At 36.7% G+C, this 72,089-nt stretch overlaps 2 protein-coding genes and 1 non-coding gene across 16 annotated transcripts; 1 reads left to right on the top strand and 2 right to left on the bottom strand.

Annotated features, from left to right (window-relative positions):
- Positions 1 to 40,890: 40,890 nt before the first annotated feature.
- Positions 40,891 to 40,997, bottom strand: LOC145135210 (small nucleolar RNA R71). The gene has a single exon (XR_013719672.1). It is a non-coding gene; the product is annotated as a small nucleolar RNA R71 (small nucleolar RNA).
- An 8,643-nt stretch (positions 40,998 to 49,640) lies between these two features.
- On the top strand, positions 49,641 to 58,347 carry LOC145133680 (uncharacterized). Its single transcript, XM_079068620.1, has 9 exons — positions 49,641 to 49,754; positions 49,845 to 49,944; positions 50,048 to 50,149; positions 50,258 to 50,360; positions 50,473 to 50,556; positions 53,738 to 54,283; positions 54,371 to 54,511; positions 57,010 to 57,476; positions 57,577 to 58,347. Exons 6-9 carry the CDS (start codon positions 53,752 to 53,754, stop codon positions 57,781 to 57,783), a joined length of 1,347 nt encoding a protein of 448 aa, XP_078924746.1. The 5' UTR covers positions 49,641 to 49,754; positions 49,845 to 49,944; positions 50,048 to 50,149; positions 50,258 to 50,360; positions 50,473 to 50,556; positions 53,738 to 53,751; the 3' UTR covers positions 57,784 to 58,347.
- Positions 58,348 to 60,475: 2,128 nt separating this feature from the next.
- Positions 60,476 to 63,486, bottom strand: LOC145129881 (synaptotagmin-4-like). Of its 14 annotated transcripts, none has more exons than XR_013717703.1 (8): positions 62,901 to 63,486; positions 62,721 to 62,789; positions 62,038 to 62,646; positions 61,816 to 61,937; positions 61,496 to 61,697; positions 61,333 to 61,420; positions 61,038 to 61,254; positions 60,476 to 60,968 (listed from the first exon to the last, which is right to left on the bottom strand). XR_013717703.1 is itself a non-coding variant. In XM_079064704.1 (7 exons), exons 1-4 carry the CDS (start codon positions 63,042 to 63,044, stop codon positions 61,638 to 61,640), a joined length of 447 nt encoding a protein of 148 aa, XP_078920830.1. In that variant the 5' UTR covers positions 63,045 to 63,483; the 3' UTR covers positions 60,476 to 60,968; positions 61,038 to 61,254; positions 61,333 to 61,420; positions 61,496 to 61,637. The 14 variants fall into 14 exon arrangements, 1 of the variants encoding a protein (XP_078920830.1); XR_013717704.1 differs by having other exon boundaries at positions 62,721 to 62,786; XR_013717710.1 differs by lacking the exon at positions 62,721 to 62,789 and having other exon boundaries at positions 62,038 to 62,318; positions 62,431 to 62,537; positions 62,901 to 63,484.
- Between the last annotated feature and the right edge of the window lie 8,603 nt (positions 63,487 to 72,089).

Below are 72,089 nucleotides of genomic sequence, written 5' to 3'. Positions count from 1 at the left end.
CAAAATCTGAACAGTCAACTTCATCCTCTACATATATTTCACTCATATCACTGTCCTCGTCAAATTCAGAAGTCTTTTCCACATTTATCTTGTTTTCTGAACTCAACTTGGTACTCAATGAGTCAAATTTCTGCATGGTTTCGGTCTTGATTTTTAATTTATCGTTTTCGTCCAATAGGTTTTTAAGCATGTCCTTATGGTCTTTGGACTTGATAAAGGACTCGATTTTGTCCAGACCGATTCTATAGGCATCAGAAATCTCATCCGAAGAAACAATAGATTCACATTTATAACCATCAACATCGACTTCGTCCTCCTTTAATTCAAGGAATGGAAAAATCATTTTATGAATTTTTTTACCGATCTCACAATCTAAATGCAATTGAGTGATATTAGTATATAAGCATTTAGCAATAAGCAAAAAATATTTCTTTTTTTCAAAAGCTTCAAATTATCACGTTGCAAATAAATTATTTCATCTTTTGCCCTAACTAACTCCACTTCCTTCTTCTCTATCCACATCCTTCTTTCTTCACTCTTGGAAGACACCCTGCTGAGTTGATCAGTTAGGTTAGAATTTGCTAGGCGATTTTGTTTTAGACTACCACTTAAACTAGAAAACTTGAATTTTAATTCGTTTAATTCCTTTTTATAGTTCCTGATTGGTATTTTTAGTGATTCGAGAATGGATTGTACCTTCTTTATCAACTGATCGCATTCGTTGATCTGCCCACCCATCGGTTTGGCAGCGAAGCACTTGTCTTCTCTTTCCTTTGCCTCCTCACATCCGCCATCGGTTGTGTAGCCTCTTATTTGTGACACTCCAGCAGTCACCATCAAATATCTTCCAGCAAACTCAGAGTTATCTTCCTTCAACACAAAGTTCCTGCCATGCGAGGGCTTGCGAACTTCTTCATCTTCGGAGTCTGTAGACCAGACTTCTACGCCTCCGAACTCATCATCAACTATGTTTTCCTGCACTATTAAAGCATTCATTGTATTGTTAGCACCTTTTTCTTCTTGATCTCTTCCAGCTTACGCAAATGGTATGCTTCATCATCTTCACCCTCATTCTTTTCAGACAGCTTCCTCAAAACACAATCTTTAGCAAAATGATTTTTGTCCCGACAAAAGTGACAATCATATCCAGAGTCACCCACCAGCTTGCTCTCCTTCTTTACTTCTTCTTGCTGAGGAGCGTTTTTAACCTCCTCTTTCGCCTTTTCAGAATTGTAGCTCCCTTGCCAGTTTCGGTTCTTGGAGGTGGGAAACTTTTTGCGAGCAAACTTCTTAGGATTAGAGACCATTAATGCATATTCTTCATTTGTCAGATCACATTCAGAAAGATCCAACTATTCTCCTTCTCCAGCCACACTCTTGGCCTTTGAGACAAGGGCAAAAGATCCCATACTAGACACCACATTCATTTCCTTAGTCACCACACTTTCATGTGACTTGAGTATTCCCACAAGCTTCGCCAACGAAGAGGTTTTGAACTATTCATGAGCTTTTACAGTCGAAACCACCGCCATCCATTCGGGTCTCAGGTCATTCATAAAAGAGACCTTCTACTCGATTACCTCTCTGCCAATCCCATGCTTGATCATATTGCTAAGAAGATGATTGAAACGATCAAACGCCTGAATGAGTTTTCCTTCTGGATTTTGCTTTAAGTCACCGAACTCAGAGAGCAAAAAGGTTTGTATTGAATGCTCTAGATCCTCATCTATAGAATATAGGTCCTTAAGCCTATCCCATATTTGTTTTGCTGTTGTGCATGAACTAACTAGACGAAAAGTATCAGATTGTAAGGCAAATCTGATCATCCTCATAGCTTTGATATTGCTCATCAGTTTGTCCTTCTCGTCTCGAGGAACTTTCTCTACGTCAATCATAAGCTAATTGTATTCCGTTTGCGTCTTGATGGGTTTATTCGTTCCAGAATGAACAAACGGACCCAAGGTAATCGCCTCCCAGATTAGATACCCATTTTCCTCTGAACCAAGAACATAGTCCTTAAAGTGATGCGTCCAGACTTCATAATCATGAGTGTATAAAATCGGGATTCTCGTGGTAGATCCGATACTGTTGGATATGTTGATGGCGTTTGAATGAGAGTCGTCGTGTGACATGATGCTTTGGTTTGATAACCTGCCAAGAATCAGACTAGTAAACTGAGTTAGGGTAAGATCGAGATCTAAGAGCAGCGTCAATAACAAGATGACGGCTCTAACAAATACGATGATAGCGGAAACCCTAAAACCTTCTTCAACAGAAGAGATGCGTATGGATTACACAGTCTCCTGTGGTGATACCAATTGATGAGTTGAAAACTCTTTTAAGATCGTATAGATTCTTAACAAGTAAATCAGAAAGTGAACAAAAGCATGAGCACACAATGAATCCAACAAGTGCTGAATGATTAAAACTGCAACGCCTCAGAAGAGCTCGACAAAGAACTTCTACTGTGGAGGTGTGCTAGGGTTACAATACAATCAAAGAAATAATAATTAAGAAGCGTACTGATAACGATGCATGCATGCATCATATATACTAAACCCTAATGACATAAACACGGCTGGATAGGCCCAGACCGTGATAGTATTGGACCTAGTTACCAAGCCCAATGACGCAACTCCTAGACTCAACAGTAAATTATGACATTACCACAAGAATCAAATTCATTTCCAACATTGATAATAATACATAAACACCAATTTTCACTAATGTCATTGCAAGGATAAGACAAAATCAATTATTTTTTCTTTATTCATAAATGCGGAAAACTTGTCCTTACAATGCAAATTCAAATGAAAACTATGTTACGAAATATTCCTAAGCAATCTATCATAACTCCTAAGAAGCAACTCAAAAATCCGATCATCGAACCATGTGATTGAAATCCATTTCTTAGCGACCAGACTCAGCTCACTCATCCTTTAAGCTTCCTATCTTTTCTTCGATCCTACAAAACATCAAAATGCAATCTTATCACATCATGTATTAAGAATCTATAAATAGGGACTTGATAGAGTTAAATAGTGGACTTACCTGAACTAGAGTCATTCATTATGAATTTACCATCCTTGCGATCCTTCAGGTAGATACGACAACTTCACATCTAATGCCCCTTCTCTTGGCAATATAAACAAATAGACTCTTTCAGAATGGTGCATGGGACTATCTTAGACTCAGCCTTTCTCTTATGGTCAAAATTTTCGACCATGGCCGATTTCTTTCCCTTAGGAGAAGAGACCATTTCTGGACTATCACCTTTGCCATTGTAAGGGTCCATGGAAAATTTGGATGCAGATCTTCTAATCAAATTTGCTTGACCAGTGCGCCAAATCATTGCTGATTCAGCAACAATTAGCAAATATGTAAGATCAATAAGGGTCACGTCATGATCTGTCATATAGTATTCTTTAACGAACTGACCATATGACACGGGAAGTGACTGGAGAACCAAGTCAACAGCCAGCTTCCTTGGGAAAACGACACCCAACATTCCCAGCCTGTCAATATGCAACTTCATCTCTAAGACGTGAGCACATATAGACTTTCCATCTTCATGTTTGCTTGCCAATAGGGCTTGAGTGATCTTGAACTTTTCAAGTCGACGGACACGTGGGCCAGGGAGAATAATTGGAGGAGGTGGAGAAAGAGAAGTTACACCAAGGCACGAAAAAGGGAATGATCTTTCACCTCGATCTTCACGTGGAATATGATCTTCATTAGGAAAGCTTTTTCCAAAAGGATAAGGAAGACCACAGTTGTCAGGACTAGACATCTACAAAGGGAGAAATTCAAGTTAGTTGATTTAATCCTTAATATATCACCCAAATGAAATACTAAGGCTAGGACCCAACACAATAATTCACAATTCGAAAGAGGGATGCGGTAATCCAATTGTAAACTATTTGTCGGTAGGTAAATGACGATTTACCAATTCCACCACAAAAAAGAAATTTTAAACGAATTAGGTATTTTTAAATCAAACTCCTAGATCTTTTGAGATTCATTGAACTTTTCAATGACATGTTGAATCTCGATTATGCCCTTCATGTTTGTGACTGGGATACCGGAAATCACAAACAAGGTGTGAATGACCATGAAAATTAGCTTGGTACTCTCGATGTCAATTATCATCTAATCAATGTGCCGGTTAGCCACATACGCTCCATTGATCAACGATAATTTCACGAGCTACCCACTGCCATCCTTCTTTAGTCCCATATTAGTGTACCGGTTAACCACACACGCTCCACTAACGACCAACAAGGCACAATGTGCAATTTTATGGGTTAGCATCATGTAACGCCCTGATTCTCAGGTACTATTTTTATGGCCTTAATTTTCAAGTTTCAAGACCTACTCGACGAGTTGGAGGACCTGACTCGTCGAGTAGCAGCGGGATTATGTCACGCGTTTAAGTGACCAACTCGCCGAGTCGGAGGAGTGACTCGACGAGTTGGAGCTGGAGGGTGAAACCCTAATTTCCAGGGTTTTGCACCCTATTTAAGGAACCATTGGCCTCCCTTAGTCCCCTACAGCCTCCCTTGAATCCCCTAAAATCGTGCTTATCCTCCACACTTGTGTGTTTCTAAGCTTGGAGGAAGGATCTTGGGGAAAAGAGCTTGGAGTTCAAGAAGTTTGGAGCAAGGGGATGTTATAGATCCAAAATCTACCCCATCTTGGCATCGTTTTGGAGGTAACAAGTTGTTACCTTGACTCTCCTTTAGCTAGATCTCTCTATCTATGGTTTTGGGTTCCTTTTTGGGGTATTGTTGTGATGCTTTCGATTTGGGATCAGATCTGAGGTTGCAACTTCAGATCTGCACTCCTTTAGCCCCTTATTGTCATAAAGTTTCAGTCTTGGTCAATCTATGGCCTTCTCCTTACTTCAAGCTTCTTCTTTAGCCTTGTTTTGGCTATTAAGGCTTTGAATGCACGTAACGCTTGCATCTTTACGTGATAAACGTGTCCCAGGAGGTTGGATCCACTGTTTGGAACTCTTGATTAGCCCAGAATCGACTGGACATGTGTTGGAGTGTATGGACTCGGTGAGTTGGATAATCCAACTCGGCGAGTCGAATAGGGTTTGCGGTCATTGGCATGAATGTGGACTCGACGAGTCTGGGAGATGACTCGATGAGTCATCTAAGGTTTCCCCGACATATGGACACGTATGGACTCTACGAGTTGATTGGAAACTCGGCGAGTCAAGTATAAGGATTGACAAATTTCTGAAGAACTCGACGAGTTGCAAGCTGCACTCGGCGAGTCGGGTCAACATGGACTGTTGACTTTGACCGTTGACTTTGACTTTGACATAGGGGTTGACCAGTTGACTTTTGAGGGCATTTTGGTAATTGGAACTTATGGTGTGGACCATTGGTGGAATTAGGTGTTGGTGTTTGGGAGCGGCGTTTGGAGGAGTTGACTACATTATTTTCGAGCTACTTACGAGATGAGTTATCCTCACTATATCAACAGGGTCTAAGGCACCAAGGCCAGCCCTTTATGGATTGTATTCAGATTATTATGTAACGCCCGGGTTTCGGGGCTAAGCATTTTTAGACGATGTAATAGTCTAGGTCAACTATTGTAACTCTTTTTGATGTAATAAAGATTAATTACTTGAGTATTATGTGAACTGTGTGTATTTATGTGCTTATTACTTATTTATAAGCGTATAATAAATAAAGAATAAAAATAAGTGTCAAAATTAAAGTATGAGATAAGCCCGATATCTTTACATAAAATTGTAGTGGTCGAAACAAGGATTCCGGGGATATAAAGAACGCCGAAATCCGAGTTATAACGAAGAAGTTATGACACGTTGAAGTTTCGCGACGGAACCGGCACGACACCAGGAAGCGTAAATAGTGAATTTACGATAGAGAAAGTTTTAGCCTTAGCGATCAAAAAGAAACTCGTAGAATACGTTAAACCGAGAGCGTCCATAAAAAGAACACCCAAATCTGACTTCGTATGAGGAAGTTATGATTTTTCAAAGTTTCGGCTTAGCAGTGTACAACCCGAAGTTCGAATATTAGATCGAGCAGTTTTTAGCCGACACAACCTAAACGAGAATCGAAGATCTCGTTAATAGTAGCATAACGATAAAAAGATAGACGAAAACGGACGTCGGATGAAGAAGTTATGAATTTTTAACGGACCAATCGTGTCCCGGCCTGTTAAAAATAAAACTTTTAAAATAAAGTCAAAATTAGCCGACAGAGTCTAAACGAAAGTTGTATAGTACGTTCCCGCCTACGCGTGGATATAAAGAACGTGAAAAACAGAGCTCGTATGAGGAAGATACGAATTTTTAAAGTCAGTGCTCGAATTTGCGAAGTCTGATGCGAGTCGATGACGTGGCGCAATCTGGACCCTCCATCGCTGACCTCGGTACCCGCCTCGGATGTGTGACACGCAATCTCTCGCATACGCCAAGCGTTCGCGTACGAGGTTCGGAATGCGTCGCGTATGGCTGTATTCCTCGACCCAGCAAGCTCCACGTCGCACCACCGAATGCTCGCCACCTGTAAGCCTTATCCGAAGGAATGCGCAGCGTAATGCAGCTGAACGCCCAACGTTCGTCCGAGCCAGCAGCCTATAAAAGGCATGCGAGCCTTTCCGAAATTCTCACACCTTTGTTCATTTCTTCTCTCACTACTTTCTCTCTCTAAGGGTTTTAACCCCCCCCCCCTAAACCCCAGGAAAAACCCCTAGCACCCAAAGGAAGCCCCGAGGCTCCCGGAGTCCCGAGAAAAAGGGTCTTTCGGTTCAGAAACGCCGCTCCGAGCAAAGCCCGGTTATTAAGAAAACCCGCTGTAAGTGAGCTACGCCTACACAATTTTTTATATAGCTTTTAAATAATTATAGTAATGTTATTAGGTCCTTAAAATAATTATTTGGGCTATTATTATGAGTTATATTGAGTGTTATTTAACGCTTATATAATAATAATAATAGTTAAACTATTAATTAGTCGCGGTTAACGTTAGACTAAACCCTAGTGGTATTGATACTAGGTTTTGTCGAGGGAAACTTATTTTGAGATAACGAAGTGCTGTTCGAGTGCCAAGTAACCACCTAATCAAGTGAGTGCATAGTTACTTTCATCTTACACATAGATATGAAGTATTTTATATAAATTACGTGCTACGTGTGCATATTATCTGTATACTTGCTATCTATGTTGGATGAACGATTTTATACATGTTTTAAATGATTTAAACTGTATATGTATTTTATATCTACAAAATGTGTTGGGTAAAACATGGGTAGATGTAATAGTTGCTGTGTGACAAAATGTGACAACCGTCAAATTTCGGTCAATTCAAAGTCAACAAGTCAAACCGGTCAACTCCAATAACCCTTGTATGCTAGGGTTTACGTTATGTAATCACTATACAATTCGCTATTTTAATGAGAAATCATCATTTGGAAAGTTCATGTGTTTGATTTTCCTTAGCCTTAACAAGTGCTAAACAACGAACCAAAGCGATAAAACACTATTGCACAATCATCGGGGTTGTGTACGACACTAAAACACGGTTTAATGGGGTTTACGAACCTTGCGTTGTGAAGCCGGACACTCAAATTAATCACAAACGAAACCTCTCTAAATCGTTTTCACTCTATCTCTTTCTATTTGAAATCTCTCCCAAATCTCTCCCAAATCTCTCTCAAAAGTTACTTTAACTTTTTGTAATCATTTGGGTCATCTCGACCCTTAGCCGGGTCAAAAATCGCTTGAAACGGGGTAAAAACGAGTAAAATAGCTTTAAGGATCCGAAACCGAAACCTCTGGTCCGAAGCCAGGGTCCGAAGTGTCCGAAGTGTCCGAAGTGTCCGAAGGGTCCGAAGGGTCCGAAGTGTCCGAAGTGTCCGAAGGGTCCGAAGTCCGAGGGTCCGAAGTCCGAAGGTCCGAAGTCCGAAGGTCCGAAGTCTCGCAGACAGCTCCTTTTTACCGGTTTTTCGACTACGACTTCGTTTTAACTCCGTTTTTCATTATTTTAACGTGGGATTTTCACCCAAAACTTTATTTTATAAACTAAGGCCCCAAAATATATAAATCTCCAGGGTTTTTATAAAATATATTAAAAGAATTGGTGATTGAACTAATTATTGAGGGAATATTTGCTTTTCCTTAATTTATGGCAAAAGCAACCCACTACCACCTCACTCTATGATCAGCCACTCTTTCCCACTACCCCTTGTCTCCTTAGTGGACCTTTACAGCCAATCTCCAGCTCTTCCCACGTTCTAAGAGCTGGAGGATTGATCCTCTCTCCTCATTCTCCATAAAACTCTTTCATTCTACACTTAACAACCAAGAACACTCTCCAAAATTCTCTCATCTTTTCTCTCAACTTCAAGAACTTCAAGGCTTTCTCCAGGGATTTCTTGCTTCAATTAGTAAGTATCTTCATCATTCACATAATTATTAAACTCCATTCTACTCAAATCATTGATATCTTACACAAGTTCCATCTTATTCGGTGTTAGATTCTCGAATCATCAAGACATCTTCTTAGTGTTCTTGAGTTGAACACTTCCTCTCTCTCACTTTCATCTACTGAAACCACATAAGGTGAGTTCATACCCATACATTTACATGTTTTTCTTAAGTTTTAAGGAGGGAATACAAGTAAAATCATCAAGAACACAATTAAACTTTTTCTAACAGATTGCATCAGAAAAGATGGACGTTAATCACGGACTGTTTTGGTCAACTTAAATATTTTAGTTTTCAAAGCTGTTTCAGGTGCAAGTAGTTCAAACTCTTAGCTTTAAAATGACTACTTGCACATCTCCATATGATTTTTATACAATTTATGGTGATTTTTACAAAACTGCCTGTCATTTCAGAGGCAAACCCGGACCAGTCTGTGATTATGAACATTTTCACCTCTGTTAGAGATCACTAAAAATCATGATAAAATTTACGAACAAACTAGACTCATATTCCAAACTCTCAAAATTTGCGGATTTGGATTTAGAGCTGTGATGATTTTTCTATAAATTTTCTAAGAACGGTAACAGAAACTGTTTTTAACGAAAAGTTGCTGTTAATTTCATTTCACATTGTAACATGTTGAGCAAGGTGTATATCTTTATGTGACTATATGTTACTGCAATATATGACATTATATCTTAATATTTAGACACACATCAGTTTACAAATGGATTTGGTCATATAAAATATAAAGAATAACAAGTGATTATAATCAAAGTACAATCGATACATTCAAACATTAAATAAATTATTTTGAATATAGTTTGCATACATTACCACGTACTACCCTTGGTTGATAAACTATAATAGGTATAGTTTATGATACATTACATAACACATACATTTAAAAAGGGTACATTTATACAAAGGATATTTTCATTAAGCAAGGTACGGCCATACGGTACCAAGTTTTCATAACACGTAATTCCGTTAATGACTTTGTGAGACATTTACTTCAAATTACCATTAAGTCCTGTATTGTAACCAGAGTCTCCTTGAGGGAGAGCGTGATACTTGTGTATAGATCTATATTGGGTTTGACAAACCCACACCTAAACTGCATGCAACAGTTAGACCGATAGGTCTGGGGTGACAAATGTCATAACATTTCCGACGCCTGAAGAACGTCGTTTTAGGCAACCTTGGTCATAGTATGGTTATAATAAACTCACATAAAGTATTAACAAACATTGGAATTTACGGGAACTTCATTAAAATTTAACGAGTTTATGTCGATTTAAACTTGCATTGTTTTACTATAAATATGACAAATTACTTGTATATTTCGGTCTTTGGGTTTTAAGACTACATTTACACATTAAGGAAAATATTGGATTTTTCTAACACAAATACTACTTTTACAAACGAAAGGCTTTTAATAATACCAAACAGAAGCTTATGAACTCACCAACCTTTGTGTTGACACTTTTTCAAACAACTTGTATTCTCAGGAAATCATTAAACAGGTAATCAAGTGCTTTTGAGGATGGGACGCTAAGGCGTCTACTATTTCATATTTTATCAACATATTGTGATTGATTCGTAAACATGTAATTCATACAATGATGTAATTTTTTTTCATATATATGTTGGTTGTGTTTGCTTGAATTACTATTACAATTGCTGTTATGATACTATACATGAAGTCCTCCACCCCCAGACGTTTCCGCCATCCTTGGTTTGGGGGTGTGACAGATTGGTATCAGAGCGCAGTTTATAGTGAATTAAGTATATCAAACCACATAAGATATACAAACTATAAACACAATTGGGACTAATAGTCTCTGATTTGTGCATTTTTCAAATAAATATACTTTTAGAAAATAAATGATTCTTTTTATTAAAAAGTATAAATACATGCATACATGCTCACATAGTGTCATAACTAGAAGAACATAAAATAAAAGAAGAGGAGTTGTACATTATGGGTATGCCTTGGTATATGTAAATCAAGTCTGGGAAGGATATAGCCTGATCAACTATATCTGTCCGGGAATTGACTTGCATATACCGGGGGATGGTCAGGATGGACAACAAATCTAACAAACCTAATAACATACTACAAAGGATACTTTAAGAACTCAAAACTAAACATTTACAAATACTATAGGAGTATTTTGTGTTACTATAATAAAAATATTTTATACTTTCATTTTACCTCATAACCCAATGTATTGGGTCAATAAAAAGTATAAAATCGTATGTATCGTAAACATACCGGAAAGCAACGTAATAATATACTTTATGTATAAAAGATTTCTCTCCCTATAAATACACTTTTACTAAAAGTACATTGGTTTACGACTTATGACAGAACCATGCCGCCAAGAAGAAGACCAAGACCTTCCAGCAACACAGCAACACCTCCTCCGCCGCCGCCTCCACAGTTTGATCCCGCGATGTTCCAGGCTGCAGTAACAGCAGCCGTAGCGGCCGCAATGTCGCAGATAGGGACCAACGGAGCTGGTGGTTCGGGATCGGGAGCTACACACTCTAACCACGGAGACAGTACGTGGCGTGCAAAAGAGTGTTCATACAAAGACTTCACAAATGGCAAACCCGACAACTTCAATGGAAGCGGGGGAGTCATCACGTTGATGCAATGGTTTGAAAAGACCGAAGTAGTCTTTCAGGTGTGCTCCTGCCCCGAAGCGAGCAAAGTTAAGTTCGCAACCTTAACCTTCACCGGCCGGGCCCTTACTTGGTGGAACTGCCGGGTTAAGTCACTTACTCTCGAAGTGGCTAGCTCCATAACCTGGGCAGAACTAAAAACGTTGATGATGAAGGAGTACTGCCCGAGAGGTGAAATTCAAAAGCTGGAACAAGAACTCTGGAACCTCAGGATGACGGGCTCTGACCTTGAAACCTACACCACCCGATTCAATGAATTGGCTCTCCTCTGCCCAACAATGGTTACTCCGGAGGAGAAAAAGGTGGAGCGATACCTTTGGGGACTGTCTCTCCACGTGCAAAGTAGTGTCCTGGCTTCAAGGCCAACTACTTTTGACAGTGCCAGGGAGCTGGCACAACAACTTGTTGACCACCGAGCCGGTCATCATACTACAACCACCACCACTGATAAATCAAAAGGGGGAAACAACAAAAGGAAGTTCTGGAACGAAAAGAAGAGCCAACCAACACAGGACCCCGCTAAGAAGCAACAAATTGTTGCTGTCCATGCTGCCACTAATGCTGCCACTACTGCTACCACTCCAGCACCACCGAAGCCATATGCGGGAAAACTACCTAAGTGCAACAAGTGCAACTTTCACCACAATGGTGCTTGTAGGGAGATGCACTGTAACAACTGCGACAGGAAGGGGCACACTGCTCGTTTCTGTAAAGCGCCGGCTCAACCAATCAACCAAGTCGCCAGTACGGGGGCAACCCGGACCTGCTACAACCGTGGAGACGCAGGTCACTTCAAAAGAGACTGCCCCAAAGCACAAGCCCCTAATGCTGGTGGAGTAGGAAGAGTCCTGGCAATAGGACATGGGGAAGCAGTCGAGGATCCCACGGTGGTTACCGGTACGTTTCTCCTCAATAACTCTTATGCATGCGTACTATTCGATAGTGGAGCGGAGAGGAATTTCGTGAGCCACCAATATAAACATTTACTTGAACAAAATCCCCAATCACTAAAGGATACTTATGTAGTAGAAATGGCAAATGGGAAAGTAGAACGCACTAGCGATATATACTCAGAATGTACTCTCACTCTAGACAACCATACATTTAAAATTGACCTGATGCCAGTCACCATAAAAAGCTTCGACGTAATCATCGGGATGGATTGGTTAGTTCCTCACCGTGCCGACATTCTATGTTACGAAAGGGCCGTTCGCCTCAATCTACCAAATGACGAAACCCTTCTCATCTATGGTGACAAACCTAGTGCGAATTTACAAATCATCTCATGCATCAAAGCCCAAAAGTATCTCCGGAAGGAGTACCACGCCTTCTTAGCCCATGTAGTAGACAAGAAACAAGACGTGAAAGACATCAAAGACATCCCCGAAGTGTGTAACTTCCCGGATGTGTTCCCAGAAGATCTTCCTGGTGTACCACTCGCACGACAAGTCGATTTCAGAATTGACTTAATACCCGGAGCTACCCCCGTAGCCAGAGCTCCATACCGCCTCGCACCATCAGAAATGCAGGAGTTGTCCAGTCAGTTGACCGAGCTTTTGAACAAAGGGTTCATCAGACCAAGCTTCTCACCTTGGGGAGCACCAGTCCTTTTTGTAAAGAAGAAGGACGGATCCTTTCGCATGTGCATCGACTATCGCGAACTAAACAAGCTCACCATCAAAAACCGATATCCTCTGCCCCGAATCGACGACCTTTTCGACCAACTCCAAGGAGCAAATTTCTTCTCAAAGATCGACCTAAGGTCAGGCTACCATCAGCTACGAGTTCAAGAAGAAGATATTCCCAAAACTGCATTCAGAACTCGCTATGGGCACTACGAGTTTGTGGTGATGTCCTTCGGTTTAACAAACGCACCTGCGGTATTCATGGACCTAATGAATAGAGTGTGTCGACCCTACCTAGACAAGTTTGTAATCGTATTCATCGACGATATCTTGATCTACTCGCGAAGCGAAGAAGAGCATCGCCTACATCTACGCCAAGTGCTAGAGACGCTAAGAGCGGAGAAGCTTTATGCTAAGTTCTCTAAGTGTGAATTCTGGATTAGAGAAGTGGATTTCCTTGGACATGTGGTAAGTGAGAAAGGCATACATGTGGACCCCTCCAAGATCAAGGCAATCGAGAATTGGTCAGCACCCAAGACGCCAACCGAAATTCGACAATTCCTTGGGCTTGCTGGCTACTACCGAAGGTTTATACAAAACTTCTCCAAGATTGCGAAACCACTCACCACCTTGACGCAGAAAGGTGTGATATTCAAGTGGGAAAATAAACAAGAAACTGCTTTCCAAACGTTAAAACAAGCCCTATGCAGCGCACCGATCTTGTCTCTCCCAGAGGGAACCGAGGACTTCGTAGTGTACTGTGATGCTTCGAATCAAGGCCTCGGATGTGTGCTCATGCAGAGAGGGAAGGTTATCGCGTATGCATCAAGACAGCTTAAGACGCACGAGGTTAATTATACTACGCACGACCTGGAATTAGGAGCAGTGGTATTCGCTTTGAAGATCTGGAGACACTACCTCTACGGCACGAAATGCACTATCTTCACTGATCACAAAAGTCTTCAGCATATCCTCAATCAGAAAGAGCTCAACATGCGACAGAGGAGATGGGTGGAGTTGCTGAATGACTACGAGTGCGAAATTCGTTATCATCCGGGCAAGGCCAATGTAGTGGCCGATGCTCTAAGCAGGAAGGAGTACTCGGGCCGCCGAGTAAAATCCTTAACAATGACAATCCATTCCCACCTGACCATACAAATCAAGGAAGCTCAACTGGAAGCTTTGAAACCAGAAAAGGTGGCAGGAGAGATATTAAGGGGAATGGATAAAAACTTAGAAGTCAAGGATGATGGAGCACGTTATATCATGAACCGGATTTGGACACCGAAGTTCGGTGGACTCCGAGATGTCATCATGAATGAAGCACACAAGACTCGATACTCCATCCATCCCGGGACGGATAAGATGTATCTGGACCTCAAGAAATTATACTGGTGGCCGAACATGAAAGCTGAGATTGCTACCTATGTGAGCAAGTGCCTGACTTGCGCTAAGGTCAAAACCGAATACCAGAAACCATCCTGGCTATTACAACAGCCGGATATACCTGAGTGGAAGTGGGAACGAATAACAATGGACTTCATAACCAAGCTGCCTAAGACATCGGGCGGTCTTGACACAATATGGGTAATTGTAGACAGATTGACCAAATCAGCACACTTTCTACCAATAAAAGAAACCGACAAGATGGAGAAGCTGACTAGAACGTACATCAGAGAGATTGTACGACTCCATGGTGTGCCGATATCCATTATCTCCGATAGAGATAGTAGATTTACCTCACGGTTTTGGCAGTCTCTACAAAAATCATTGGGAACTAGGCTTGACATGAGTACGGCCTACCATCCACAAACCGACGGACAGAGCGAACGAACCATTCAAACGTTGGAAGACATGTTAAGAGCTTGTGTGATAGACTTCGGTAAAGCATGGGATACCCATCTACCGCTTATCGAATTCTCCTACAATAACAGCTATCATACTAGCATCAAAGTCGCTCCATTCGAAGCTCTTTACGGTCGCAAATGCAGATCACCCCTGTGTTGGGCTGAGGTGGGGGATACACAGCTAGCTAGAGGGCAATTCTCTAATAGCACCCTCACTGGCCCTGAAATCATAAGGGAAACCACAGAAAAGATCGTTCAAATTCGAGAGAGACTGAAAGCGTCTCGCGATCGGCAAAAGAGTTACGCAGACAAACGACGCAAACCCTTGGAATTCCAGGTGGGTGATCGAGTACTACTAAAAGTTTCCCCTTGGAAAGGAATGATACGATTCGGCAAACGCGGGAAACTAAATCCAAGGTACATCGGGCCATTCGAAATCCTTGCTAGGATTGGGCCAGTAGCATACAAACTTCGATTACCTCAGGAACTCGACAAAGTACATCCCACGTTTCACGTGTCAAACCTAAAGAAGTGTTTGTCTGATGAGACACTCGTAATACCACTCGACGAAATCAAAGTTAACGAAAATCTCCACTTCGTGGAGGAACCAGTCGAAATCATGGATCGGGAAATCAAACGAACGAAACAAAGTCGTATTCCCATCGTGAAGGTACGTTGGAACGCTAAACGAGGACCCGAATTCACCTGGGAACGCGAGGATCAGATGAAACAAAAGTATCCACATCTCTTCCCAAACTCTTGAAATCCCAGTCAAAATGAAAATTTCGGGACGAAATTCCTTCTAACGGGAGGATGATGTGACAACCGTCAAATTTCGGTCAATTCAAAGTCAACAAGTCAAACCGGTCAACTCCAATAACCCTTGTATGCTAGGGTTTACGTTATGTAATCACTATACAATTCGCTATTTTAATGAGAAATCATCATTTGGAAAGTTCATGTGTTTGATTTTCCTTAGCCTTAACAAGTGCTAAACAACGAACCAAAGCGATAAAACACTATTGCACAATCATCGGGGTTGTGTACGACACTAAAACACGGTTTAATGGGGTTTACGAACCTTGCGTTGTGAAGCCGGACACTCAAATTAATCACAAACGAAACCTCTCTAAATCGTTTTCACTCTATCTCTTTCTATTTGAAATCTCTCCCAAATCTCTCCCAAATCTCTCTCAAAAGTTACTTTAACTTTTTGTAATCATTTGGGTCATCTCGACCCTTAGCCGGGTCAAAAATCGCTTGAAACGGGGTAAAAACGAGTAAAATAGCTTTAAGGATCCGAAACCGAAACCTCTGGTCCGAAGCCAGGGTCCGAAGTGTCCGAAGTGTCCGAAGTGTCCGAAGGGTCCGAAGGGTCCGAAGTGTCCGAAGTGTCCGAAGGGTCCGAAGGGTCCGAAGTCCGAGGGTCCGAAGTCCGAAGGTCCGAAGTCCGAAGGTCCGAAGTCTCGCAGACAGCTCCTTTTTACCGGTTTTTCGACTACGACTTCGTTTTAACTCCGTTTTTCATTATTTTAACGTGGGATTTTCACCCAAAACTTTATTTTATAAACTAAGGCCCCAAAATATATAAATCTCCAGGGTTTTTATAAAATATATTAAAAGAATTGGTGATTGAACTAATTATTGAGGGAATATTTGCTTTTCCTTAATTTATGGCAAAAGCAACCCACTACCACCTCACTCTATGATCAGCCACTCTTTCCCACTACCCCTTGTCTCCTTAGTGGACCTTTACAGCCAATCTCCAGCTCTTCCCACGTTCTAAGAGCTGGAGGATTGATCCTCTCTCCTCATTCTCCATAAAACTCTTTCATTCTACACTTAGCAACCAAGAACACTCTCCAAAATTCTCTCATCTTTTCTCTCAACTTCAAGAACTTCAAGGCTTTCTCCAGGGATTTCTTGCTTCAATTAGTAAGTATCTTCATCATTCACATAATTATTAAACTCCATTCTACTCAAATCATTGATATCTTACACAAGTTCCATCTTATTCGGTGTTAGATTCTCGAATCATCAAGACATCTTCTTAGTGTTCTTGAGTTGAACACTTCCTCTCTCTCACTTTCATCTACTGAAACCACATAAGGTGAGTTCATACCCATACATTTACATGTTTTTCTTAAGTTTTAAGGAGGGAATACAAGTAAAATCATCAAGAACACAATTAAACTTTTTCTAACAGATTGCATCAGAAAAGATGGACGTTAATCACGGACTGTTTTGGTCAACTTAAATATTTTAGTTTTCAAAGCTGTTTCAGGTGCAAGTAGTTCAAACTCTTAGCTTTAAAATGACTACTTGCACATCTCCATATGATTTTTATACAATTTATGGTGATTTTTACAAAACTGCCTGTCATTTCAGAGGCAAACCCGGACCAGTCTGTGATTATGAACATTTTCACCTCTGTTAGAGATCACTAAAAATCATGATAAAATTTACGAACAAACTAGACTCATATTCCAAACTCTCAAAATTTGCGGATTTGGATTTAGAGCTGTGATGATTTTTCTATAAATTTTCTAAGAACGGTAACAGAAACTGTTTTTAACGAAAAGTTGCTGTTAATTTCATTTCACATTGTAACATGTTGAGCAAGGTGTATATCTTTATGTGACTATATGTTACTGCAATATATGACATTATATCTTAATATTTAGACACACATCAGTTTACAAATGGATTTGGTCATATAAAATATAAAGAATAACAAGTGATTATAATCAAAGTACAATCGATACATTCAAACATTAAATAAATTATTTTGAATATAGTTTGCATACATTACCACGTACTACCCTTGGTTGATAAACTATAATAGGTATAGTTTATGATACATTACATAACACATACATTTAAAAAGGGTACATTTATACAAAGGATATTTTCATTAAGCAAGGTACGGCCATACGGTACCAAGTTTTCATAACACGTAATTCCGTTAATGACTTTGTGAGACATTTACTTCAAATTACCATTAAGTCATGTATTGTAACCAGAGTCTCCTTGAGGGAGAGCGTGATACTTGTGTATAGATCTATATTGGGTTTGACAAACCCACACCTAAACTGCATGCAACAGTTAGACCGATAGGTCTGGGGTGACAAATGTCATAACATTTCCGACGCCTGAAGAACGTCGTTTTAGGCAACCTTGGTCATAGTATGGTTATAATAAACTCACATAAAGTATTAACAAACATTGGAATTTACGGGAACTTCATTAAAATTTAACGAGTTTATGTCGATTTAAACTTGCATTGTTTTACTATAAATATGACAAATTACTTGTACATTTCGGTCTTTGGGTTTTAAGACTACATTTACACATTAAGGAAAATATTGGATTTTTCTAACACAAATACTACTTTTACAAACGAAAGGCTTTTAATAATACCAAACAGAAGCTTATGAACTCACCAACCTTTGTGTTGACACTTTTTCAAACAACTTGTATTCTCAGGAAATCATTAAACAGGTAATCAAGTGCTTTTGAGGATGGGACGCTAAGGCGTCTACTATTTCATATTTTATCAACATATTGTGATTGATTCGTAAACATGTAATTCATACAATGATGTAATTTTTTTTCATATATATGTTGGTTGTGTTTGCTTGAATTACTATTACAATTGCTGTTATGATACTATACATGAAGTCCTCCACCCCCGGACGTTTCCGCCATCCTTGGTTTGGGGGTGTGACACAAAATAAAATAATGAGAGGCCTCGTTATAGATGTTATTGATGATCCAGTCATCTAGCAGGCTCGCAACCTGTAGGTGTTTATTTGAACTGTGTGTTTATCAGCAGTACTCCATCCCCCACATGGTTGCCTTATTTGACATAAATTGCTAAGGAATCCCCGAAGCATGTGTTGTCACCCTGATGAAAGTCCTTAGACTAGGTCCCTTGTGTTAGATGTTTTAGGGACGTAAAGTGAGGATAACGGGAATGGGTAATCGGGTTTGTTTGGTTTGATAAAGTTAATAAACTTATTTATTGTGGGTTGAAAACCCTATGTGCTCACCAGGCTCCCAAGCCTGGCCCACTCAGTTTCTTGTATTACAGGTAGTGGTGCATGAGCATAGATGTTTGGATGAGAGATAAGGGACTATAGGCCTGTAAATACGAAATAATGTAGTGAGGCTTATGTTGTACGGTTTATGCTTTTGATCTGTATCGAACATGACATCCCGAGTCTTTTAATGAAATACATTTCTTTGGAAATGATTTTGATAAATCTTTATCATATTTTGTTTTGGGACAAATTCCGCAACTGTTTTATTTAAAATGTTACTCTGATTTTCACACAAGCATAAACAAAATCGGTCTTTTCTGGCCGTGAAATTGGGGATGTCACAGTTGGTATCAGAGCATTAGTTTAAGTGGACTAGGAATTTGTAGGATTTCTGGACTTAAACTTAGAATGCTAAGCGATGATTGTGAGATGTGAGCACTAGCTTATTTTAGGAATTATGCCTAAAATGCTTTTATGTGCTAAATGCTTTGTGACTGATATGCTGTTATTTGTTCGGATCTATGGTCTGTTGCCGACCGGATCTGGAAACCTTATATGTTTAGGATTCTAAACGTACGACTACGATATTAGAACTAACATGTAAACGTTTCGGAGTGATAAGGACGGTTTAAACGACTATCCTAAATAAAGAACTAAATTCACCTTATTCGGTGTATAGATCAAAATGGCAAGAACCCGCAGTGGAGCCGAAAATGTAAATGGGAACAGAAACCAACCCCAGTGATTGAGCAAATACCGGTTGTGGTAGCCGCTGCTGAGCCAATAACGATGGCCGGAGTGCAAGCAATGATCCAGGCGATGTTAGATCGTCAAATGGAGGAAACCAGACATTTGTTCCAACAGAATCGAGAGGAAGCTACCATACAGATCGAACAGTCCGAGTTGAACAAAGGGCAGACTGAGGAGGGGAACTACAGTGGGACCGTTAGTCAAGCCAACCCACCGATAGTTCGACAAAACAACCAGGATGACGGAGTCGAAAGGAATGGATGCAAGTACAAGGATTTTCTGACTTGCAAACCATCGACTTTTACTAGAAAGGAAGATTTGATCGGGGTCATGGATTGGATCTCGGAAATGGAGTTAGCTTTCATGACATGTGGTTGCAGAGGAAAACTATAGACCACATTTGCAGTGCGTCAGTTCCGAGAAGGCGCTGTGCGTTGGTGGAATACCCTGGGGAAGGCCTTGAGCCCCAATGAGCCCCTACAACTAACATGGGCAGAATTTTTGGTGCAGTTCAAACGCAAGTACTGCTCAGCCCAAAACATGATCGAGCTAGAGAACCAATTCCTAACCCTGAAGAAAGGAAGCATGTCCAACGATGAGTACACTAACAACTTGACGGAGAAAATGGAGTTTGCCTTGCGTATTGTTCCGGATGAGTTGACAAAGATCGACAAGTACGCTAAGGGACTCCCATGGAAGTATGCGGTGCCGGTACATCAGACACATACTCTGGAGGCGGCTATCTGGGCTGCCAAGTCTGTGGAGGAAATGATCAAGGGAAGAGCTGCCAGTAGGCGAGAAGAGAAAATTTGAAGGGTATGCTAAACCCAACACTAAGAAGAACAAGTTCGATTCAAAGAAGTTTCGGGGGAGGAGGAAATGAATCAAAATGGTGCGAGAAGTGCAAGAAGAAGCACTCGGAAAAATGTAGCGAGGAAGTGACTTGCTACAAGTGTGGGAAAACGGGGCACTATGCAAATGAGTGCACCATCAACAAAAGGGTGTGCTACGAGTGTCGTGAAGAAGGACACATTGCTAAGGATTGCCCAAAGAAGAAAGATGTGGAAAGGCCCAACATTCCACCGAAGCCGAATGCGAGAGCCTTCCAGATGACGCTCGAGGCTGCGAAGGAGGCAGCAGACGTCGCTTCAGGTACCTTTCTTGTAAATGGTTTACCTGCCAATATACTGTTTGATTCCGGAGCCAACTACTACTTTGTATCGCATAAATTTGGTGGGAAATTAGCATTGCCTGTAGAAAAACTTGATAATGCCCTAATTATAGAAGTTGCCAGTGGCAAGTTCGTACCTGTTAGTAATAGTATTAAGAACATCGTCATCGACCTAAACGGAAACGAATTCCATGAAGAGTTGTTGCCCATAGAGTTGAACGGTTTCGACATCGTTCTGGGAATGGATTGGCTCAGTGCCAATGATGCCGAGATACTATGCCGAAAGAAGATAGTAAGGGTAAACCCACCCAGAAAAGAGTCATTTATGGTGTACGGGGACAAACGCATAGTGAATTCTGGAATCATCTCTCTGATGAAAGCCAGAAAATGTTTATCCAAAGGATGTGTATCATATTTGGCATTTGTGATCGATGTTAAGAAGGAAAAGAAGGAGGTGCAGAATATACCGGTTGTGTGTGATTATCCGGAAGTCTTTCCCGAAGATCTTCCCGGATTACCACCTGCTAGACAAGTGGAGTTTCAGATAGACTTGTTACCAGGTACAACACCGATAGCAAAGGCACCATATCGATTAGCACCGACGGAGATGAAGGAGCTTATGACGCAACTTTAGGAGTTGTTGGACAACGGTTTCATTCGACCTAGTTCATCACCCTGGGGAGCTCCGGTGCTATTCGTGAAGAAGAAAGACGGAAGCATGAGGATGTGCATAGATTATAGAGAGCTGAACAAGGCAACGGTGAAGAACAAATACCCATTGCCGAGGATTGACGACCTATTCGACCAGCTGCAAGGTTCGAGCTATTTCTCAAAGATCGATCTTACGTCAGGATATCATCAGCTGAAGGTGAGAGAGCAGGATATTAAGAAGACTGCATTCAAAACAAGATATGGACACTACGAGTTCTTGGTTATGTCATTTGGACTAACCAACGCTCCAGCAGCATTCATGGATTTGATGAAACGGGTTTGTAAACCATTCCTTGATAAATTCGTGATATTGTTCATCGACGACATTCTGATTTACTCGAAAAGCCAAGAGGAGCATGGCAAGCATCTACGGGAAGTGTTGGAAGTCTTGAAAAAGGAAAAGCTTTACGCTAAGTTCTCCAAATGTGATTTTTGGATCCGAGAAGTCCAATTCTTGGGTCATGTGGTTAACCAGGAGGGAATAATGGTTGACCCAACAAAAATCGAAGCTGTGATGAAGTGGCAACGTCCGAAGAGTCCCACAGAGATTCGAAGCTTTCTAGGATTAGCCGGATATTACCGAAGATTTATCCAAGGCTTTTCTTCGATAGCTGCTCCATTGACAGCTTTGACCCACAAAGGAGCTACATATTCATGGAGTGAGAAGCACGATGAGGCATTCGAGAAGCTAAAGAAGAAGTTATGTGAAGCACCGATTCTTTCTCTACCCGATGGAGTTGAAGACTTCGCGGTCTATAGTGACGCATCTGGAGTCGGGTTGGGTTGTGTTCTGACCCAAAGAGAAAAGGTGATAGCATACGCATCTCGACAATTGAAGGAGCATGAAAAGAACTACCCCACTCACGATTTGGAGTTGGCAGTGGTAGTTTTTGCTCTAAAGATATGGAGGCATTACCTCTATAGCACGAAGTGCAAACTTTTCACTGATCATAATAGTCTCCCGTATCTCTTTAATCAGAAAGAATTGAACATGAGGCAACGACGCTGGCTAGAATTACTCAAGGACTACGACTGTGAGATACTTTACCACCCCGGTAAAGCAAATGTTGTTGCTGATGCTCTCAGTCGGAAAGTCAATCTTGAAAGGAAAAGGCCAATAGCATTAAGAATTAAAATTGTCTCGACAATTGTGGAAAGTATCAAGAAAGCTCAAGAAGAAGCTTTAGAAAAGAATGACCGAAAGGAAGAACGTTTGGGAAAGACGTTGGTCTTCGGTACAAACCGTCAAGGGCTGAAGGTATTCCAAGATCGGATTTGGGTACCTAAGACGGGAGGAATAAGAGATCTTCTGATGGAAGAAGCTCACAAGACCATGTACTCAATTCATCCCGGTAGCACAAAAATGTATAGGGACCTAAAACCCTGCTACTGGTGGCCGACGATGAAGCTCAATGTTGCGAAGTACGTGGCCGAGTGTGTAACATGTGCGAGAGTTAAGGCACAACATCAGAAACCATACAGGAGTTTAGAACCTTTACCTGTACCCATGGGTAAATGGGAAGACATCACCATGGATTTTGTAACTAAACTGCCCAGTACGAAGAACGGTCACGACATGATTTGGGTAGTCGTGGATCGTTTCACTAAGAGTGCACACTTCATAGCAGCCAACGAGAGATGGTCTATGGATAAGCTTGCAAATGCTTATGTGAAGGAAATTATGAGACTTCACGGTGTTCCTCTAACGATTGTATCCGATCGTGATAGTCGTTTCACGTCGAGGTTTTGGAGGAGTCTACAAGAGGAACTGGGTACGAAGTTGTGTCTGAGTACAGCTTACCATCCACAGACTGATGGTTAGAGCGAAAGAACAATTCAAACGCTTGAAGATATGATGAGAGCATGTACCCTTGAGTTCCAAGGTAACTGGGATGAGCACTTACCTTTGGTAGAATTTTCCTACAATAACAGTTTTCACTCGAGCATCAAGATGGCACCCTATCAAGCTTTGTACGAACAAAAGTGTCGTACGCCGTCTTGTTGGCTTGAGGCTGGAGAAAAGCAGTTTATGGGCCCCGAGATAGTCCATGAGACTGCTGAGAAGCTGAAAGTAATTAGGGAAAGAATGTTAGCAGCTCAAGATCGTCAGAAGAGCTATGCTGACAAGAAAAGACGACCGATGACCTTCGAAGTTGGGGATTCGGTTTTGCTTAAGGTCTCACCGTGGAAGGGACTTATAAGATTCGGAAAACAAGGAAAGTTGAGTCCAAGGTTTATTGGACCGTACAAAGTTCTTCAGAAGATTGGGAACCAAGCTTACAAGCTGGAGTTGCCCGAAGAACTCGATGGTATTCATAACACCTTCCATGTGTGTTATCTGAGGAAATTCACGGGAGAAGTTCCCGACATAATTCCAATCTCAGAGTTAAGGATGGATGAGAACAAGAGGCTGATCGAAGAGCCCGAGGCAATTGTTGACCGTAAGACTAAGAAGTTACGACGAAAGATGGTCGACTTAGTGCTAGTCCAGTGGAAACAGTCGAATGGGCCGAATCTCACTTGGGAAACAGAGGATGACATGATGAGTCGCTATCCGCATCTGTTTGCTGACGCATGATTCCGGGACGGAATCATCCTAAGGGGGAGAGAATTGTAACGCCCGGGTTTCGGGACTAAGCATTTTTAGACGATGTAATAGTCTAGGTCAACTATTGTAACTCTTTTTGATGTAATAAAGATTAATTACTTGAGTATTATGTGAACTGTGTGTATTTATGTGCTTATTACTTATTTATAAGCGTATAATAAATAAAGAATAAAAATAAGTGTCAAAATTAAAGTATGAGATAAGCCTGATATCTTTACATAAAGTTGTAGTGGTCGAAACAAGGATTCCGGGGATATAAAGAACGCCGAAATCCGAGTTATAACGAAGAAGTTATGACCCGTCGAAGTTTCGCGACGGAACCGGCACGGCACCAGGAAGCGTAAATAGTGAATTTACGATAGAGCAAGTTTTAGCCTTAGCGATCTAAACAAAACTCGTAGAATACGTTAAACCGAGAGCGTCCATAAAAAGAACGCCCAAATCTGACTTCGTATGAGGAAGTTATGATTTTTCGAAGTTTCGGCTTAGCAATGTACAACCCGAAGTTCGAATATTAGATCGAGCGGTTTTTAGCCGACACAACCTAAACGAGAATCGAAGATCTCGTTAATAGTAGCATAACGATAAAAAGACAGACGAAAACGGACGTCGGATGAAGAAGTTATGAATTTTTAACGGACCAATCATGTCCCGGCCTGTTAAAAATATAACTTTTAAAATAAAGTCAAAATTAGCCGACAGAGTCTAAACGAAATTGTAGAGTACGTTCCCGCCTACGCGTGGATATAAAGAACGTTAAAAACAGAGCTCGTATGAGGAAGATACGAATTTTTAAAGTCAATGCTCGAATTTGCGAAGTCTGATGCGAGTCGATGACGTGGCGCAATCTGGACCCTCCATCGCTGACCTCGGTACCCGCCTCGGATGTGTGACACGCAACCTCTCGCATACGCCCAGCGTTCGCATCCGACGCCCCGCGTACGAGTACGCCTCGCGTACGAGGTTTGGAACGCGTCTGTAACATCCCAAAATACGAGCCAAAAAAAATTTCATTTTTGAAACATATACTTAGCAACATTAGAAATAAAACATTCACTGATCATATCATTTCATAAAAATGTCGCGTGTCCGGAAACCATTTTATAAAACATAATAATGTCAGAGTACAAATCCCAGAATAACTCATGATGCGGAAATCAATGTGTGTGTATGATGTGCCGCTACCGCGCTAGCTCTTTCCCCTTCGACGAAGAGGTACCTGAAAACAAAACTATAAACTGTAAGCACAAAGCTTAGTGAGTTCCCCCATCATACCACCTACCATACAGTTACATAACATACATATATTGTCCGGCATATCTGGGTGCCCGACCTACCCCTTCGGTCCTCCCGACCAGATACTGTCTAGCATATCTGGGAGCTGGCCTCCCCTTCGGTCCTCTCGACCGGGTTCTGACTAGCATATCTGGGTGCTGGTCTCCCCTTCGGTCCTATCGACCGGGTACTGTCTAACATATCTGGGAGCTGGCCTCCCCTTCGGTCCTCTCGACCGGGTACTGACTAGCATATCTGGGTGCTGGTCTCCCCTTCGGTCCTCTCGACCAGGTACTGTGGACTATTTCACCCCCTTACTACTACCACATAACATATTTATCACATAATCTATCTAGCATGGTTGGGCACGACCGCCCCTTCGACCCTATTGGCCGGTAATCTGGGGACTATCTCCCCCTACAGTCACCAGTACATAGCATCATGTCATTTTAGCACATAAACATATCACAGGTAGTAACAACCCTAGATGAATATCACAGAGACAATCATCTATCATGCAACTCCTACTGGTGGGCCGGCATTGTGGCCGTAGACCCACCGCTACTGGAAGGTAACTCACCTCAAAGTGGCTGCTAATCTGCGTGGGAACTGACTGACTTCTGCTGCTGCTGCTCCGGAAATCCTCCGGCTATAATTCCCACAAAAACACTCAGTCAAATACTGCTAACCGCCCTCAGGGTAAAATGACCATTTACCCCTAACTAAACCAAGAGTCAAAATCAAAGTCAACTTCCAGTTGACCCGACTCGCCGAGTTGGCTTGCCAACTCGCCGAGTCCCTATCCACTCGATTGACCATAATCTCGTCTCTACTCGTCGAGTTAGGCATTGACTCGACGAGTTCCCTTCTAAACCGATCACCACTAGTCCTTCATCCTACTCGTCGAGTTGTATGAACAACTCGCCGAGTCTGTTCTTGAGGCTCGCCGAGTCAGGGCATTGACTCGCCGAGTTCCTCCATGAGTGAGTCTGGCTTCCGACTCACTGAGTCACCCCCCGCATGACTCACGACTCCACTCAGCAACACGAAAAGGGGAAAACTCGAGGACTCGCGACTCGACTCGCTGAGTCCGATGAACGACTCGCCGAGTCGGCCACATGCCACTAATATATACTCGATTTTGCTTGGATCCAGCTCATTCCATACGTAGATCTAGGTTCCTAGGGCTTGATTAACACGTAAAGTTTCCAACTTTACGTGTAAATAAACACCAATGAAGGTTTTAAGGCTCAAAATGCACTAAAAGAATAGATCTAGGGCTTTCATGCAATATGGCTTCATAAAGGCAGTGGATCCGAGCTCCTAGAGCTCAATCATGCCTAGATCTAAAGGTTGATCGGCTTATCACAGACCCTAGTTCATACCCAAGCTTGGAAATGGCTCAAGAAGGACTTTAATGGAGCTCTAAGGGACTATAAGCATGAGAACAGAGGGAAACTGAGTTATACCTCAAGGAAATCTCTGAAATAACACCAAGATGCCTGGCCTCCTTCCTCTCCTCTTGATCTACTCTCCTTTCTCTCTCAAAGTCTTCAAGAAATCACACCAAGCACTTCAATTTCACAAGGAACGATGTTAGAACGATATAGGGGGTTCTGAGGGTGAATGGGGGCGAGCTTGGGGCGCATAAGGTTGGTTTAAATAGGGTGCAAACCCTTGGAATTAGGGTTTCACCCGACAACGGGGACTCGCCGAGTCCAGAATATGGACTCGCCGAGTCGCCAAATTAAACGTGTTCCATGTCCCGGCTCTACTCGGCGAGTCGGGCCTACAACTCGCCGAGTCCAAGGCTAAAAATGCAAAATACTTAGATAAATTTTCATACCAGGAACCAGGTGCTACAAATCTCCCCCACTTATTTTAGACTTCGTCCTCGAAGTCTGCTGCTCGGTCCTGAAACAGCTCGGGGTAATGTTCCATCATTTCTTCCACCGGCTCCCAAGTCCACTCTGAACCCTTTCGGTGCTGCCATTGCACCTTCACTAATTCCACCCTCTTGTTCCTCAGATCCTTCGACTTCCGGTCGAGGATTGCGACTGGGCGCTCAATGTAATTCAGGCTGTCGTCAACCTGGATATCCTCTAACGGCACCACCGCTGAATCATCCACTAGGCACTTCCGCAGCTGGGAGACATGGAAGGTGTTGTGGATCTGACTGAGCTCGGCTGGCAGATCCAGCCTATATGCCACCTTGCCCACCCGGGCCAGAACCCTGAAGGGTCCAATGTACATGGGGCCCAATTTGCCCCGTTTACTGAATCGGATGACACCCTTCCATGGTGACACCTTCAGGAGGACCATATCCCCGACCTGGAACTCCAGGTCTGATCGGCGCTTGTCAGCATAACTTTTCTGCCGACTCTGTGCAGTCTGAAGCCTGCTCCGAACCTGCTGGATCCTCTCGGTCGTCTTGAGCACCACTTCGGTGCTCCCCATGACCCTATGGCCTACCTCACCCCAGCATATCGGGGTCCTGCACCTCCTCCCGTACAACATCTCGAAGGGAGGTCGGTCGATACTCACGTGGTAGCTGTTGTTGTACGAAAACTCAGCTAGAGGAAGATAGGTATCCCAGCTACCACCGAAGTCTAGTACGCACGCCCGCAACATATCCTCCAGAGTCTGGATGGTCCGCTCACTCTGACCATCGGTCTGCGGGTGAAAAGCGGTGCTAAAATGTAGACGAGTACCCAGCTCGTCATGGAACTTCTTCCAAAACCTGGAAGTAAACCGTACATCTCTGTCTGAAATCACGGAGACTGGCACTCCGTGCCGCGCCACCACCTCTCGGATGTAGATTTTGGCCAACTTCTCTGTCGAGATACTCTCCTGGATCGGTATGAAGTGAGCGCTCTTGGTCAACCGATCCACGATGACCCATATAGAATCCACTCCCCGTGCGGTCCTGGGAAGCTTGGTGATAAAATCCATCGTGATGTCTTCCCATTTCCACAGCGGGATATCCAACGGCTGCATCTTGCCGTGTGGCCTCTGGTGCTCGGCCTTGACCTTCCTGCAGGTCAAGCACCGCTCAACATACCATGCTACATCCCGCTTCAAGCAGGGCCACCAATAGTCTAGACGAAGTTCTCTATACATCTACGTGTGCATATTATCTGTATACTTGCTATCTATGTTGGATGAACGATTTTATACATGTTTTAAATGATTTAAACTGTATATGTATTTTATATCTACAAAATGTGTTGGGTAAAACATGGGTAGATGTAATAGTTGCTGTGTGACAAAATAAAATAATGAGAGGCCTCGTTATAGATGTTATTGATGATCCAGTCATCTAGCAGAGTATAGATGACAACCACGGACTATTCTAGACAGTCAAGTGGAACGCTAGCAGGCTCGCAACCTGTAGGTGTTTATTTGAACTGTGTGTTTATCAGCAGTACTCCATCCCCCACATGGTTGCCTTATTTGACATAAATTGCTGAGGAATCCCCGAAGCATGTGTTGTCACCCCGATGAAAGTCCTTAGACTAGGTCCCTTGTGTTAGATGTTTTAGGGACGTAAAGTGAGGATAACGGGAATGGGTAATCGGGTTTGTTTGGTTTGATAAAGTTAATAAACTTATTTATTGTGGGTTGAAAACCCTATGTGCTCACCAGTCTCCCAAGCCTGACCCACTTAGTTTCTTGTATTACAGGTAGTGGCGCATGAGCATAGATGTTTGGATGAGAGATAAGGGATTATAGGCCTGTAAATACGAAATAATGTAGTAAGGCTTATGTTGTACGGTTTATGCTTTTGATCTGTATCGAACATGACATCCCGAGTCTTTTAATGAAATACATTTCTTTGGAAATGCTTTTGATAAATCTTTATCTTATTTTGTTTTGGGACAAATTCCGCAACTCTTTTATTTAAAATGTTACTCTGATTTTTCAAACAAGCATAAACAAAATCGGTCTTTTCTGGCCGTGAAATTGGGGATGTCACATATTATATGATATGCTTACTGATTTACATCCTGGTAGTTAGGATGGTGATATGCTATGCTTAGTGACCCGGTTAGGTCGGTATCATGGTATTTAGGATGATGTTATGCTAGTGACCTGTTAGGTCGATATCCTGATTATAGGAATGTTGCTATGTTTTGTGATCTGTTAGATCGGTTTGACTGTTATATATGCTAGCTTATGGTATTTATGTGCACATGGTTGTTTTGGGTTGGGTGTTGGGTTGAGGCGATCCTGCTTTGTGTTGTAGGCCAACATACCCAGTGATCGGTCTAGATAGGCTGTAGGCCCTGCGAGGCGGTCCAGGCCGAAGGCTCGGGAGTGGTCCAGATAGACTGTAGGCCATGCGAGGCGGTCCAGTCAGGCTGAAGACTCATTATGCATGCTATTTTGTAGTTGTTGATATGATGTGAATATGGATATATGAAGTTGGTATTTTGGGGGAACTCACTAAGATTTCGGGCTTACAGTTTCAGTTTTATGTTTCAGGTACATCAGGAGATTGCGGCAATGCGAAGACATGATCGTACAGCTCGTCATGTTTTTTTTTGTTTCTGGGAAAAACTCTGATATAGACTATTTTGAAAACAAGTTGTAATGAATGTTGGTTTTAAATGTTTTTGAAAAGTCTTAAATTAGCTTGAAATTTTTGGGTATTACACATCAAATTCATATTTTTCCTAAAGTAACTAAGATTGAGAATTTATAAAAGGTTTAGTTACTTTGTATATTCACTATACTTATTAATGAGGATGTCCTATCCTACCCGTTCGACTAACGACCCTCTACTAGTCAAGAGTGTGGTGGGTAAGAGTGGATACCCAATGGCGGTCATTTTACAGGTCACTTCCTTAATCTCCCCTTATAGTATGGCTTCGTGAATGAGGCGTACTAGTGGTTCGACTGACTCGTCTTATATATATAGTAATATTAAACCTTTAATGTTACATATAATATAAGAGTGTATTTTAAACTTTTAAAATAATAAGTGGTTTAATCTAATAATAAAGTAGACTTTTAATTTAATTAAATTTAAACCATATTATTATGCATTTATTAATTTTCTCTCTTAATTAAAGACTTAATTAATTTAATAAAGTCCATAAGGGGTAATTTGAACTATTCAAAATATCAAGGTTCTAAATTTAAGATTTCAAAATTAAAGCTATTTAATCAAATTTTAAATTACAAAACATGAGGTGCACTTTTGACACTTTTCAAAATACTTGGGTTTAACTATTTAAATTTCCAAAACTAAAACTTTTAATTTCAAATTTAAACTATAAAACCAAAAAGGTGTAATTTAAAACTTTTCAAAATTACCAGGTTAAATATTTGAATCAAAATAATCTTATATTATCCAATTTTAACCAAATCTTCAAATTTTGATAAGATATCATGTTACCAATCAGAAAAATCGAATTTAGGCAATATAAACGAGTTATGATAATTATCTAAATCAAAATCTGAACTGAAAATCGAATTTTTAGTTGACAAACGAGTCAACTCGTCGAGTTGGGCTCTGAACTCGTCGAGTTCACCCAACTCGTCGAGTCTACTGCCCAGACAACAAAATTCGACTTTCTTCTGCAATGGCCAGATCACTAATGCATCATATTCAATTGAAAAAACAACCTAGGCTCTGATACCATTGATGGGTTATTAGCATTACATCATTCCTATGGTGCACATGCAACCCTAATTGCTTTGGATCTAGGTTTTTCTCTATTGAACATGCATAAAAGAACACCAACGCAATAACCCTAGAACTAGCATACAATAATCAAAAATCATAATAAAATTAGGGTTATGAAGTTACCTTGCTTGTTATGTAGCAATAACAAGAACCACCTTGACTCTTGAAAGCTTAGTGCCCCAAGTGTTGCACCTCTAATGGAGTCACAAACACTCTTGCAAAGGAAGACTTGGAGAGAGGCAGAAATCGTCCACCTTAGGGTTTTATAAAGCATAGTCCAAAAATCCTTAGTCTTGGGTGTATTTATACTTGTGGCTGCTAGGGTTTTAGGTGTAAACCCTAATATGACTGCTTAAGCCTTAAGCAACACATGGACACCTTCTAGAATACTCCTTGGACGGATTCTTTATGGGCTTCCCATAGAATCCATCCAACCTTTTTCCAAGGTGATCCATCAACCCAATTGCAACTATCAGTGATTTGCAATATCAGTCCCCATTCATTTAATCAATCTCTTTTGATCACTAAATTAATTCCAAATTAATTTCTGATCAATACTAATTAAATAATATGATTTCCAAATAATATATTAATATTGTAATATATTAATAAAATCATTCCGAGTACCAATTTATTATTCATATAATAAATCCTACTCTCTCTCTCTCTCTCTCTCTCTCTCTCCACTTGTCATCCTATCAAGTTGCATTAGTGAAGGAAACCCAAAAGGACCATGCTCATAATCAAATCAAGTACGTACCAAAAATAGTTATGGGCTTAGACACCTAATCCAACATAAATAGTACAAGCATATAAGTCAAAGTTTATCTGTTCCTTTTGCCTCAAGGGGTAAAAGCGATATCTTGGGCCCCTCGATGATTTTGTGACGACTTATGTGCCGGGCCCGGTCAGGATTGAGTTGATGTGTTCAATTAAGTTGCTTGTCATACAAATAAGAAATCGGGAAACAAACTGTTGGACAAGGAGAATGATTCTGTTCCATGTCATTTGTCCACACGATATCTTGTAGAACGGAGGATTATACGATCCCTTATCTAAGGACACACAACTGACTAGGTCAGAGTTCGACAACGACTTTTGAGAGCTACGATTGCTGATCAAATTTTGAGGTCATACTCACAATTATAGTTATTTGACTTATCCAAGTGGGAGACTATTGGATTAGGTGTCTAAGCTCATAACTGTAATTGGTATGTAATTGATTTGATTAGAGCATGATCCTTTTGGGTTGCCTTCACTTTAGCAACTTGACAGAATGATATATGGAGAGAGAGGTTAATAAATGATTTATTAATATATGATGGAAATATTATATTAATTAGAAATCATATTATTTAATTAGTATTTAATCAGAAATTAGTTTGGAATTAATTTCGGGATTAAAGGAACCGATTAAAGGAACGGGGACTGTTTTGCAAATCATTGATAGTTGCAAAACTGGGCTGATAGACTCCTTTAAGGAGGGGTGAATGAAATCTATAGGGAAGCCGTATAGAATTCATCCAAGGCCTTCTAAGGATAGGTCCATGAGGTTGCTTGGGGCCTAAGGAGGAAATTAGGGTTTCCACCTAAAAACCCTAGCAGCCACAACTATTTAAGGACCCCCTTGCCAAGCAGTTTCGGCCTATGCTTCCAAGAAGAAACCCTAGCCGATTTTCTGTTTCCTTCCCCGCTTGCTCATATCATCCTCTTGCTATAAGTGTTTGTGAGACATTAGAGGTGCAACAATTGGGGCACTAAGCTTTCATGAGTCAAGATCAATCAATCAATCAATCAAGGAATCAAGCAAGGTAATTTCAAACCCTAGTTTTTATATTAAGTTCGAAAATTGTATGCTAGATTAGGGTTGCATGATCATATAGGATGTAGTTATGCTCAAAACCCATCAAACACAACCTAGTGGGCCGACATTGGTGCCTTAGACCTATGAGTACAGTGGGGATAACTCACCTCAAAATCAAGCTGATAATACAATAACACCCTCCAAGGATCAAAGATGATACCACAAGTCACCTATGATACAACAAGGAAACTCAATTCCTAGCCTAAAGTCCAAACCATAAGTTGACCAAAACCTACTAAGTCAAAAGGTTAACCCCCTCACGGTCAACGGTCAAGTCAACAACCCAAAAGTCCAAATCAACGAGTCACCACATCGTGGCCATCCATCGGCCATGCCGTGGCAGCGTAAGGATAAACAGTCGAGTCATTACCCAGTCGCCATGTCGTGGTAGCCTAAGGACATGCCGTGGGGACTGGTCTGAATAGCTTAACGTGTTAAGTTGTTTCCCAATGATTCTAAGAGCTACAAAGCTCAGATCTGGTCCTTCCCAAGGTCTTGATGGATAAGTTTCCAACTTTATCCATTAAGACATCCCAATAAGTCAATATCTCAAACCCTAAGTCCTTAAAGGCCATTCAAGGCATGCAAGCACCCATTAAGCACTTAATCACCGGAGTTACTCTTCCAAAGTTCTAGAAGGGTTTCATACACCTAATGGACCATAAAAATCGTAGCTTTATGGACATGCATGTTCGATGCATATCTCTTCCATTTTAGGTCAAAAATATGGCAATTATGAACTCAAATCTTGTGCATGGGACCAAAACTCCAAGGATCCTTAGATCTGGAACATATGACACTAAGATGACCGCAAGGATCCATAAAGTTGCCAACTTTATGGAATCCAACTTTCCAAATTCCCACACCATGAAGATTAAGGGACAAAGGGCTAGATCAAGAAGCAAGTATCATAAAAATCAGATCTTGAGGACTTACAAAAGTCCACAAACATGCACAAAGAGGATAAGGAGAGTTGCTTGCTGAAACAAAGCTCAAGAGGCACCTTCTTCTTCTTATTCAAAACACCACCAAACACCATAAAATCTCAAGAGTTAGCAATGGAGGCTAGGGTTTGCTTTAAGAGGTTGAGGGAGAGTGATTGAGGCTGAGGGTGGGTAATCCTAGCCATCACATCCTTTAAATAGGGTCACAACCCCAAAATTAGGGTTTTTCATTAAACAGTGGCCATGTCGTGGCACTTACTTAGCCTCCATGCATTTACTGGTCATGGCCACATCGTGGGACTCATTCACCATATCGTGGCCACCATAAATCCAAAACTTGAAATTTTAATAGTTTTTAAAAGTGACATACCTAAAACTTGGCGTTACAGTATTAGTGTTTTTGGAGTTCATTTTGTACCCTTTTATTTGTTGGGTTTGACACTCTAACAATTTACTTTTGTATTTTTAAGTTTTTATGTTTATAGTTTCTTGATATGTATGTTTTTATTTCTTGCTATGTATGTTTTTATTTCAGTTAATGAAATTTGAAGTTTTTATTTAAATTTAATTTTTTAAATAAACTAAAAAATAAAGGTGGCATGCCATGGTGAGCATTCCTTGTGTATAGCAATAATAATAATAATAATAATAATAATATGGTAAAAATGAAGTGGGGCGCGTTGATATGGCAATTAAAAGGAGCAAAAGGAACTAAGGAAGTGACAAATGACAACCATGACACCATCCTATCGAGCCTAATGCAATAAAAGACTAAAAGTTTAACGTGTATATGTTAACTCTTGAAATCCTTTTGTTCATGCTTAGTAACAAGGGCGAAGACATGAATATGTAACAACAGGTGCACCCATAACATTTTTTTTTTGAAACCGAAACCAATGGGTTCGGTTTATTGGTATTTCACTCGGGTTTTCACGTTGGGTTTCGGTTTTCTGATGTAAACCAAACCGCAAACTATTTTTTTTAAACCAACTCAAGTCCTAATAGTATACTAGGGTCGGCTCTACCATTTGCAAAACTAAGCAAGGGCCTAGGGCCCCTAATTCCAAAGAGCCTCTAATTTTATAACTTCTTATGTTATATATATATATATATATATATATATATATATATATATATATATATATATATATATATATATTTCTTGGGTTACAAAGAAAAGTTAGAGCTTTGCTTGGTGGTAAAATTGTTGTTTTATCAAACTAAGGCTCTCAGGTTCAAATCTGTTTTACTTGGAGGACTTCAATTTTTTTTTGTAAAGCCCCTGATATTGCCATATTTATACATGTTTTTAGGCAATATTTATTTATATTTTTATTAATATTTTGGTTATTAGCATAGAATAATGGTGCTTATAAGCTTAAATTATATTTTGCAGCCAAAATAGAAGCATTTTTGAAGAAAGGGACTAAAATTGTCAAAACATGGAACTTTGGAGATTTGAAGAAAACAATAATTAAAATTCAACAAAAATACGTACTCACGACGTGAGAATTGAAGGCTCACGACGTGAGTTGGAGTATTCTAGAAGATTGACATCGCGAAGAAGAGTCCTTAGCCAACACGGAGAGCTACGTCCTCACGACGTGAGACATATTGGCTCACGATGTGAACCTAGAAGAATCAGAAACTATTTATATCCTTGTTGATTACGAATTGAAAAACTTTTGGCTGATTGAAGGAGTTCCTGGAGACGATTTTTAGAGGAAGAGAAGTTCTGGAATTGACTTTCCACACCAAAGAAGAAGAGAAGTTCATAAATTGGCTTTAGATTTGGTACTTTTCAACATGTTTATGAATATGAATTGTGTTAATTTGTTTGCTAGGATGTCCAGCTAAATCTAGCTGCTTCTGTTAGCTAGATGAAGCTGGAACTCATGGATTTAATATTTTAGATTTGATGTACTCGTTGGTTATGACTTGTGTTGATTGATTTTACCTAGCATGTTTGATTTAGTATTTGATTGCTTTTAATTCTTGTTCTGTGTAGTTAGTGATTATTAATCTGCATGAATTAGAATACCTGGTAATTTAGTGAGCATTAAATTATTAGAGCTAGGATCACCAATCTTAGTTAAGCAGTTAAGTATTGAATTAGGCTGTGCTAGAGAACTCATATTATGAACATAGGTGTGTTTTGCAAATCAATCTTACATAACTCCAATCCATTAAATAATTAATTCTGTGTTAACTTATGTGTGAACATACATTGATCTACATGAATTGATTGAATATTAGTAAATTTGGAATTGAATTGCTAATACTTTATTAATTGGTAACCAACAGTAATTATCATATCTGATTTATAAACCATTGAGGGAAAGTGGATTCGAACTAACAGAAGTGTTTGTTTATTGATTGAATTTGGGTTAGAGAATTAAGAGTATCTAAACTTGCAAAATTAGATAAATTCAATTTCTTTGTTAGTAATTAGGTTAATTTATTAGTATATAGATTAATTAGTCAAAACCGTTCCTTGTGATCGACACCCGACTTACCCGACTATTCTATAATTTGACTAGGTACACTGCCTAGGTACAATTTAGTTAGTTAAGTTAGTTAGGTTATAAATATAAAATTAGGTGTAGCTATTTGCACACATCAAGTTTTTGGCGCCGTTGATGGGGAACGGCTTATTTGATCATTGATTTATTTGCTTTAGGTTGATTGATCCTTTTTGTGGGGTTAAACCTGCAAAAAGTTACTTTTCAGCTTAGGATTTTGTTTCAGTACTAGATTCACGACGTGAGCCTTTAGCTCATGACGTGAGTTTAGTCTATTTCTCGTTTTTTTTCGTTTTTCTTTTCTGTTAGATTTTCTGCGACAACACGAGGTGGTAACCTTTACCACATCATGGTGGCCAGTATGTAGGAAGTTTTTATTTAGTTTTTGTTCAGTTTTACGTTTTTATTTTGTTTATTTTGCAGGAGTTCATGACCAAAGGCTCTAACACACCTTTGGTGCCACCACTTGAAGATCCAGAGTCAACCCTTCACAAAAAGAAGGATAAGAACGTGAAAGAAGATCAAACGCCAAAGAAGACACCCTTACAAGAATTCAAGTCAGTGTTCTCAAAGAAGTCGGGGAAGAAAATGGAAGAGTCGAGTTCATCTTCAAAGGACAAGAGCAAGATAGAAAGTTTAGATCCAATTCCTAATCCAAATGAATCTGAATACGAATCTGAGGCCGAGTTTGGACTATATATGTCACACCCCCAAACCAGAACGGCGAAAACGTTCGGGGGCGGAGGACTTCAGGTAAGTATCACAACGCATGCAATATAGTAATCAAAGTACAAACAACCATTGCATTAATAAGTATAAGTTTTACATAAGTGTTTAAACATTACATATTCAAACACTAAAGTAGGTACAGTAGAAGACAAGAGTCGCGGTACGGTACTAGGTAGTCTTCTCAAAAGCTTCGGGAGTGTACCTGTCTACTGGATTCCTGAGAATACAAGTTATTTGGAAAGAGTAGATTAACATTTAAGCTGGTGAGTTCGTAAGTATTTTAGTTCTGTTAAGTATACCCTAAGTTCTTTGGATAAGTTCACTGGTTCCTCCAGAAAATCCTATATTTCCTGAGGTGATAGATTGATAACCTCAATAGTTTCCCTCTGTAATTACTTAGTTTATACTGATTATATATAACCCAATATCGAATGGACAGTTAAATGGGTGTATCTGCCCTAAGCCCACAACCAAACAAGGAACAAGAAGTAAGGCGGAAGTCATACATTTCACTGTCAATCGGATATTAATTATGTATAACTGTGATGTAGAAACTAAGGAATTATAGAATTAACCACTAAAGGTCCTTTGTTTTATACTAGTTTAAAGAGATTGAATGACTAAATTTCATTTGATAAGTAGTTTAATTCCATAAACCGTTTCAATTGTAAAAGTGGTTTAATCCCATAAACCGTTTCATTTGTAAAAGTGGTTTAACCCCATAAACCGTTTCCTTTGTAAAAGTGGTTAAATCCCATAAACCGTTTCCTTTGTAAAAGTATTCTTAGTTATATCTGTTCTACAGTAAAACATTAGTATTAATCCTGGAAAATATTATATTTTCCATAATACTGACTTGTGGTTTTAAATGTTCCAAAACCATAAGTACAAGTATATTTACCATACTTGATTTCATGATACGTAGTTTTTACTGTAAGTAAAAACTAACAGAAGGTATATTTGGTCGGGATGTAATTATCTTTTCTTACTGTTTTAAGAGAAGTATATTACTTAGTAATTTACTCGTTGTTTTATCCATGTGAGTTCTATTAACCATACTAATATGACTGATATGCATGCGGCGACGTTCTTCAGGCGTTGGAAATGGTATGATATTTGACACCCTAGGCCTGCCGGCCAAACTGTAGCGAAGATTAAAGGTGCGGGATTGTCAGTCCCATATAGATCTATACACAAATTCACGCTCTCCCTACAAGAGATTCTGGTTAATAAGTCAGGACTTAAAGTCGTACTTCGATAAGTACATCATGAAGGGTCTCACAAATTTATTGTTTCAACGAGATTTACGATATATTATTACCCCGTGATTGCTAACTCTGGTACTTTGTATCGTACCTTTGTTAATGCAAACCCGATATGATGTATTATTACCCCGTGCTTGCTAACCCTGGTACTCTGTATAGTACATTTGTTAATGCAAACCCGGTATGATGTATTATTACCCCGTGATTGCTAACCCTGGTACGTTGTATTTGTACCTTTGTTAATGCAAACCCGGTATGATGTATTATTACTTCTTTAATATGTTGTTAATATATTAAAGGTATTATACATATCTTGGTAAAGATAAATGAATTTTGGTAATTTCCTTGGAAAGTATACAATCGTGAATCATACTTGTATATTTAGTTTTGAATAATAAATTATACCTATTATAATTTATATGTTCTATCTGATTAACATGATTTCTCATGGATGAACACCTTTGCTCAGCATGATACAAAGGTAATGATACCGAAAGGAGTAACCTTTTATACTCATATATATATATATATATATATATATATATATATATATATATATATATATATATATATATATATAATTAATAAGGAAACGACCTTCGGACAAATAACACAATCTTAATTCCACATCCAAACAAGGAAAAGGAAATAAGATAATTCATTAGTCCTAAGCCCTTCAAGTCTTATTTATATATTTATACATATATAAACATGATTTTGGCATTTATAATTTGAAATAGTTTATAAAACCTTTTTCAAAGAGTTTAACGGAGTTTACATGACTTTAAAGATTTAACATGACTTTAAGTCATTTTGGAAGTATTTGGTAATTCTTAAAAGCATACGGAAAGCGTTTGTGTGATTATTACCACATACAGTTATTAACACAATTTAATATTGTGTTAAACTTGTATTCCCCCCCCCCTCCCCTAAAAAGCATTTAAAAACCATTAAAAAGGTATATTATAGGGGTATGAACTCACTTTGATAAGCGGTGATTCGGGCATCGTTTCGTTTCCCGGAAAGAAGTTTGTTTGACGAGAAACCGACTTAAATTGAGCAGAGTTTCGACTGGAGAGAGGTTAACTTCTCGAGAATTCCGGGGCTCCGGGGCTTGCTTCGTGTTTTAGACACGATACTGGGGCCTTGGGGGGTCGTGAGAAAGTCTAGCGGGTGAAAATGTGAAAGATGGTGAAATTTGGGGTGAAAAACCTCTCAAATCCGAGAAGTCTCGCACCCTTTATATAGGGGTGCGAGGGTTCGGCCGAGGAGGTGAGTCACTGGACAGCTGGCGAGGGCTCGGACACCTGGCTCATGCGAAGGCGAGTCAGAAGGACACGCGTCATCAGCTGCGAAGGCCACGAGGCCGAAGTATAAGGCGGTTGCGAAGCTCGGACCCGATGCGAGGCGCGTGTTGGCTTCTGAGTGGACCGAACTTCGGTCCAATGGGGAGGGAGCATGACGACTTCGGACCAATCAGCAGGTGACACACGAGCCTGCGGTCCAATCAGAAGACGCCACATAGCAGACCCGTGGAAGCCTCGCATGCGAGGGTGACGTGGCCGAAGAGGGTCCATGCGAAAATTCTCGGTTTTCAACATTTTCTTGGTTTTTGTGCCAAAAACTTGCGAAAATCATAACTTTCGCATACGAGCTCCGTTTTTGGCGTTCTTTATATGCATGCGTAGGTAAAATTATACTCTACGACTTTCGTTTAGACTTCGTCGGCTAATTTTGATTTATTTTTAATATTATTATTTTTAACAGACCGGGATAGGAAATCCGTTAAAAATTCATAACTTCTTCATCCGACGTCCGTTTTCGTCTGTCTTTTTACCGTTGTACTACTTTTGACGAGACCTTCGATTCTTGTTCAAGTTGCGTTGGATAAATATCGATCGATTTATATTTCGAATTTTTAGCTGTCTACTGCTAAACCGAAACTTAGAAAAATCATAACTTCCTCATACGAAGTCAGATTTTTACGTTCTTTATATGAACGTTCTCGGTTTAACATATTCTACGACTTTCATTTAGATTGTTAAGGCTAAAAAGCCTTTTATCGAAAATTCACTTTTTACACTGAACATTGTTTTGCCGGTTTTGTCGCGTATTTTCGATTGGTCATAACTTCTTCGTTATAACTCGGATTTCAGTGTTCTTTATATTTTTGGAAACCTTGTTATAATCTCTACCACTTTGTTCATCCCAATTACGATTATTGATCAATTTATTTTTGACCTAAATTTGACTGGTGTCACAATATACGAGCGAACCCGAAGACGAGCGTAGAAACGAGATGACGAACATTGAAGAGATGTCAATGGGAGCTTACAAGAAGCGTATTCAAGAAGATGTTGGTCCGGGATTAGTACAACCTGCGATTCCTGCCACTGCCACATTCGAGTTGAAGGGACATATCCTTACTGCACTTAAGGATATTCCGTTTTATGGAAAGGATCATGAGGATGCTTTCAAACATCTAGATGAGGTCAATGACATTGCAGATTATTTCAATGTCCCAAATGTTAATAGAGATACTGTCTTGCTAAGGATGCTACCAGTTACTTTCAAGGGAGCTGCAAAAGACTGGTTGAAAGCACTTCCACCTGGTACAATCACTACTTGGGCTCAAATGCGTGAGCAATTTCTAGACCAATTTTGCCCACCATCCAAGATAGCTAAACTCAAAAAGGAAATAGCCAACTTTGAGCAACAACCGGGGGAATCACTATACGAGGCATGGGAGCGTTGCAAAGGATTGTTAAGGAATTGTCCTCAACATGACCTTAATATTCAACAAGAGATGTCTATTTTCTATGATGGGGTCAATGTCATGACTAGGTAACTCCTTGATTCGCAAGGCCCTCTCACGAAGAAGAATCCTAATCAGATCAAGGTGTTGATTGAAGAGTTCGCAAAGCATTCTCATGAGTACCACAACCCAAGACACGATGGAGTAAAAGGTAGCGGAGGTGCACATTCTGAAGAGATGGCTGTTATGATGGCAATGCTCAATAATATGGAGAGGAGATTGACACAAATGGACCAATCAATTCATGCGATTAGAGTTGGTTGTGAGAAATGCAATGGTCCACACTTGACTAGAGATTGCCATTTGGATGAGTATGGGAACAAGAAGGCTCAAGTATGCTACTCGAGTGGGGACAAGTATGATGAAGATTGGAGAAAACCAAAGAAGGAGTGGCTGCCATACGATGAGTACAAGAAGCAGAAGGAGGAGAAATACAGACAGACTGGCCGAGGTTTCTACCAAAAGGAGCAACACCAGCTGAAAAGAAAGCTGATTTGGAGACCATGTTAGTTCGTTTCATGGAAGCTTCCGAGAAAAGACATGATGATACCGATACAGTGATAAAGGAGCATCAAACTATGATGAAAAATCATCACGCAATGATGATTGACCAACAAACATCATTAAGGAATCAGCAAGCCTCCATCCACAACCTTGAAGCTCAACTTAGTCAACTTACTACTTTGGTGAGTGAAAGATTATCCCCCCAATTTCCTGAAAAGAAGACTCATTCCCATGTAATGATGATAGATACTGAAGAAGAGGCTATCTCTGAGTTCTTAGAAGCACTAGAGGTGGAGCCAAAGCCATCCGTACCAAAGCCAAAGAAGTCGAAGCTTGAAATCAAAGATGATGCTGAAGCACCAGACTCACGACGTGAGCCCGTTATGCTCACGTCGTGGGCTCAGTCTGAACAGAAAGTTTCTGTAACCGTTCCGGTTTATAATCCGCCTTTACCATTCCCATCTTGAGCTAATCTCAGTCCACTGGAAAGGGAACATCTGGAGTTTATCAAGCACGTGAAGGGTATTCCTATTAATACTCCTTTTATTGAGTCATTATCCAAAATTCCAGAGTATGTAAAGTTCCTTCAAGATCTTATAGACACTTGTCAGCAGTTGAAGAAGAATTCCAAGGTTATTCTTAGTGAGCGAAGTTCAAGAGCTGTATTGGGAGATATACCTAAGAAGATGGGAGATCCTGGACGCCTCACTCTTCCATGTGAGTTTAGAAACAATTTGAAGACTTATGATTTAGCTGATTCTGGGGCTAGCATAAATTTGATGCCATATTAATTCTATCAGAAGTTAAATATTCAGAAGATGAAGGCTACAAAGATAACCATTCACATGGCCAATCTCTCAGTGACTCATCCTAGGGGGGGTTGTAGAAGACATCCTTGTTAAAATTGGGAAATTTGTTTTCCCAGTTGATTTTGTGGTAATGGATATGAAATAGGATGTTAATGTCCCAATCATTCTTGGTCGCCCCTTACTAAGTACTGCTAGAGCTTTAGTCGATGTTCGTGAATCAAAGCTTACTTTGAGAATTGGTGATGATGAGGAAGCTTTTAGAGTACAAGATGGATTTCAAGGAGATGATGTTAAAGGTGAGGTGTTCAATATTGATGAAGATAATGAACTTGAAGAATTGGAGAAGCTCATGGAGGAAGAAATCAATACAATTCATCAAGTCAAACGCACCAAGCCAAGAGCATCTGTTCCACTTGTTTTCGAAGTGTTTGCTTATAAAACACCAACATCTTTGGTGAGTGAGGGAAGCGATGACTTATCGAGTGATGAAGACGAGGCTACTTCCAAGGAGACGAGTCCAGTGGTGAAGGAAGAAAAGATTCCTATGGAGCTAAAGAATGAAGAAAAATTGGAGACTAAAGGGATCAAAAGGAAGCTTGATGAAGACGAGAAAAAAGCTAAAAATGAGAATTCAAAGAAGGCGTATATTCGACGTGTCCAAGCTTACAAGAGGCGATGGAAATAACATAAAATTCAGGTGGTAATGGACTCCTCTGACAGCTCAACGTAGGGAGGCACAGATTCCAGCTCACGACTCCATCAAAAAGAAGCGCTTCTCGGGAGGCAACCCGAGTTCGGTTTGAATTTTCTTTTTAGTTTTTAAATTTTAGTTTTTAAATTTTAGTTTTTAGGAAAATCAATAGTATCATCTACATCATTTTATTCATGATAAAACACTAAGTGCGGGGTCCTTGATCTAAGCGGTAATTAATTAAAAATTATAATTAATGAAAATTAGGATTTATCAAGTAATTTTGTGACCAGACACACTTCACGTCGTGAGTCAATATGATTCACAACGTGAGTCCAGTATAACTTACGGAGTCCTTGTTCATTAGCCCGATACATGTCCCAGCCCAATGGATTAATTAATTTAATGGGCCATCTGCTCAGCCCAAAACCACTCACGACGTGAATTCCTAGAATTCACAACGTGAATTTTGAACGATCACGAGACCACAGATAAGGGACAGGGAACACTTTGACCTAACCACTTTCTTTATTCCTCACGAAGTGAGGTGTTCTTTCTTGGTCCCCCATTCCGATTTCAGCCCTACTACACTTCATCTTCCACTTTTTCTTACGTAAACTCCCTCATAAGGTATTCATTTCTTGTTTTTAATATATAATTTTGCTTTAATAGTTGAATTTAGGGCTAGGGTTTGGTGTTTATTGCATTGTTGAAATTTGCCCTGAAATTCATGTTATAGCTATTGCATGTTACTGGAATGTGTTTAGAATTGTTCTAGTATAAAACCCCATCCATTATTTTAGTTCGATTCGTACACTCCCTTGACCGTTGTTGACTTTCGCTAGCGAACTCACGACGTGAATCTTAAGGGATTCACGACGTGAATCCTGGGCACCATCAGACCAGTTTTCTGTTCAATTCTAATATGTTGGATCTTTCTTGTTTGGTTTTTGTTGTTTCTTGTTTTGCAGAAATGGCTCCTAGACGCGAGGGTCCAACCGGGGTGGCTAGTTTGCACCCGTTCTACGTTTTCCCGACAACTGGGTCACGAGATGTTTTGACACGATGCAACAACCGGTTAGGATGGTTGTACAACCGGGAAATTGCTGTTGCCCTTACCATTAATTTGGAAAGATTGAGGGAGGTTGGGATTGTTGATCGGCTGTCCCAGTTTCTCACAAAGTTGTTTTTGGGGAACGAATTTTCTTTTACATGCAAGGGGTGGCATAATTTGTTTGCTATCCAGGAGAGGGTGTACAAGGAGCTTTGTGTGGAATTCTTTTCGACTGTGGCATTCCATGAGAATGTCCAAGATCCTACTTTCCAGCAAGCCTTGGTTTTTCGTCTTGGGGGAGAATACCAAGAATGTAGTTTGGTCGAGTTTTCTTGGAGGATGGGGTTATATGACGCCCAAGAAGCTATGACTCCAGAATTTGTGATGTTTTTGAGGGAGGCTGCCCGTGGATATGAGAATGGGGCATCGGGGCTCGAGTTCTGGAGTAACATCGCATCCGGAGTGTTTAATTCTGGGGTGTCGACGGAAAGCAGCGTCAAATCCCCTTTTCACCGACTTATCCACCGGTTCATCACCTTTTCTATGAACCACAGACGCCATGGGACAAGGTTACCAAGCTGAACTTGTTCTTTTTATGGTGCATTTTACAGCCGGGGGTGTGTTGCAACATCCCCTACTTTCTAGCCCGCTACTTGGCGGATTATGCTGTGAGTTCCCGCCCTGGGAGCCCTATTTGTGGAGGCCATTTTATTACCCGTTTGGCCCGGTCCTATGGTGCTATAGTTCCCGACATCACGTGATCCTTGACTTGTATAGATGGGAGTGAATTTACTATGGGATATTTGGAGACGATGAGGGTGGTAAGGAATTATGGAACACATTGGGGGATTATGAATGATGATGATGATGGTGATGAGCAACCGAGCGACCAACCCGAGCAACAGCCGCAACCGAGGCCAAGAGGAAGGAGAAATGTGAGACGAAGAGGTGAGAGAGAACAACCGGTGCACCAGAATGCACCCATGGGACGACCCAACTATGGGGGAGATATGTCGGGATACTTTGATCAGTTATCGTTAAGTCTGAATTGGATTGGTGGTACGGTGGAAAATTTGGTGCAACACTTGCATGTTGAACAACCTCCTCATTTGGGGTATCATTACCCAATTTGCCATAGATGGAGTGAGTATCAAAGTCAAGGAGGAGATGGAGCGGGAACAAGTGGAGCTCAAAGGGATGAAGATGACGATTGATTGCTTTATTTTATTTAGTTTTTAGTTTTTAGTTTATTTGGTTTTTCTTTTGTTTTTGAAATTTGATTTGGTTTGTAAGACTCTTGTTAAGCTATTATGTTACTTTTCTATTTCTTTTGGTTGTTAATTTCCAGATTTGCTTACGGAGTCACGGGAAAGGAAAGTCGATATGAGCGTAAACGTCTAGCCAAATGTCGTTTAGAGTCGAGAGTCGAGACCCACAATTGGAAATAAGTGTGGGGTGAGTCGAGAGAGAGGATAAAGTTAGATAAGTGTTATAGAAATTCTGAATTTAGAAGAGTCTTAATCAATTAAGATGTTGGGGTGCAATACCAAACTCAAGGAAGAATGGGCAGTTTCAGTTTTATGTTTCCCAGTTCTCACGTCGTGAGGCTTTATTCCTCACGTCGTGAGCTCGGTTACGAAGGGTTCAAAATCTACATTTTTGCGTTCTCACGTTGTGATCCTTATTACTCACGTCGTGAGTATTCTATTTTCACAATAATGAAGCCTTTTCATTCCCATTCAATACATGTATCAACACTATTCTATTTGGAGTTTTTTATGAAGATTATTATGGCCGTTTCCTCTCCCATACAATGTGACGTATGCTTTTCCCACATTATTCTTTACACCTTGGAGATTTGCACCACTTTTATTGAAGGTTGAAGTGTCGATTCCGTATTTTGTTGGCACTTTACATTTCTCGCGAGTTCAAGATCCAAGTTCCTATTAAGAAGAAGTCCATATTCAAGATGCACATTTCATCCGCACAATTGGAGTTCGATCACGCCACCACTATCCCAGGGAAGTCTGTTCCTTTTTCTCCCTTTTATTTGTTTTTAATTTATATTATGCATACAATGAGGGCATTGTATGTAATAAGTGTGGGGTAGGGGGTCGAAAAAGTAAAACGTAAATTCTAGAAATTCTAGAAAATTTAAAATTTTGAAATAAATTTTCATAGGTTTGAAATAATAATATAATAATTAGATCTAATAATAATAATAATTTGAACTTTAGTTGCTAGTATTGTATGGGATGATTCGATGAGAGCTCAAATGTTTAGTTGAGCCAATATACGTTATAGTGCATTTGTGGCCTCCTTTATTCTAGTGAAATCATGGGACAAAAACATAACCTCGCTTAGTTTGGGGAATGCAATATGTTTAGCAGCCTGTACCTGAAATGTATCCAGGAAAGCTTATGTAGTCATTGCACATAGACTAATGCTTTAACCAATAAGGGTTGAAGTTAAGCGCCCCTACTTAAGCATGTAGGTATTTGAGTGGAAAAAAAGTGAGTAGATGTAAAAAAAAGAGAGAAATTACCGAAAAGTTGAAGAATTTTTGGAGCAATCAAAGTATAAAGTTTGAAGATCGAAGATCAAAAATTCTAAAAAATAAAAAGTTGAAGATACCAAAAATTACACAAAAATGTGGTAATTCAAAGAAATTGAAGATCAAAAATCAAAGAAAAAGAAGAATTCAAGAGCTCCATATTGTGGTATCTTAAAGTTGTAATTCTCTAGTTTATGTATGCTTGGGTAGCTTTACAAAAATACATTGAGGTTAGAAAGTTTTCTGCGGATAGATTCAGAGGGATGCATAAAATGAGCATTGTTCAAAAAAGTGGGCAAGTGTTTATGAGGATTGTGAGTATTTAGAATTAAGGGGGTCCATAGGAAAACTTTAGACACAAATGCATGCGTTGAGGTCTTGACATAATGACTGAGTTTGAAATTGATTGCTTTATGTGATGTTGGTAATGAAGGTTTGACTTAAAAATAATTAGATTTGCTTGAGGACAAGCAAAGTATATGTGTGGGGTATTTTGATATTGTCATATTTATACATGTTTTTAGGCAATATTTATTTATATTTTTATTAATATTTTGGTTATTAGCATAGAATAATGGTGCTTATAAGCTTAAATTATATTTTGCAGCCAAAATAGAAGCATTTTTGAAGAAAGGGACTAAAATTGTCAAAACATGGAACTTTGGAGATTTGAAGAAAAGAAGAATTAAAATTCAACAAAAATACGTACTCACGACATGAGAATTGAAGGCTCACGACTTGAGTTGGAGTATTCTAGAAGATTGACATCGCGAAGAAGAGTCCTTAGCCAACACAGAGAGCTACGTCCTCACGACGTGAGACATATTGGCTCACGACGTGAACCTAGAAGAATCATAAACTATTTATATCCTTGTTGATTACGAATTGAAAAACTTTTGGCTGATTGAAGGAGTTCCTGGAGACGATTTTTAGAGGAAGAGAAGTTCTGGAATTGACTTTCAACACCAAAGAAGAAGAGAAGTTCATAAATTGGCTTTAGATTTGGTACTTTTCAACATGTTTATGAATATGAATTGTGTTAATTTGTTTGCTAGGATGTCCAGCTAAATCTAGCTGCTTCTGTTAGCTAGATGAAGCTGGAACTCATGGATTTAATATTTTAGATTTGATGTACTCGTTGGTTATGACTTGTGTTGATTGATTTTACCTATCATGTTTGATTTAGTATTTGATTGCTTTTAATTCTTGTTCTGTGTAGTTAGTGATTATTAATCTCATGAATTAGAATACCTGGTAATTTAGTGAGCATTAAATTATTAGAGCTAGGATCACCAATCTTAGTTAAGCAGTTAAGTATTGAATTAGGCTGTGCTAGAGAACTCATATTATGAACATAGGTGTGTTTTGCAAATCAATCTTACATAGCTCCAATCCATTAAATAATTAATTATGTGTTAACTTATGTGTGAACATACATTGATCTACATGAATTGATTGAATATTAGTAAATTTGGAATTGAATTGCTAATACTTTATTAATTGGTAATCAACAGTAATTATCATATCTGATTTATAAACCATTGAGGGAAAACGGATTCGAACTAACAGAAGTGTTTGTTTATTGATTGAATTTGGGTTAGAGAATTAAGTCTATCTAAACTTGCAAAATTAGATAAATTCTATTTCTTTGTTAGTAATTAGGTTAATTTATTAGTAGATAGATTAATTAGTCAAAACCGTTCTTTGTGATTGACACCCGACTTACCCAACTATTCTATAATTTGACTAGGTACACTGCCTAGGTGCAATTTAGTTAGTTAAGTTAGTTAGATTATAAATATAAAATTAGGTGTAGCTATTTGCACGCATCAGCCCCAAATGGGTTTAGCCACCCATGTAGTATACAAAGGTGAAGATGGTTCATGTTTTGATCCCTAAGCAATGTGGGACTCAAAGTTATAGTTTCAATAAAGAATGAGGATGGCTAGGCTTATATAGTAGAGAAGATTAGACTGAGTTTCAAACCACATGCGATTTAGGGCTCTTATAAAGTGGCTTGTGAATTGTGAATTGTGATAGAAAAATCAATGCTTTAAAGGGAAATTGTGGTATGTGTGTTGTATAGAGAGGTAGGAACATTGACCTATAATGGCAGCTTTGGGTTTAGGAATCTAAGATTTTAAATGAATTGAAGTTTTTAAATTCCGTTTAGACTTCAGATTTATTTGTTGAAATGAATTTTGAATTATTTTAATTGTTTTAATGGGAATTGATTAGTTTGTATTGCAAGAACTATTAGTAAGCAACTAATCATCTTCTATCAATAAAAAGGGTTCAAAACAATCATCTCATATCTAATTTGCATCAAGACGATTACATATAGAATTTGACAAACCTTTAAGAGCATATAATGGAACAAAACTAAGTATTAATAATAAAAGGAGATGTAAAGAAGATATTTCTCTCCGTTTTGGGATTGAATAAACTTGAAAATTTGATTATGTGCATTGCATGTACTCATCATTTGCTGTTTATTCTTTTTCATGGAAACAAAAGTAGATAAACACAATCATCTTCGGCATTAAGTATGGCATAAATGTGCATCCGAATACAAAAGATCTAATACATACATGTTTTTAAGGAATCAGGAGCAGTGCTACTTAAAGTTTTTGAGATACTTTGCGGTTGAGGTGGAACATAAAATCACAATCCATCACCATAATTAACTACTATCACAACGAATAAAAACTCAATGTATATCCTTTAAATGATATGTTGTGACAACCATAAAGTGGGACTTTAGCATTTATATGTTTAAAAATAAAATAAGAAAAGCAAGAACGAACCAATTGTTTAAAGCTACAAAACAAGTTCAAGACCATAAGAGATAAAGTTTGTTGGTACACAACAATTTGCAATTATAAAGTGAATTACGAGCACTATTCCATTCAATATGATTTTTTATATTATTTTGACCTTTAACAAATATAATATCGTTTTTTTTTATTTGGGTTCTTACATCCCTCCTTTCTCCCGCCTATGTCAGTTATTCCCAGCAGAGCACACTCCCACACCCAAAAATCGTGTCTCCATTTCGTCGTCTTCTTCTCCCTCCTTCATCATCTCCTTCTTCGTCTCACTCCTCTACTCATCTTTCAGGTATGCACTCCTCTCCATTTTTTTATCGGTGTTTGCTTCTATCATGAGTGTAATAGAGGGGATCTTATATCCATTGATGTTGATATGCAGTGAATCGAACAGTTTATCTTCACACCTGATTTGTCTCTGCATTTCATCTTCTTTCTCCCTGGATCATGTTGTTCTTTGTCTTCACTCTATCAGCCTTCAGGTATTTACTCCATTTCCGGTTTATTTATTGGTGTTAGCTTCCACGTTTGAGTGTAATATAGGGATCTGTGAATTGATCCATTTTAATCAATGTTGATTTGCAGTGAGATCGAGAGATATCTTCACACCTGAATTATCAATGCGTTTCATCGTCTTCTCCCTGGTTCATCACGTTCTTCTTCATCTTCAATCCACTCAGCCTTCAGGTACTCACTCCATTTCTGGTTTTTATTCATTTATTGATGTCGGCTTTCATGTTTAAGTGTAATAGAGGGATATGTGAGCTATCTATTTCAATTAATGTTGATTTACAGGGAAATCGAGAGTTTGTCTTCACACCTGAATTGTTTCTGTGTTTCATCTTCTTCTCCCTGCTTCATCGTGTTCTTCTTCATCTTCAATCCTCTCAGCCTTTAGGTACTCACTCCATTTCCGGTTTTATTTATTTATTTATTGATGTCAGCTTTCATGTTTGAGTGTAACAGAGGGATCGGTGAGTTGATCCATTTCCATTAATGTTGATTTGCAGTGAAATCGAGATAGTTGAATTGTTTTGGTGCTTGCTCCTCTCATTAGTCCTCTTGCTCATCTGAGATTTGCTATTACCCTTGAGGTATTATATTTCGTTACTTTGTTCTTTTGGTATTGAAGTCATTATGTATCCACTGTTACAGGGGATATCTGTGTTGATTCAATTCAGATTTCGTTGATCATTTATCAAATTTAGGGGATATTTTATCAAATTTGGTTAAAATCTGTGAAGTCTTGATCATGCATCAACCCGTTGGTTGCAGTGGCTAGGTCTAGGTATACAATTTCGAGTTTTTGACTAGCGGATTTTGACTACTTTACATGCTTAAAATAGAATTATAATGCATAAATATATTTAGCTGTTTCGGAAATTAACAAAAAATTTAATTGAAGTTTTGAAACTTAAAAAAAAATGTTATTGTTATCGAAGATTATATAAGTAGAAAAGTAGTTCATAATTTCTTTACAAGAGATAATTTCGTATGTCCTTGTTAAGTTTTGAAATATCATATTTTATTTACTTTAGTATAAAATCTAAACATCATATCTACACTTCTTAATTAAAAAATATTGTATTTACCCAATTTCTTTTTTTAAACTTCTTTTTAAATCTTATAATCATATTTCATGTTATATAATCATTTTAATTAATAAAATAAAATCAAGTTTACCAAATTACTCTTAAATATCGAAAACCTTTTTTGACTAAATTGGATTGACCACGTTGCTCTTAACCTTCTTTAATCTCATAGATTTAAATTGCTAAAAATCAATAAAATTGACTACATATCTCATCTTTGTGTCATTTGATATTTTCTTCAAAATTGTAGTGGTTGTATTCCATTAAAAAATCAAGAACACAAGTGAATCTTTGAGGGTGTGAATGACATCATCACACATTCTATTTATACAATTAGTTGTTTTAGCAACATGTCATATCCACGATTCAAGAAGAGTAAAGCGATTAGGGAGTAATTTTGTCAATCCAAGTCATTGCAAAGGGACTTTAATATTGAAGGGCAAGTTGGTCCATTGAGATATTTTTATAAATTAAAATGATTATAAAATATAAAAACTAATTAAAAGTTTTTAAAAAATATTTAAAAAAAGAATTTGGATAAATATGATATTTTAGAAATTAATAAGGGTAAATATAATATTTAAATTTTAAGTTGAGTAAATACGATATTTTGATTGTTAATAAGGACATATACCCAATTCTTTCTTTATAGTTTATTATTAATTGTATATGATTAAGGGATAAAAAAAAAAGAAACGCTCCCATGTGGAATGAATATAGCCTGGGAAAAGGAATCACATTCTATTAGAAATGTTCTATTCCATTCCTATGTGTGACAAACACAAACATGAATTCTTAATTTGATTGTAATACTTTATTCTATTCCTTCACTATGCCGTAGCTACAAATTTGAACTGTCATATGTATCCTGGTGTGGGGCCACCTCCTTCAAATAAGAAAATAAATTAAAAAAAAGAGAAGTGATATTTCCATGCTTATTTGATTCTTCCACTTAAAATAAATATGATTTGACAACTTTATCCTTACTTAAATCTTACAAAAACATTAAGAGATATAAATGGGCTATATTTGCAGTTTCTATGAACACATTTAAAAGTTTCCTTTTTCTCCATTATTTACCACTTAGAAAAATTATTTTGTTTCTTTATTTATTAATCAAACCAACCCATTTATTTGTTTTCTTAAACAGGCGCAAGTCTATTTTTTTTTTCTTATTTATCATCTAATTATAAAATCTAACAAATGTTAATTTGTTTTCTTATTTATCTATACATATTACAATAATATATAACAAAAAAATAATTTGTTCCATATAAATGTATATCACAATAAAATGTTTAAATTAATATATGTCAAATCACAAGAAAATATTAGCCACTAAAATATTATCTAAAAAAAAATTCAAATCACAATAATTAAAAAAAAATCATGTATAAAAAACATTCATTGTACTCCATTTACACATTATCACTTAAAAAAAATTAAATATGCGTTTAAATCAAATAAGTTGCTCTTAGACACTTCATAGTTCATTTGGAAGACACGAATAAATGAATGATTACTAAACTTTTGACTGAATTTAATATATTTTTTGAGCCAATGATTCACCAATCAAAAGTTATACCTACAATATAAAAAAAAAAAAAAAAAACTAGCACACCATACCTTGAAGATTTGAGGTTGTAAAATCATCACAAACACACAATCTTTCATTTACTTGTGTCTTCCAAATGAATAATAAAATGTAGCAACTTATTTGATTTAAATTATAAGTGGCAATATGTAATTGGTGTAATGTGAATGTTTTTTTATCGTCAAACTTTTTTAACGTTATTATGATTTGAATATTTTCGTTGAACATCTTATTTTGATTTAATATCTATTAGTTTGAACATTTTATTGTGATAAATTAAATTTTATTAGATTTTACATTCAAATTAAAAAGTTTAAATGGATTGATCGAATTAAAGATACCACTTAGCGGGTTTGTTTGATAAATAAATAAGAAAACAAACTAATTTTTGTAAGGACAAATAAAGATAAAAAAGTTAGAAACAAATTAATTTTGGTAAGTGTTAAATAAAGGAAACGCTTAAATTTGCTAAGGATAAGAGGCGGATTAATTATATCTCATCATATTTTGTAAATTTCAAAATAAGGGTAAAAATGTAAAAACAAATTTATTTTAAGTGGACATCTAATTGATAAGTGGAAATATCATCTCCCTAAGAAAAGGGTTATATAAAGAAACATCCACTTCCATTTTTTTATTACAGCACATACTTTCATTTCTTCTTTTTACAAAATTGTATATTAAAAATCTGTGGTTATAGCAATGCCATTTAAATATAAATCAATTTTCACTCCTATAATTGATAGATTCAAAGTACATTGTCCTAAGTAATAAGAATAACAAATATGTACATATATCTTGAAAGGGCTTGTTTGTGTATGTAGACAGTTATTAGTTATATTATGCAGTATACATCGCCTTTGATCTTTTTTTCAACTTTATTTTATGTCTTGTTTCTTATAGCACTTTACAATAATACTCCTATGCTATGCATGTGGTTTAGAAGTTGATTGGATTTCTGTTTGTGGGTCAAATGTATCAAAACTCATTAACCTGCAAACTAGTTGACATTGAACTAAAGGAAACTAGAAACTTGTTTTTGAATTATTGTTTCTGTGTTGTGTTTATGACATTTGATTTTGTATACAGGCATCTCATAAACAATGAATCATCCCGCACCTACCCTACTCGAAGGTAATAGAGGCGAATATCAGGCAATCGCGGTTCCCTTATACAGGGCGTGTGTCCTCTGTGACTGGAGCAGTGCTGGGCGCATCTTTGCACATAACCCAGACGCAGTGAGACTAGCTATTACAGCTAGTCTTGAGACTCCTTTAATGGTTTCAGCTTCTTCAGTTGTTAACAAAGACACTGAGGTCTTTGTAAACAACTTAGTACGCCTGATGAGAGACGAAGACTTCAGATTAGTAAACAGAAATGGAGAGACAGCTTTGTACATAGCTGCGTCACATGGAAGCAAAGAAATCGCAAGATCAATGTTAGAAAGATGCCAAGCATTGCTGACTATTCCTAAAGTTCCTGGCATGTATCCAATAACACGAAGCGCTGAGTGTGGAAATCGGGAAATGACGCGATTTCTCTATCTAGCATCTCTCGGTATGAGATCAGGTGCAGTGTGGACATCAAACATTCGAAATAACATTCTCGTAAGCTGCGTAGAAAATGATATGTTTGGTAAGTCTGACATTAAATTTAATTTGGATATCATTTTGCTTTGTAATGTAATTTTTGTTGATTTTGATTATTAAACTCTATTTGTAGGCATGGCTAGAACCATTATGGATGCAAACATTGATTGGTTACATCCTGTTGTTTGTGGAGATATCATCCGTGTTTTGGCCGGAAAGACTGACGCCCTCAACCAGAAGGAAAAGAATATGATTTTGATTTGCATAAGTTGGAGTAAGTATATTCCTATTCATTTTTTATTTTGTAGACCTACCATCTTCCTACACACTTAAGATTGTGGCACTTGTCAAATTAAATTTTTTTATTACAATGATCTAAAAGTGATAGCAAGATGGATAGAAAGAATAAATAGGAGGATATTTAATTTCTCATTTAATAGATACCATAACTGTCATTTAATTTAGGGAAAACTTCATTCATGTCATTGTAAATACTAAACTTCAATATCCTTATAAACTTTAATATTGCAGGTATATCCATCTAAAACTTTAAAAATTACACTTTTATCCAAAATCATATTTTATTTAGAATTAAATTAATTTTTTATTAAATTTTTTTATCTAATATTCAAAATTATATACTTTTACGATATACACGTAATATTAAAAAAGTTTATAAGGACATTGAAGAGTTCACAAGGACGAAATTTTCCCTCATTTGATTGACATAACTATTTATTTTTTATAAGAAAATCTACTATAAGATCATTATATTTTGACCTCATATTCAATTAAGTATGTATTTTTTTCTGATTAAGTCATTAATACTGGTAATTGTATTCATTTTAATTATTTTTTTCAGTTATCATTCACTTTCAAAATTTATACTTTTGGCCTAAATTTTAAATTTTATTAAAAATTTGGTCTAAAATTTACACTTTTGGCTCAAATTTTAAAATTTTGTTATAAATTCATCCTATATATATATATATATATATATATATATATATATATATATATATATATATATATATTCAAACTTTTGTTTTGATCTTGTTATTTTTGCTTTATAAAATCATATTTATACAAAAAAAACATATTTTCACATAAAAAGCCTTTTTTTTCTATATAAAACCTTTTTTAAAAACATTTTTCCTAAATAAGGTTTTTATATTTGAAAAATATGTTAAAATATTACAAAAAAGATAAGCAAGAAACAATGATCGCATACTATTTTATTACCATCATTATATTTATTGTCATTAATATTATTAGTTTTTGTTTTATAATTTTTTACTTTTATTTGCTGGTTTATATTACAATATTAAAAAACAAAATAGAAAATTTTGGTTGAATAATAAGAGAAAACTTTGAAATTGGTTATGTTTACTAGATTTTGCTTAAAAAGTAAAAAATATAAAACATATTATTATTAACAAATGGATGGTCGTTATGTATTTTATTAATTAATATGTGTAAATTAATAACTAAATAAAAGATATATTACTAAACATTGTTATTTAAATAACTTTTTTAAAGAGTATAAATAGTTGTATGACAAAAAAAAAATTAATAAATATTTTTGAAAAAAAAACTATTTTTAATCGAGTAAATATCTTGGTTTTTTAAAATATATTTTTGCTTGTGAATCTATATAATTCGAAAACGAACAACATGTCAAAAGTTATTTTTGTAAATATCTTGGTTTTTTATGCGAACATAGGTTTTTTAATTTGAAAAAATGTTTTTTTTTAAAAAAAAAGGTTTTTATGTGAAAATATGTTTTTTAGTATAGAAAACATATTTTTACAAACCTTCTATGCAAAAAACCTTTTGGACCAAATCTATAAAAAAAATATATTTTTCACATATAAAAACTTTTTTTAACGAAAGTGTTTTTTTAAAAGGTTTTAATATAGAAAAAAAAGGTTTTTATGTGAAAATATGTTTTTTTTTGTATAAATTTGATTTTATAAAGCAAAAATAACATATTTGAAACAAAATTCTGAAAAAAAATATGTAAAAAAACTAAATTTAGGATGAATTTGTAACAAAATTTTGAAATTTGGGCCAAAAGTGTAAATTTTAGATCAAATTTGTAATAAAGTTTAAGGTCTCCGCCAAAAGTATAAATTTTGAAAATGGGATGACCTTTAAACCGGGAAAAATGGTTAAAGTGAATACAATTATCGGTATTCGGTACTTAATCGGAAAAAAATATATAAGGACTTAATTGAATATGAGGTCAAAAATAAGGTCAAAATGTAAGGACTTTATAGTAGATTTTCCTTTATTATAAAAATTGTCTAATACTTCTAATAACTCTAGGGTTAATTTCATAAAAGACCTCATATTTTGTGTTTTTTTTTCGGATTAAACCTCAACTTTATTTATTTTCATGAAAAAAATCCTTGCATTTTTCCATTTTTTATTATATAGCCATTTTAGTCATTTTTCTCCAAAAAGAAGTTGTAAAATGTGAGGTTTTTTTTTTTTATATTTCAGGCAAAACTAAAAAAAATTAAGGATTTATTCGCAAATATTAGAAGGTTGAGGGTTTTTTTTTCAAAAAAAAACAAAGTTGAGGGTTTTTTTAAAAATAAAATGAAAAAAATAAGATATTTATATAAAAATAAATTAAAGATGAGTTTTAATTCCAAAAAAAATACAAAATATAAAGTTATTAACATATAAGTCTAATAATGACCAACGTAATTCAAAGTACTGGGGTTGGTTTCTAAATCCAATTAATTTTTTTTATTATTATTATAGTTTTAGGAGTATCAAATATCATGGGGCCAAATGAATCAGAAGAAGAGGCTAAAAAAGCCTCTAGCATACTGACAAGCGTTGTAGGGGCTACTGATTCATTTGATAGGAGGGATGTTGATTCATTACTTCTGGGACCTAATAATCTACCCGCATACAACTGCATTTTTGAAGCGGCTAGGATTGGGAATACTGAGTTTTTATTGCACATTATCCGGACATACCCAGAGGTACTGACAAAGAGAAATGAAGATGGACACACCATCTTCCACGTGGCAGTAATGCATCGACAACTGGACCTGTACAATGTTCTGTTTTATGAAGTGGAGTCCAAAAGGTTTGGATCAAATGAGGTGGACAACCATGGTAATACTCTACTCCACCTGGTCGGAATGACATCAAAAAGGGCCGAACTGGAAAGCACCACCCGATCATTTTTGTTGCTCCAAAAAGAATATCTTTGGATCCAGGTATGTTTGATTTCGTAATAAGACTTTTTATACGATTATATCCGTGCATAATATAAATATATTAATGATATATGAGTTTTGTTATATATAACGCATGCAGGAAGTAGAGAGGATGTTGTCACCCCGTCTAAGGGGTGCTAGGAACACTGACGGTAAAACAGCTCAGGAGTTGTTCCTGGAAAACACCAAAGATTTATCATCAAAAGCTCTCAGTTGGATAAAACATGGAATGGTCGCAACGGCCCTTATTGTCACGATCTCATTTGCAGCAGTATTAACCCCCCCCGGGTGGTTATCGGCAGGATAATGGCTTCCCGATCTTTATGGCGGAGCCTTTCTTTTTAGTATTCCTTATAACGAATGGCTTTTCTTTACTAAGTTCATCATGCTCTTTTCTGGTGTTTCTTTCGATAATCACATCCCGCTCTCGTCTGAAAGACTACGTGCATCTACTTCCTATAAAGTTTATAGCTGGTCTCATAGGACTTTTCTTTTCATTCCTGTGTCTGATGGCTGCCTATGCTGCCTGTTGCATAGTTCTTTATCGCAAAGGTTTGACGTGGGTTCCTATCAGTCTTGGTCTTGGTGCCTGCTCACCTGTGATGATATTCGGTGTTTTCCAGTTTCCTATTTGGTGGGATATTCTCTTGACTACCTATAAACCTACCTATCTTTTCAATCCCAAGTTAGGTACGCTTTACCCTAAAAAGCCGGTGTCGCAAAGAGTTCGTAATTGGTGGCAAAGAGTTCGTAATTGGTGGCGATTTTTAATGTTTTGATTTGTTTTGGATTTTATGTTTTTGTTTGCTAATGCTCTTAGACAATTCACGTTTTAAATTTGTATGTTTTGTTGTTAGATTTGTTTTGGATTTTACAGCCACTATTACATTTAAGTTGATGGCTAACAACAGAATTAATTGATGGTATACGATTTGATCATTGGACGATTAAGTGAATACTTGGATGCATGATAAACAATAGAAGTACAACATAAATACACGGTTATTTTTATAAAAGACCTTATATTTTGACTTTTTTTCTTTTTAGACCTAGAACTTTTTTATTTTCCGAAAAAGACCCAATTTTTACCTGTTATTTGTTATTTCAGACATAGCAGGTAACCAACAGGTAAATTAGGTATTTTTTTCATAAAAGACCCTATATTTTATAATTTTTTTCATTTTAGACCTAAAATGTATTTTTTTCCAAAATAAACTCAACTTTAAAATTGTTATAATCTTCAAAACCAAATATATAAGGTACTTCTTGACTACACCAAAAAAGAAAGTATACATGTATAAACTAAAAAATGTTATCTAATCTATTATCTTTTGAGCGAATATAACCTAGAAGAATTGCAAAATTTTATTTTTGTGTAAAAGATATAATTATACTTTATCTTGGATATATATATTATATCATTAAACCTGATATATTGTTTATAAAAATTGTTATTATTACCGCTAATAAAAAGTTTGATGTTAATTTGATATTTTTGGTAACATGGATAATACATGACTAGGAAGAATCTTTTAGCATAATAACAACTTTTTTTATTTGTAGAAAAAAATACATACCACGTAATTTAATAAACTGTATACAAAATAAATTTTTTTAGTTTGTCTATTATACTTATTTGGTGAGTTTTGACATATTTCTCTCTCTCCCTTTTCTATATTATTTTTTTGGTCGAATTTTTTAATCAATTTTTTTAGAACAGTTAACAAATGCACTCACTATCATACTCCTAAAGCAAAGCCATAGAATATTTTGTAGCATTAGCCCATTATTCATGGGGGGGGGGGGGGGCGTTGAGGGGGGCAAAGTAGGCAGCTGCACATGACCCAATTTTTTTTATTATATATTATATATATACATTTATTTAAAAATAAAAACTTATAATAGTGATAGGGGTCATTTTTCTCTGACTCGTCCTGCGTATTTGAGGATATATACATCTTCAGGACCGGCCTTGCCATTATTGAATAATATTTTATAATTATATCAAATACATACATAAAAATATTAATCCTAAACATTCGTAATAGTTTTGTTTAGATATATCAGATTCAAGTTTAAGACATTCTTAAAAAATGTTAACATCACATATAAATACATAAAACTATATTATGGGAATGAAACCATTTGAGCATAAATTGATGCAAAAGTTAAATCGTTGTATGTGTAATGGTTTAAAAAAAATGTTTCATGCGTAAATAAATATGATGCCAAAAGATGCAAAAGTTAAATTGTTGTCTATTATTTAAACTAAAAGAATATAATTATGTTTTTATGCCCTCACGAAATTAAGCTACATGAACTTGGTGTAGTGAAGAAATAGTTTTTACAACTACTTTTTTTTTAAATATACGTGGACAAAGAATTGTCCAATCATAAATAAATGTAAGCATAATAATTACATTGTTTAAATCGATGTTTATGTTTAAACTAAAAGAATATAATCATGTTTTTATACAAATAGTCTTGAAATAAAAAACATTTTAGGTCTAAACTGGAAAAAAAATACAAAATATAGGGTCTTTTATGAAATACAAATACTTAATTTCCCTTTAGGTGACCTGTTAGGGTCTAAAATAACAAGTAACATGTAAAAGTTGAGTTTTTTTCGGAAAACAAAAAAGTTTTAGGTCTAAAAAGAAAAAAAGTCAAAATATAGGGTCTTTTATGGAAATAACCCTAAATACGCTACTAGAAAAAAGGCTTTCCTCTGTCGTAAATGCCTATCCATGACAGAAAAATGTCTGTCATTGAAAGTCATGTCATAAAGGATAATGACAGGCATTTGGTCTGTCATAAATTTTACGACAGACCTTTATGACCCACAATTATGACATACATACACGACACACGTTTTCGACATACATTTACGATTGGCTTTGTATGTCGGAATTCGTAACATTCATGGTTATATATATATATATATATATATATATATATATATATATATATATATATATATTCTAAATTTGTACCAAATATTAAACAAAATAAATTACACATTTAATGTCCAATAATGCAAAATAAGATATCATACATATACAAAAATACATTCCATTACACTAACCATAATGTCAAAAGGTTCTCTTGCAATTTTAGTTTTCATTTGAAGTTTTTGTAAGGTTTTGCTTCCGTCGGACTCACTGATTCCAATTCTGTCGGAATCACTGAGTCTGGTTCCACCTTCGGATAGAATTGAACTCCATTTATTTGGCATCGGAATGGAATCACATATTCCAATTCTGTCGGAATCACGGATTCCAGTTCCACCCTCATTCATTTCGTATTCTTGTTGATTGTGATAAGCATGGTTTAGCAACGCGTGACCACTTTCCACAAGATCCTTCCTGATATGCACCAGATTGATAGCTTTTGCTAAGTCCTCCAAAACACAAGCTTCCGAACCCCGCAACTTCAAACAGAATTCCATCGATTCCAACACCGATGCTAAGCCGGCATCCAAACCTTCCAACCCTAAAATTAACCAAGGGTATTTTAGTAATTTCATATCACTCTAAAACACACAAACACACACACACACACATTTTATATGTAAAGGGTATTATCGGGATTTCGATAAAAAGCCGAAACTTCTTGATCAATCAAATCTTTTGCAGCATTTGATATGTCAATCATAACTTCTTGCAGCTAATGGTTGTTGACTTGATCCATTTTTCCACATGTGCAGATTGTTGTCACCAAATACATAGGTAATTATGGTATTTGTATCATCCAACATATGCATATGCTTCACAGGACCCTGATAAAAGTCAAAAAAAAAATCATCAGAACTGCAATAATCACTTTAAAAATGTACATATAAAAGGTAGGAACATACAACATCTGTGGAAAACTTAAATAGTTATTCTCCATCATCTAAGATGAGAACTTGATCTTGGTATTTGATGCAGCTAATATTTTATCATCTATCATTACAAGAAAACAAACGTTAGAAGAAAAAGGTCAAGACAATTTAAGGACCATGTGTTGGGAAGACTCACCAGAAAAATATACAGATGAAGAGATAAGTTTCTTTGAGATTTTCATTTCTTTTAACAGTTCACCAGTTTCAGAGTTCATTTCGCATGTTGTTCCAAATTTGGTTATTTTAACCATCAATAATCAGAAAATTTATGATCATGATCATCTTATTATTTGCTTAAAAATCAACCTAGAAACCCTAATGAATGCAATATTCTTCACCTGAACAACAAAAGAGATTAAGATTAAAGAATATGGTTTGTTAATAGTAAACAAAGTTGAAGCCAATTATTTTCCAAATTCCAATAATAACCCTTGATAGCTAGGCAAATTGAATTACCTGCACAGGCAATCCAACTCCTAGTCTAGTCTTGATATCAAGTATTATACTAGGGTTTCCATCCCAATTCATTTCCAACTCCATAGTTATTCCTTCACCTCCATCTTCAACAGTAGAAACTCCTAAACAATATAAACAATTGATAATTAAGATTCAAGTTATGTGGAATCTTCTTACTATGAAAGGATAAATGCAAATGGTAATACTATCAATTAGCCTAACCTATAAACTGAGGGGCCACCGTGCCGAGGGTAAACTTGGAAAATGACAAAGAGGACAACACCATTGGTCTGTATTGTTCAAGAGTTGGCTCCAAATTAGCCTTTATAAGCTCAGATGCTGCCTACGAGACAATCCAAAAACACATGATAAGCATATTACCATAATGATGGTGAATAGAGGGGTTTAAAATTTAAAACTGGCCTCATCAACATAGAGGGCCAGTCTTTGTAAGATGAACATTAAGCCAGGTCAACTGAAAGATTAAGCAGAATATTCAGTCCCTGAAGAAGATAAAAAGAAAGTGGAGAGAAAGTACATAAGCAAGAAATACTAAAACTGTAAGAAAAAAAATCACTTTCATTTATTTGAAGTGTAATAAATCACTTTACCCACATGTTGCTTCTAATTTCAGTTTATACTAACCCACACCAAAAAGAAATACTAAAACTGTAAGAATCGAACAAAACAGCTTGCATCCATCATTTCGTTCTTCATCTTCCCTGTCAAATACCAAAACACAAACAATAAACCTAAACATCCAAAATTCTTTCTTTCTCACTGATTTCAGCCAAGAACACAAGAACACTTTGTTCTTGTTCTAGGGTATACCTGCAAACAGAAACAACAACATCACGTTTTTGTTTCCTTCCCTGTCAAACTAAAACCAAATATCAAACGCATACACATGTATTCTTCATCTTCTTACTGTCGATTTCAAGGAACCCAAACACCCACTTAGGTTATATCCACTACTGTTAAACAATAAAGTCAATCCAAAAACCCCATCGATTTCCATCAAAATTAACAAAAAATAAGAGAAAAGAAAGAACGAAGGAGCTGTAGAAGCAGCCCCATACAATTACCTGTCTCTTCGTGAACCACCGCAGCTTCGTTCTTCTTCTTCTATCGAGCACCACTGCCAAAACCCCCATCGGTGCTTCTGTTTCCACTTGCCTTGCTCCATCAGGCCAAGTGTCCTCCTTCTCGTCGACCAAACGCCTCTTCATCTTTGCGACCGACCCAAGGACCAATACCTCCTTTGCCCTCGCTTCTCACTCCCGTTCGCCAACCCCAAAGCAGTGTCACTGCTTCTGCCCACGTCCTTCTTCGGTCTAGTCGACCACCGGAGCTCGCCACTCGAGTGCGATGGGTCTGAAATCGCTAGACGAGAAAGAGAAGGCCTCGCTGCCTTCGTCCCTTCTCCCTCTTCGCGATCGGTTAGGGCTTCCGGATTAGCCGCTGCAATCCTTCCCTCTCCTCTCTTCCCCGGTCGAGCCAGACACCTACGACGGCCTCTAACGACGCCCACCCTACCGATTGTTGAAGAACCATCGAACCCCTCCCATTTTTCGTGTTTCCTTCGTGTTTTCCCCCTCACTATGATCGTTCATAAGCTCGTCCGTTTGTATGCCCCTTTTCTTTCCCGATCGTTGAAGACAAGGGCAATTAAAAGCCCTAAATTTTCCTTAGTTTAGTCTTTTAAACAAATACAGTCCCTCCATGAGATTTCCTTTTATAAAATCCCTAAAATCATTTTGCATTTATAAAATGAGCAAAATACACCCTCACTTAATCCGGTTATACAAAATGAGTATCGATCAGAGAGAAACGAGTAACGTGGCAAACAAAGGAAAAATAGGGAAGTGACACATCTGTGCCGGTCAATGTTTTAAAACCCAGGTTTTTAGTTATCCCAGTGTGATGACCGGTTCACGGGTCAACCCGGTTTATGGTGTTTTTCTAATTTCATATATTTTTACTTTCCTGCATAATACATAGACATATAAAACCAATAATTTGATGTCCACAAAGTTTAAACATTGAAAAACATATCAAACCATGTCATTGATCAATTTAAAACGGGTCAATCTGGTCCGTATTTGTATCCAAACCCTATTAAAACGGGTCAATTCGGTTTTAACCGATTCAACACAAACGATTCGATCGCGGTTTAGGGGAAAACCGGTCGGTTCGATCCGGTCCGTATTTTTACAAAAAACTGTTCTCAATTGACCCGCCTTCTACCCCAGGTCACGGTCCAACCGGTTGAACCGGCCGGGTCGACCCGGGTTTTAAAACATTGGTGCCTGTTGAACCAAAAGTGAAAATAATGTAAACAATATAAAACAGGGACAAATTATAGCAACGGAATAAAATAAGGTGATCAAAATATCTACAACTAAAAAACATGGACAAATTATGGCAAGGGAGCAAAGTAATTTGGTCAAAATATAAACACAATAAAACACGGACAAATTATAGCAACCGAGCAAAATAAGGTGATCAAAATATCAAAAACCAAAAAACATGGACAAATTATGGAAGGAAGCAAAGTAATGTGTCAAAATATGAAACAAAAGAAGTAAACTGTTCTTAAGTATGTTAGGAATTAAAGTAATATACTATTATATATATATATATATATATATATATATATATATATATATATATATGAAACAAAAGAAGTAAAATGTTCTTAAGTATGTTAGGAATTAAAGTAATATACTATTATATATATATATATATATATATATATATATATATATATATATATATATATATATATATATATATATAGAGTTAGGTTCAAATGTTTCTACTATCTATTATGTGTATGTATAATTGATTCTGGACCAATCATTTTACTTATTTTAAGATAGTAATTAATGCATATTAAATACTGAAGATTTAATTAATACTCATTATATCTTCAACATATAATATGCATTAATTGCTTTCTTAAAATAACTAAAATGATTAGTCCAGAATCAACCCTACATGCACACAATAGATAGTTACAACACAATAACCTAACCCTATATATATATATATATATATATATATATATATATATATATATATATATATATAAAATGTTTTTTTCCATATCCTATAACTCATAAAAAAACAAATCAATTCATACATTAAAATGCTCCTTGTTTCTTTTTTATTTAAAATTTAACAAATTAACATACGACATAAATGTATGACAAACAGTTTTGTCCGTCATAGATCATTTATATTTTATGAAATATGACAGACTTTAATGACATACATTTTTATGTCTGTCATAAAACTATTGTACATCGTAATTCGTCTGTCAAGGAAAGTATTTTTTCTAGTAGTGTATTTTATGGTATTTTATCACGCAAAAACACAAATTATAGCAATTTAGTTAATTAAACGCATGAACAAATGGTTCATTCGTTTAATTTATGAACATTTGCATAACTCATAAGAAAATAACATTTATAAAAAAAAAAAAAAATGGGGATGTATCTCAAATTTATTGTAACATCCGGATTCCCAGGTATCTTATTTTAAGTAATTATCTTGAGTTTTAGGGAGGGACTCGGCGAGTAGGCGCTCAGACTCGCCGAGTAGGATCGCGAATTCTTGTCTGGATTAATGAGGGACTCGACGAGTCGATGCGTGGACTCGGCGAGTCCGCGCTGTAAAGTGAAACCCTAAATCTCAGGGCTTGAGCCCTATTTAAAGGCCCTTATGGCCGTCATTTGCGGCCACTACTCCCCTGTGAAAACCCTAGAGAGAAAAGAGAGCTTAGAGAGCATTTTGGAGGCTAATTCTTCATCCTTTGGTGTGATCTTGCAAGAAGGAGTGGGAAAATCCAAGCTAGATCGGTTGGGGAGGTTGGATCTGCGTTGTTCACACCGAGATTCACGTTTTGAGGTACAAGTTCCTTCCCATTTCGTGTATTTGATAGATTCCTTGAAACTAGGGTTTCCTTTGCACAATTTTGAGTTAGATTGTGAAGCATATGAGGTCCCTTTGGGTATAGATGATAGATCTGGACCTTGAGAGGTCCAAAAGGTCCCAAGCTTCCAGCTTTATGAGGTTTCATGTGAGCCTTGAGAGTAGAACCCCATTTTAAAGGTTATTTCTCCATTTTTGGTCTTATATGCATTGCATGAACGTAAAGTTTAAACCTTTACGTGACTTTCGAGTGTTAGAAGGTTGGATCTACTGGTTGGTGAAGCAGATCTGACCTCAAAAGATCGTTTGAGTGTTTTCATGGGAGGGACTCGCCGAGCCCATAAGGGACTCGACGAGTCGAGTCGGGTTGCCCCGCGATTCGCGACCTGTGATAACCCGTTGAGTGTAGGGTTGACTCAGCGAGTCGAGTGAGGACCAGGGGCGAAGAGGACACACATGTACTCGCCGAGTCACACGAGTGCACTCGACGAGTCTGGTCAAAGTTTGACCATTGACTTTTGTTGACTTTTAGGGTTTGGTCAATGTTAGGGTCTTTGAGCCATGAGAGGGATAAAATGGTCTTTTACCCTTCTGAGAGTGCTAAGAGAGGGATTAGTCTAGCCTTGAGGGTTGTATTGATTAGAGTGCTTATTCCATGTGATTAGGCGGGGGCTAGACCAGATTTTTTCCGAGTTCGAGATTTACCGAGTTACCCGAGGTGAGTCTTCTCACTATACATTACCTAGAATGGTATCTATGTGTAGACCGGAGGGTCTTGTGTGCTATGTGTATGTATGAGATTATGTGCTATGTGATATATGCGTGCTATGTGTTGTATAGACCGGACCGGAGGGTCCAACGATATAGACCGGACCGGAGGGTCCAACGATACAGACCGGACCGAAGGGTCCAATGATACAGACCGGACCAAAGGGTCCAACGAGATATGACCGGACCAGAGGGTCCAACGAGCTACGGGACTGGAGGGTCCCGCTGAGACACATCGACCGGAGGGTCGTACTATAGCCTCGAGTGGCGTATGAGTTGTAGGTCGTATTGTGGGGAACTCACTAAGCATTTATGATTACCGTGTTGTGTGTTATGTGTTTCAGGTACCAGCGAGGATCGCGGGAAGGCGCCGACATGATCAGTACACACTGGCAGAAGATTAAGTGTTGAGATTCTGGGATATGTTTATGGTGATGACATTGATATATGAGATTTTGAGAATATTATATGAGTTTTATTATGTTTGAAAAATGAAAAATTATTTTGGAAATTTACGTTGTTACATTTATGAAACCACTTGTTTTATGATTATAAAAGAATTAAAAAAACGAAAACAAAAAGAAAGAATTTAAAAGTTGATTATACACTAACCTGATGGATTGAACTCCTTGTGAATGAAGAATGTATTTTCCACAGGTCCAACTTTGATCTACTCAAAAGACAAAGACGACAAAGGTATTTGACATTACAAACATAGTAAAGTTTTTTTTGGAGTTCGACTTTTATAACTGTAATAAAAAGGATGAGAATTTACTCAGGTGTTGTTTGTTTTTTCTAAGGCAAAATGTCTGTAGTCTACGGACCACATCTGTAGACCTCTGCAGTAGAAGAGGTGGACCAAACGTCTACAGTCTGAAAAAAGAAGACTGTTTGTTTTTTTAACATCTGCGGGTTACTAAAATAAACTTAAATCTAAATAAACTGATTTTTTCAAACTTCAAAGTGATTTTTTAATATTTTTATGACTTTGTTATAAATAATTAACAAATCTAGATCAACTTTTATGTATTATTGTATAAAAACTAAAAATAAAAATGGTATGAATTAACGTATATATTTGATAAAAACCAACAACTTTGGTTGCAAAATTATAACTAAACATTATAATTAGGGATCAAAGAATTTGATACATAAATGGATGGAAATAAACTTCGATTTTTTCAATTAAATCCATTAAAAACGTACCATAAATATTTTCTCGAGAAATTGACGATACTGTATTAAATAATGTTTTACAAAATTTGGCCAAAAAAAATATAAGAATATATTATGATTTTTTGTTCATATTTATATAAACAACTTCAACGATTATTATTGTAATAAATCTTTATTTATAATTTTGTCAAAAATATCATGTTTGTATCGTCGAACGTTTTATTTTTTAAGTTTTGTAATTTTTTTTTCAAATTGTTTATCATTAATAAAGCTGGAAAAAATATAAATTAAAAAAAAAACTTAAAAATAAATAAAGATATATGTGTTTTTTTAGGCTAAAAGATGTCTGAAGATGTTAGAAGACTCTGGTCCACATTTGCGCCAAGAAGAGGGCGCGCAGACATTTTTTGGTCTGCAGTCTTCAAAAAAACAAACAGTCTGCGAAGGTTAATGTCTACGCGGTGCAGACAGAAGAGGCCACGCAGATCTGCAGACAAAAAACAAACATCACCTCAGTAAAATAAGGAAGATTTATTCCAAGTTTAGTTGATTAAATGCGGAATTTACATTCAATCTAGGTATAAAATAAATAAATTCAAAAAATAAGTGATGATTTTAATGGATATGATAGATTAAATGTGTTTGAAATTTGAAAAATAAACTTGATTTTGATTGCAGGTATACTTTTGGGTATAAAATGGCAAATATTGTTTTTCTTATACGGCCTCTTCAATCAATATTCTCGTCAATGTATTTTTTCCTATTGAAAATTGAAAATTTCCGATTATAGTTATAGTAAGTTGGTAATTATCTTAAAATAAGGAAATGATATTTTTTTTCTTCCTCTAAAATAACCAATCATTAAAAACGTTATGTTATCACAAAAAATAAGGGAAGTTATTCTATATTTGTTTATTAGTTGTCAAATAATATAAGGAAATTGATTATCTAATAATTTGAATTTAATGGATTTTAGGCGATAAATCCGGGAATGATAAGTTGAAGAGCTGATTTAGAGGAGATGATGGTTGAGTAGATGAATGAGGTAATGGGCGGGAAAAAAAGTGAGTAAACTGTTGGAGGAACGACACGTGGCAACATAGTAGTTTAAAAGGGTGACACATGACAGTCTAAAGATTCTTTTATTAAGAACTAGACGAATGCCCGCGCGTTGCGCAGAAACACCTAAAGTTTTTACAAATATATGTTTTTTTTTATAAATATAACAATAACATTGTTGTTAAATTTGATATAATAATTTGTATACTAAATTGATATAATATATTGATTATTTTTAATTATGTATATGATAATATATACATCTATTATAACTGCATAATCTCAATCGTTTGAATAACTTCTACCTGCAAGTTAGACATGAATAAAATTAAATATAATATATGGTTTAATGTTGTTATAGTTATAGTTATTGTTAATTAGTTTTTTTAAATTTATTTGCTTAATGTTTTAATTTCTATCATTATAATTATTTAAGACATCAAACATTGTTTTTCGATTTTAAATGTAACAATATAATCATTTATATAGAGTTATTTTTAATTATTGTTATTTTAATTAATTTTATGTTACTTATTTGAAAACTTTTAACGATTATAAAAATATCTTTAGGTAATATTTTAGTTAAATTGAGATTACAATTTAATTTTTGCATTTATCACTACAATTTATCACTTTTAACTATTTATAAAATATTCTTTGGTTTTTTAAGTAGAACTGAAATTTATATTTAAGTTAACACTGTAATGTTATATTTAAATTAACAATTTAAGTATTTTGTCCAAACTGTTCAACAGTTATAGCTTTAAATTGATAATGGTTTACATACAACAACATTTTAAATCTAATAAATTAAGTATAATAGGTTAAACGTTAAATACATAATTTTATAAGTAGAAGTAAAGATATTATTTCAAAATTGAAATTTAGTTTATTTATGATTATACTTTAGGTTTAATATTTATTTAACATTATTAACCAACTTATAATGATTATTAGCAAGACACTACAATTTATCACTCTTAACTATTTATAAAATATTTTTTTGGGTTGTTTAAGTTAAAGTAAAATTTATAATTAAGTTGACCTTGTCATGTTATATTTAAATTAATAATATAAGTATTTTATACAAATTGTTTCAAAATTGTATTTTTAAAATGATAATGGTTTACATCTAATAATATATTAAAACTAATAAATTAAGTATGATATGTTAAAAGTTAAAAAACATAACTTTATATGTAGAAATAAAAATATTATTTAAATATTGAAATTTAGTTTATATATGATTACATTTATGTTTGATATTTATTTAACCTTATTAACTAATTTATAATTATTATTAGAAAGAAATTGAAAAGTCATGGGAGTTTCAAATGAATGTGGTGAAAGAAAAAATGCTTCCTTTATAATATAGTATGATATGATATGATATGATACTAGGTGTAAAACCCGTGTATTACACGGGTTGATTAAAAAAAATAAAATATTAAAATGTAAATAATAATCATTTTTTAAAATAAAATTTTGAAATAAGAAACATATTAATTGCAATTTAGTATAATATTTATTACAGTTGATAGTTTACATATATAAGTATAAGTATTATGTGACTTTTTAATTTTAAAAATTAAAAAAAAAACCATAAATTGACATGTGTCAAAACTCATTAGAAATTGATATGTGGCAAAATTATTTTCATTTATTGTAGTAGATATTTAATACAAATATGTATTGGTTATTTCACAAAAAACTACACATAATAAATTAAGCAATTAACTAACCAGAAATGTGTAACACAAAGTTACCGATGAAAAGTCAAATAAATTACATGATAAAAAAAGAAATATTGCTTGGTGCGGTGGACATAATCTTTTGTTATCCTAATATAATTTTTAAGTTTTCTTTTCTCTTTAACATCGTTAGATAATGGACTTATGATATTAAAATTGAAAGTAGATTGGAAATTTTTATGTTGCTATCCATATGATATATAATTTGGGTTGACATTTTGTCACTAACAATATATGTAGAATTATTTGATTATCTTAAATGTTGCTGACGATAAACTACATATGCTATATAAAAGTAACAATAATGAATAAGAAAATATATTGGTTACGGAATATGAAAAGTTGATACGATATAAAAAATATTTTTATAAGAACAAATAAATTAAGAAAATAAACGACAATAAAATTAATTTTACTTGCAGATAAACAATTACCAATTTCAATGATAGACATAACTTTGGATTTTCTATTATCCATAAATAATTTTCTTTGTTTTCGTATGTGTTTAGGGTCAGTTGAATCCATATCGTTATGGAATCTATAAAAAATATTCATTATTTTAATATAACTGTAATGAAAAAGTGTTAATTTGTTTTACCAATCAACTTAGTAAAATGGAGATTTTACAAAGTAAAATGTATATATAACTAAAAATGATGTTACTATATGACAATTTTGAATTTACCTGTACAAAGCCTAAAATGCTAACTCACGTTTTTTTAATCGTATTACATGTATATTAAAAATATACTAGATTATAACACGCGTTAAACGCGGGAGAACGTATAAAAAAAATTCATATAAAGTTATAAAAAGCCGACATAATAAAAAACTATGATAAAATAACATAAAAAAATTAATATCATTAAACAAAATAAAACATGAGTTGACGATTAAAATATATTTTTGCTTGGCATAGTCATTATCTCAAATCTGAAGGAAATGAAAATACTTCATGAGAACGATGTGCCGGAACGACATACTCAATCGTATTTTCTTTAAAAAAAATTAAGGAGATTGTTTCGATAATCTCACCATTCATGTGCACCGACGTTGTAATTACTATCATCTATTTAACCCATCGATTTTGAATGAAAACCCAAATACCCCACAAACGATCTCCACCTATAAAAAAATATCTCAATTTTTCGTCAAACATGATAAGTCTCGATGCATACGAGTTCAAATCATTAATAATAGAAGGTGCATGTATCACTAAATATTCTTCTGAATATACATCGAATCGCAAAATGTCATTGATAGACAATAAGATGTAAACCACATACGATGGATGGATGATCTTGTGCATCATTACTTTTATTGCCCGAAGTGTACTCCATTATTGATTTGATGAATTTAAGTGATCTGATAAGTCGAATTGACAATTAATAAACGAAACAGGAGGTAATAGTCATCTTTCAATGTGTGTCAAGTAAAAAAATTGATATTGTATACATAAAAAGAATGGAATAACTAACCTCGTGTATTTCTCGGTATCCTGATTTCGATGTTAGAGAGCTTTAATGTTCACAGTGAATAAAAATAATCGTTAAGGAAGTCACATACAATATATATAGAATAAAT

This window comes from Lactuca virosa, chromosome 8 (assembly GCF_052849685.1).
Source record: "Lactuca virosa cultivar CGN04683 chromosome 8, Lactuca_virosa_CGN04683_v6, whole genome shotgun sequence".
NCBI classification, from domain to species: domain Eukaryota; kingdom Viridiplantae; phylum Streptophyta; class Magnoliopsida; order Asterales; family Asteraceae; genus Lactuca; species Lactuca virosa.
This window is presented reverse-complemented; position numbering and strand designations above follow the sequence as displayed.

Coding starts and splice junctions, on each gene's coding strand:
- LOC145133680 (XM_079068620.1), top strand. CDS start 53,752: ATGAATCATCCCGCACCTACCCTACTCGAAGGTAATAGAGGCGAATAT. Junction 54,284..54,370: donor CGTAGAAAATGATATGTTTG/GTAAGTCTGACA, acceptor CTCTATTTGTAG/GCATGGCTAGAACCATTATG. Junction 57,477..57,576: donor AAGAATATCTTTGGATCCAG/GTATGTTTGATT, acceptor TAACGCATGCAG/GAAGTAGAGAGGATGTTGTC.
- LOC145129881 (XM_079064704.1), bottom strand. CDS start 63,044: ATGAAGAGGCGTTTGGTCGACGAGAAGGAGGACACTTGGCCTGATGGA. Junction 62,159..62,900: donor GGTGGTTCACGAAGAGACAG/GTAATTGTATGG, acceptor ATTGTCTCGTAG/GCAGCATCTGAGCTTATAAA. Junction 61,938..62,037: donor GGTGGCCCCTCAGTTTATAG/GTTAGGCTAATT, acceptor TATATTGTTTAG/GAGTTTCTACTGTTGAAGAT.